General features: G+C 39.1%; 2 protein-coding genes across 2 annotated transcripts; one reads left to right on the forward strand and one right to left on the reverse strand.

The window, feature by feature from the left end:
* Positions 1-37,149: 37,149 nt before the first annotated feature.
* Positions 37,150-46,400, forward strand: perm1a (PPARGC1 and ESRR induced regulator, muscle 1a). The gene is made up of 5 exons (XM_079478863.1): positions 37,150-37,313; positions 40,057-40,169; positions 40,527-44,081; positions 45,098-45,211; positions 45,451-46,400. Exons 3-5 carry the CDS (start codon positions 40,550-40,552, stop codon positions 45,555-45,557), a joined length of 3,753 nt encoding a protein of 1,250 aa, XP_079334989.1. The 5' UTR covers positions 37,150-37,313; positions 40,057-40,169; positions 40,527-40,549; the 3' UTR covers positions 45,558-46,400.
* Positions 46,401-47,025: 625 nt separating this feature from the next.
* Positions 47,026-59,860, reverse strand: plekhn1 (pleckstrin homology domain containing, family N member 1). Its single transcript, XM_079478858.1, has 16 exons — positions 59,743-59,860; positions 58,017-58,107; positions 57,768-57,929; positions 56,209-56,289; positions 55,327-55,417; positions 53,778-53,911; positions 53,223-53,375; positions 51,462-51,542; positions 51,271-51,346; positions 50,962-51,101; positions 50,721-50,867; positions 49,332-49,580; positions 49,002-49,163; positions 48,360-48,581; positions 48,120-48,180; positions 47,026-47,308 (listed from the first exon to the last, which is right to left on the reverse strand). The coding sequence occupies exons 1-16, from the start codon at positions 59,814-59,816 to the stop codon at positions 47,169-47,171; spliced, it is 2,064 nt and encodes a 687-aa protein (XP_079334984.1). The 5' UTR covers positions 59,817-59,860; the 3' UTR covers positions 47,026-47,168.
* Between the last annotated feature and the right edge of the window lie 1,088 nt (positions 59,861-60,948).

Here is a 60,948-nt window from a genome sequence, read left to right on the forward strand (position 1 = left end):
CAAAAAATCTTGGAAGACACTTCTTTCAGCTTCTCACCATGGAACCTAGAAAAACGTTGACTTTCTGTCTACCGGAGGAAACACCTGGGGACAGACAATAAAGACTGTGTGCGTGAATAAACCCCAGCCATTCTCCCTCACCTCAGTGTTCCGTTCTGGTGTGTCTGTTGCATTAGGATTTGTTACTCTATGGACTTGGCTTCAGGAGTAGAGAATAAATAAAATCCCTGGGAGATTTTGAACACAGATTTTAATTTGATGATTTAACCTGTTGCTTGCTTGTCTGTTAATCTGACAGACTAAATTTAAGCATTTTCTAAATTTAAATCATTTACTTTCATAACTCTCAATAAACTTCTATTCTGGTGCTTATTATTAATATTTAATAAGGTAGTTGTTTAGGTGTTGGGTAGGATTGGGATGTAGAATACAATCATGCAGAATTTGTGCTTATAAGTACTAATAAACAGCCAATATGTTAATTCTATGCATGCAAATAAGCATCTAGTTGTTACCAAAATGATAAAATATGCATTACTCCTTTATCCGTTGTGTCACATGGAGTTTAAGAAGAGGGTTCTTATCCTTCAGTGTTCACTCGCCAGCCCCTGTGAGACAAAAGTCGGTGATGACATCGTCTAGTTCTCTCAATGAGTAATCCACAGGGACAGCTCATGAGATGTCTTATTCAAACTCAGATTAACTCCACAAATCCAGTTAGCAGCGAATCAGTGCCACTTTTCCACAAAGCTTTTTCTTTATTTTTTCCCCTTTTCTCATTTCAGGTTTCTTTCTCTGAAGTTTGTAGAACCTGTGCTAAAAATGCAAAATACGTTTGTTTTTCCAATAACCCAGTTTGTTTCGGCCTATTTTCTTTGAAGCAGCTAATTTATTCAGCCATTGTTATTTTCACATGCAGCTCTAGGTCAGCGAGCAACCACAGTTACCTTGTCCCTCATTTATTTGCTTGTCCAATTCAGAGGATGAATTATGCTAATTAAACTTAATACCAGAAGTGAGCTCTTAAAGGTGCAGTTCACAGAAAACTCTACATGAATTCCTCTCTTCAAAAGTCTAATAAGGTAAGTGGTGGCTAAATAGATGTTTGATGAAATGCAAAACAGTACCATGAGAAAGTATTCTTCTACTGAGTGCAAATACAACACCATATAAATATATAAATAATGTAAGTCACCCTAGTAAACTGCAGGTTGTTTTGCTTTTGTAAAACAAAATTTCAGTTCAGAAAAGTAACAGCCGTGTCAAATAGAGGAAAACGTTATTGCTCTGTGCATTAGACTTTCCTACTTAAACTTAGTTATAGATGTTTCTTCCAAAGTTGGTCCTAAAAGTGGACAAATAATGCATTAATAGAATGAAGTTATAAAAATGTATGTTGATTAATAATTAATAATTATCAATGTATAGGCTAATTAATAATTAAAATGATCAAGTTTGGGGTCAATTTGATGAAAAAATCTTCAAAAGTGTGACATGCAAAATCTGCAAATCTCAACCTGTTGAGATCTCTTTTGGCACTAATGGAGACCATTTTGTAATATTTCTGGTGTTTATTTTGTCAAATGAGAAATATAAGAGATGCAAGAAACTTAAGCAAACGTTTAGATTTTAGATTTGCACTCCATTTCACCCCACTGATGCCTGTAGAAGAAATAAATGAGATATCAAAGGCATTCAAATGTTTTTATGGGCCTGTTAGTTAATTATGTTCATTCTTAGTCCGGGCATTGGCTAATCATATTCATAACTGATATTTCTTATTATTTATTATAGTTTAATTGTTGTCTTTTTTTCTTTGTATGAGCAGGCTGACTTTCTGTCTATCGGCCTATTAAAATATTAGGTTTCCACAAAATCTACAGTCTCAAAAACTTTTCCACTCCAATCATCCAAAGAATTCAGATGTCTCATCATTCCTTGGGGAAGATTGGCATAACTGCAGCTGATCTGCCAAAGCTGCACTTGTTTGGGCTTAAGACACAAACAAAACATGTTTCAGGAATCTATAAGTTCATTAACGCTGCAGTGAAAATTTTAGTTATGCATAGTTTCAAACAAATGGTTGTCTATAATTGTCAATTTAATATATTGTCAATAATATTTTATATAAACATGGAATGCAAACTATTTATATTTCAAAGTGTCCGTCTTCCTGTTTTTTATGCTCTTATATAGGGGCAAGCTGTTCGTAATGCCCATATAAATGTAGGAGCAGGTGGTAAAGAGTCCTTTGTTAATCACTTAATGATGAATTCTTCTACTTTACATGCTGCCTTTGGGGGCTGTGTTTTACTCCTTGTGCCGGGGCTGTAGAAACTTTATAAAAAGTTTATTTTAGCATGAAATGAGTAGGCACAGATAAATGGCCAGCTCAAGGGTTTTGTCAGCCAATGCAGTCAGGACTATTGGGGGTCTTCTGACCAGGCAGGTTGGGACCATATGTCATCATTCCTGGCCTTTGTGTGGGCGTGTCTCTGTGGCAACCGCATCAGCTGTGGCCATTGTGTGACTTGACTCAATAGCCCATATATTCATTGCTGGTCTATTGCAGGCCCTTCAACAGAAACAAATTGATACATACAAGCTCCGGCCCCATTTGGGTCACATGACACATTTTAAAAGCACAAAAAGGGGAACATTTTGGTCTGTTGAAAATCTTGAGAAAAGATTGGTTTCTATGGAGACCAGGCGCTAGACCTGCTACGGCCCATTAAACTCAAATCAGATGTAAATTTCTTTTGCCCCGACGTCACTGTTTCACAGCCCCCTTCGCACTGCAGACACAAATTAAACAGTTTGTTTGCCAATTCATGCGTCATTTTAATGGCTTTTTATGCGTCTCGCCTTTGTTTAAATGAACAGAATAACAAACCATCATTGATTTATAATATCTACCCACTTAAGAAGTCTGTCCACAAGAGCTTTCACACTAACAGGGTGATTAAAGAGGATTAGCGGAGGAAACAAGCCATTTCATTCAATACTTGTCATTTACAGTTACACTTTCATTTCTAAGACCAGTTATGATTTAGATCATCACATAAATGCCAAGATATTAAGAAAACTCTCCTTGATTTTTAGATTTATTTTATGTATTTTTACTACTGCTTTCCTGCTTTATAAATACGAAAAAAGGTTTCTTTGGGCTATTTAAACATTTTTTATACTTTTTGTGGACGGTATAGATAGCTAATTTAATCGAAAGCGATCGGTTCCAAAATTCTAATACCAAAATGCTTACATGTCTTAATATTTTACTTTAAACCTCTCTATTATTATTTTTCAATATACTTTTGTATTTCCAAATGACACGTTACAGCCCATATCTCTTAGGTACGCACAGACTGTTGGAAATCACAATGTACAAAAATGTATGTTACTTTTATGTATGACATTTTTAAAGAAAAAGAAAAGACTCAGACTTTTATTTACTAATTCAACTTCTTGTGTGTCATTGTGATGTTTGACAGATTTCTAGTGCTCTTGTCTACCCTTTTGTAATAAGCCATAAATCCCGATCACTGTGTCTCACTAATAAGCCCTGGTCCAGGCAGCATTTTTCTACCGCACAAAACAGGCTTATTTTATAGCTGTCTGTGTGCTTGTTTCTCTGCTGTTGCTAAAGAGACCGTTCCCGTCCCCTGATGGCCCTGAGACCATTCTCACAACGGGCAGCTTTTCTCTTTTTTGTTTCCCCTTTTTGTGAATTTGATTTCCGAGAAACTAGATGGCAGTCAGGAAGTTGTGGCATGGAAAATGGGCAGTTTTGAGCCACTTGTTGATACCTCCTCGAGAACAGGAAGTGATGTGGCACTCTGATTGGGTAAAGGAAATATTTTGCTTAACTTGTTGGTGGGAAATTTGTGCACATGTGGTGGGCTGTTAGTTTTGGGTCACAAGCACTTTCTCTTGTCTCCTGTGGTGTTAAGGCTGGCATCATATCTGATATGGCTCTGAAACAATTTACAAAGATAATCATTTTATCTGGTTTCCATTTGCCCAGCTTTCAGTGATAACTTAGCGTAAAAAAGTCTAAAGTATACTTTAAAAAGTTGACTTACTCTCGTGCTTGTTTGTTCTCCTTTTCACCATTAAACGTTCAACCATTACATTTATAGTACAACTAGAGATGATGTCATCGTGTATTCCATCACCGTCCTGTTTAGAAGCAGAACAAATTTGTGAATTAATCGATTCGATTCGATTAATCGATTCGAACACATTAACGGTCTAAACAGCTTTGTGATTCAGTGCTAATAGTTCAAAAAGTTGACTCAACTGTGGTTGAATCGTTCGGAGTGGTTTATCCTTCGTTTAAACAGAAACAGTATATGTTTTACATAGAGCAATGACATCGCTGGAAAACGGTGAATTGAAAATGTAAAAATCGCACAAAAATAATAGCTTTTAACTTTTAAACCAATAGTAGGAGTAAATACATTTGAATAAGATGCCCTTTGTGAAGTCTTTAATGTCTGTAGCCCTCGGTGCATGCATTCTTTTTCCTCTGTCCGAGATAGCCCTGCTAAAAACATAAACAAACATTGAAACCTTCAAGGGCCCATTTCAGAAAGGAGGTTAAGGGAAAACTCTGAGTATATTAACCCTGCAATGAGGGAAATTCTGGGTTTTCCGTTTCAGAATGTGAGGTATGTCAAACCCGACAAAGCAGGGTAACTCAAGCCTGTTTCCAAAGAAAAGGGAACTTACACTCAGAGTCAGTAATCATAGTAACTCACTCTGTGAATCTCACCTGGTCGGGAGCAGGTTTTCTTTCGTAAACCCAGAGTTTGTTTCGATCTCCTCCCCATTTTAAACCGCAAGTGGCATAACTCATTCATTAATACAGTCATTCATGGCACATGTTATGATCACACAGAGACCATCTCAGTGAGTAATACGTCATATGTGCTTTTATGGAGGATTCAGTACATGAAGAGGCTGCATTAATTCATAGGTACTACAATACAAATTTTCTATTCAAAAACTAATTACATAAAGGATTTTTGTATTGGTTTTAATGGTGTGTGTTGGAAACCATTAGATTTTGTATTGTTTATTAAGCAGGGAGAGATGCTAATCTGACATTGGGATGAATGATTACAGAAGCAGCACCAGCAATGCAAATTTTCATCTCTTATTGTCTCTATCATAAGCCCTCCCAGTGTGCAGTGCCTTCCGTGAGGGAGGGAACCACCCATACAGTGAGAGACAAACATGTAAAGCACAGCGGTAAAGACTGGAGAATCCAGGGGCCGCTCGGTCCCTCTGTTTTGACCATTCAGGCTCTCTGTTCGATTCAATTGATGGAAAGGTCATATTTCAAGTGTAAACTGAGTTATTGTTTGTCCTCACGAGTGTGTTTTCAACGCCTCACTCCATCATAGAGGGATTTGTTTGTTTGTTTTTCTTCGACTTTCTTGTTGCTCCTGTTGTTTTCTCTTTGTAGATAAATGTGAAGTTGCGTCTCAATGAGATATTGTTTAACACAATTTCTATTATGGCTGTGGTGAATGTAACCCTATTGTGATAACATTATGACCATCGTCGACTGACTTTGGAGTGTTTTGCGTTGTTATAAATCATCTCTGTGACAGATTGCTTCCCAGAGAGCAAAATGAAGATTTATTGCGATTAGATGTTTGCGAAGAACTCTTCATCAAAATGTCACGCATTGTCTGTGACATTTCAAAAGCTCTACAGTCCATAGGTCATAATGAGAAACATCTCCGGAATGTTGCGACTCTTCAATGCTAATGTGTAGGAATGTGACAGTCTCAGTGATTTAATTGTGTCTGCGTTTTATTCTTGTGAAACGTGGCATAGAGTAGAAAGAGCAATGGCTTTGGTTTGTAGAGCGTCTGCACGTCTGGTGTTCGCTTGTAGTGCAAGACAGAGTGCTGGTGGCCCTGAAGAAGCTATGTTTACTCCCTCTTAGCCTGAATGAGAAGCCGCCACAGCCGGTGAAAAAACCCTCTCAACAATTATTGCAAAATTATAATTGCCCATCTGGTTGTTCATTGAGGGTAACAAGGGTGTCCTCTCGGAAAATAAGTCAGGGGTATTGAGGGAAAGTTAAGAAAAGGCATAAGATTCTCCAGGGTCCATAGGCTCCAATTATTCAGAGATTATCCTTTCACGTTCAGTGATCTCGAATTGAATAAAGTTTGGGCTGCATTATTGACAGCTGGGTGCACCACTAAAGGGGCTGGAGGCGGATCAGGGCCCAGGGTTATGGTGTTAGTCTGGGCCTGACCCTCGAGGTTAGTGAGGTGGCATTATGTAGTGACAGCACAGAGGCATCCCCTCTTAGCTCTCTTCAAAGCTTGCCGGATAAATGCAGAGGGCAATCACATTAGGCGCCTCTTTCTCTCCCTTTCTGTCCTTTTTTGCCCAGTCTCTTTCTCTCCCCTCTGCCCTGAATTTTAAAGCAAAACTTTAAAATCCCAAAGTGCCCACGGGCTGTTGTCTTTAAAAGTTAGGTTAAGAGATGTGGGTCATGGGGCCAAGCTGTTGCTTCTGATGTCATCCGGCAGTGATAATCTTTTTGTGTTTTCCGAATGTCAATCTCATTCTTGTAGAAAGTACAAAAATTTACAAAAGTGCCAAAACCGGTGTTTAAAAGAGCATAAAATTATGTTTAAAATACACTCTCACTGTTTTTTGTGTACATTTTTTTGGATGGTCGATGTGACATCACATGAGATGTCGATTTGTTGTGTGCGTAATATTTTTTGTTTGCAGAAAAGATTAATCGTGGGTGATTGTGGAAACACGTTTGGTCTTGCGTCACGATGCATGCACACCTATAAGTGTCCGTAAACTTGCCTCATTTTGCAATGCTACATATGCAAACAATTACGCAGTTTCACATTTAAGAAACATGACCGAATTTTTTTATTCTAATCTGTAAATCTGTCAGCTAAGTGGAGATGATCTTTGTAGAAAATGTTGCAATAAGACAAACTTTTTGGCACAAAACACCCAGTCACTTGACGTGTGGGTCATATCTTAGTTTAATGTTGATAGCTGTGTGATTACAAGGCGCAGAAACACCGCCCAAACAAGCTGTTCCCAGCATTCTTTGGGTGGGCACCAATCCAGGTTATAAAAAAGTTGGTATACTGTATGTATCTTCTCCTTTTGCCACCTTTCCTCTGGCTCTTCAGTTTTACGATGTCGGAACGCTTAGATCTGCTGACAAGTGTTGCCGAGGCCTCTCGTTTTTATCATGGAAAAAGGCTGCAGGATTCTCATGCCATCACACAATGCCTAAACAAGCGGGTATGTCTAATTCAATTAAGTACACAAGGCTGTGCCAAGCCTCTCCACTGCCGATGTGACAGTAGTAATGAGCGTAGGCTTTAAGCAGTCCTGCTGGTGGGGCGGGAGGTGGCGAAGGTGGGGTGGGCTTGTTTAGGGGGGGCACGCTCTTCTTAATTCAATGCTTCTCGCAGACTGTCTTTGATATGCTGAAAACACTTATTTAGACTCTTTTAAATGGAATATTTCACATTCCTGTACGACTGCATGGGAGACGCTTGACAAAAAGACAAAAGCAAGCATTATATTTTAGGCCTCACGACTGGGTGTGCGATGCATTTTCTCTCTCTTTGTTTCTCACTCTCTACTCTGTGGCACAGACACAGCTGGCCCCTCATCTTTGCATGCCAGGGGCCACGCCGATTAAGAGCGGATGTGAAAACCAGTTGCATGTAATCTTTAAAAGTCTCTTTGTAGACGCATCAATAGAGAGGAGGGATTGTTGGAGAACACACTGTTGATGTTCAGTTATGAAGGCTGATCAGTAGCAAAACTTGAGAGCATGTAGATTTTTATTTGTGAACATGTAAGGTAAGTATTTGTATCTGTACACTAAAATGTACACTCACAGCCCCAATGTGGAAACTTATCAAATAAAAAACTGAAGTTGAATGTTGAGATTTGCACCCGTGGACAAAACTCACAAATCTATCAAAAAATTTCACAAATGTGTAAACTGACATTTACAAAATACATTGTCAGATACAAATGCATAGCACATATTTACACGTCTTCCTAGATTTAAATTACGACCACAAATCTACAACCTCTCAAATCGGTCACTGCAATTTCAAATCTTCCCGCTTTAACTGTTGCTACTACTTTCACTATAAACCGTTGCAAAACTTGTGCACTTGAAAGCTCAAAGGCGAGAGAAGGAGCTGCATTTGATGATGTCATGTGGCTGAGCCAGACCGCCCCCTAACGGCAGGAAAATCACAATGAATTAACCTAAGGTGAAACTATAAACAATAAACAATAAATACAATTTCCTTTACTAAAATACTACTTACTGCAACTTTTTTACTAAAAAATAACTTTTCTATTTTATTCTCTTTTACATTTACTGTAGTAAATCTTTGTAACTTCAAGTATATATTACAATAAAGATCTTGAATATGACAAGGGTGTTGTATAAATGAACAACCTATTTAACAATCTGATTTAGCTGAAGCAAGTTTGCTGATGATAATGATCAATATTAAATATCAGAATACGAACAGTCAGCCTGTCATTGTGTAAGGCTCCCATATCTGCATGATTAGAATCAGTTCTTGTATCACACTGGAATGGTTTATTCTGCGATAACAACCGACTGGATGCATTATCCTGCGGCTAGTTATAACCACATGAGTAAATAATTGTACACTAAAGATTGATTTAATATCTGTAAAAAATCCAAACCTTCCATGAGAATTGTTTTTCCAGTTAAACCCACAACCCCAATACTATTTATGGTGGCATTGTAGTCTGATTGCTCTGCAGTAATGTGCCACTGTAAAAAACTACTTGTAAGTCGCTTTGGATAAAAGTGTCTGCCAAATGAATAAATGTAAATGTAGTCAGTCTGGCATTATATTTTTATACAAACCATAGTAAACAATGGAATATCGAAAGTATATAGAGTGATGTCATTAAAATACATTAAGCGGTATGGCTATGCATCTGTTACATAATTGTCACCGATAATAGTTTTAAATAGTCTTTAATTTTGTAAAATCAAACGTAAAATGTGCTGGCAGTTAAAGGCAGCAAAGATGCTGTCAGTAGATCTAAATTAGTAATTTTTGGGTGTGAAATTAAAGGCAGAATGCATGAGGTTTTAAGGTGCTAATTTAAGCCTGCTAGCATTGAAATCATGATCCCAGCCCTCCATGCGAATCACCTAAAAAAAGTCACGCCTCCTCCAAAAAACGTTAAGAATTACTATCTAAACCAATTAATTCTTATCGAAGCATCTACAAACTTGTCCAAAAGAAACTGAGCAGCCATGGAATCGTCATTTATACCCTTTTCCTCCCGGAGTGGCTAAATCGCGTAAAAGCTGCACCGATGTTTGTTCAAGTTTTTTTTTGCTGCTTCTCCACCATTATCTCTTTATTGAAACAGCGGACGTGACCGTACTGATGACATATGATATCTGCGTGAACTGGGTGCGCAGTGGGATGCAAATTATGTTGAATGAATATGTAAACAGGCCAATCTCAACCAATGGCTATCGTCAAAACTTTCGTCCAGAATGTTTTAATTGGTCGAACGTTTTTTGGTCCTACGCATTTAACAGATGACAAATATTTGACCACTATACTTCTTGATTGATATCAGGATGTGAAGAGATTTCAAGCAGCATGACAAAAAAATTTGAACAGAATCATGCATTCTGCCTTTAAATGACGTTGGATTGACATTGCGTTTGTCTTTTTGATACATGATGCATGCATTAAAAAAGTAACAGAGAGGTACTAAGTATTTTTGACAAGATTTTGGTGAATACATTTTTACCAGTTTTTGATTTGAGAATATCTGATTATGATAAATTAGGGCTGGACGATACGGCCAAAATTGAAAAGCTATATGCTAAAAATATTTTTTTTTTGTATAGGACTGTGCCCTTATCTTGTGTAAGTTGTGTCATGTTACCAGTAAAAGAGAGAATAACTTGTGCTTCGAATAAATGTGCTTCGAAGCATAATTCCATTACCTCAAAATGTGCTTTAAAGCACGGGCGTATCTTCAAAGCTCTACAGGGGCACAGGCCTCCCATTACTTGACACCTTTTTCTTAAAAGCCTGCTTTTGACAAATTAATAATCTTCATTTATTAACGTCCACTGAATTGTTTAATGTCTGTATTAATTTTTTTTGTAAAAACGTCATACAGAATTTGCCATGCTCTCCTGCAAGTTGACATTAAGGACCATTTAATTTAGTTTCGGTGTCTTTATATGCCCTACAGAATGCTTCAGTTTCGTAGTTATGAAAAACTACTTTTACAAGCATTGGTAAGTTGCAGAACCAATTTGTAAAGGAATGTACAGAATAAAATTATAAATTTTAAATTTAAATGAGAGATTTATACTGGGGTATGACGGAGCCTCCATAACACCAGTAGCTGCTGCCGCGGAGCAGGGCGAGGGCTCAGACCCGGACATATAATGTATTTAAATATCGCAAATATGAGCATTTTCTTCTTTTTTTCTTTCTTCATCGCAATGTAAATTATGTGTCATTGTTTAAACACTTGTACAGTAATGTTTATTGTGTAAACGTGTACAGGAAAATGTCTATTGTAGTATTGTAATTGTCACTAATCTGTCATACTGCAATTTTGGTCGGAACTGCACCCAAGTTTTTCACCTACTGTTGCACTTGTGTATATTGTTAAGTGACAATAAAGGGATTTGATTTTGGATTTGATTGACACCTCGTTGACTCTGACGCATCTCTCTGATTAGTCCTCTGACCTTTAACCTTTCTGCTTGGATTTGTTAGGTGGACCTCACTTGGCATGATTATAAAAAAAAAAACATACATATATAAAAAACAAATAAAACACATAAACAGAGCAAACGAATCCTTAACAAACACCAGAGATAAAAGGAAAATGAGGATGAGCGCAGAGGTTCTCATAGACAAAGCCTTAGACATTGTCTCAGAACGAAGTGCATTCCCATGCATTCCGACACTTTTGACTCCGGTTAGCAAACATCAGACCTGGACAGCCTTTAGTTTCAGTTAAACTCTCCGAAAAGCCCTCCCGCTGTTCCCGTGAAGCACTGATTCTCAGCCGCCTTTAAAATACCCTCTTAAACGTTTGACTTTCTCACAGAAACAGCTTGCTAAATGGCATTTCTGTAATGGACTCCTGCTAGGGTTCATATGTGTTGTATACCCGCGCTGCCTAAAGTTGTGTCAACACCATTACCATGAGAATGCCCTAAAAGAAAGGCAAGAAAGGTTTTTTCGGGACGTAAAAAAATCTGAATCTATAGAATTCTTTGTTTTCCAAAGAAAAAAAGATTTAAATCAAAGACATTGATGGTCATTTTTTTTGCCTTGGATGGAAAAGTGGTACTGAATGAATGTCTTATTTACATGCCAATGGAAAGGGGATGTGGTTTTAAAGGATGGGAAAAGCAGGCCCTCTATTATGGAGGGTGCTGGTAGTAGGGGCCGAGTGGGAGCCTCCCTGCCAGGCAGCGGTTAACAAGGCGCTGGCTGAATTAGAGAATGGCAATGAGTTTTTAATTGGTGACACATTATATTTATCAAGCTGACAGGCAGAGTCCTGCGCCGGGCCTTTCTTGTTTTGTCCCATGCTGTGCATTATTTCCCCCTAGGTGCCCCCTCAACGATGCTCCCCGTCCGTCCAGTTCCCTCACGTGTGAAAAAAAAGTCAAAACATAATAACTGAGCGGTAAGTTGAATGATAACATTGAATTATTCATTAGGGCTGCTTAAAGTGTTGGATAAATCGAGGCCCCCTCAACCCTGACAAAAGCCAAGTCATTGTTATCTGCTAAATAAGCACGGTATTGAAGACCTCACATAAAGGCAAATCCTTTTCAGAACTGTTTAGCGAGGCTGACAGAGCTCTTTGCGGCACAGAGCCAAAAGTTATTAACAAGTGTTTAATATTTGTATGGGAGTGGTTTATCATCTTCTTCGTGCGAGTGTGATTGAGGAAAGCAAAGATGATCTGTCATGCGATAGTTTTTAGCAAACACTTTATGAACAGCAAAAGCATTTTTTGAACTGGGTGAATCTGCATGCTTTTTTATAAAAGATAATTCATAATAAAATAAATTGTTAATAAATATAAGTTTAATATGGTATAATATGTTATTTATATAATATTTTTTTCTAATAATTATTTTATAAATATTTTTTATTTAAATTGTACTCATTTAGTTAAACATGTCCTCTTTCATAATGAATTTTATTCACACCTCATTATGCAAAATTTGAGAAATAAAATTTTGTAATAACTCAATCTGAAGTCTAAACCATTTTCTCCATTTTCAGTCCACACCCCGACTAGATCAGGATGAAACATGCTTACAAATTCATGATGGGACTGAGGAAGTGAGGTGCATCAGAGCCGAAAGTAAGTTGTGGTCCTTTTATCACAGTTTGAAACTTAAACATTGCCGTGTTTGAGGAGCAACAGGATTCCATCAGAGCACAAACAGATTCAGAGGAATCTTTTGTTGACCCTCCAGGGAATAGGTTTCAGGGTAAAGCGCAGTTCTGCGCTTCATAATAGACCTGAAGAATGGGAGCGGGTGAAGGGGGCCTAATGAAATATTTAAGATTTGCCCAAAAAGGCCTTGAAAGTCACAACAAAGGATTTGCTGAGAGCTCTCTCATTGTGCAGAGTACCGGCGGAAACCACGGTCGGACCACTACAGATGTGATGAGGGCCCATATTGAGCGGGGCTGTGCAGGCTCTGTTCACAGCTGTGTGCCTGCACTCCCGACTGGGCCACCAGCCCCCTGCCTTTGTGCTCCATTGTGTCCCGCACAGAGCACCAATTTTACACAGAGCTGATTGCACAGCAACGCCTTTGTATCGCTGCTAAAATAGCGCCCCACCCATCCTCACCAAAGACTCTCACTCGACCCCTCCCCACTTCTGTGTATCACTAGCATCATTCTACTGTTCATCCTGTCTATCTGATGTCACTTAAAGCATGGCGGTGATGAATCTCTCCTTTTTTTGTATCATATAAATACTTAAGATAAGAAGAAACTACAGTCTAGTCTTCCTATGTCCCCCCTTCATATTTAGCCTATTTAGAGCTTAATGGTTGTTGATTAATGGAGCCTCTATTCAATGGAACATATGCCATTTTTGGATTCTATAAGAGCTTTATGTTGAATTTCTATGCTCTGTGTCACAAGGTCAAGGCAAGCTTTTTAACACACCGCACGTGAAAAGGAGGTGATGCATAATTTACACAGAATGCATCTATTCATGGGGTGGTTTAAGCTCACAATAACGATTTCCCCCTTTTTAGGGAAGGTTCCAAAACATCAGTTTAACCTATCAAATGGCTTGTCGGGTGAATCTGCCCGCAAGTAGTGGCATCTTTCGAATGGAATTATGCTTTCACCATGGCCTGGAAATGCACAACAAGGTGCATTTGGAACAAACGCTAAAAATCTGTTTTCATTGAAACTTTGTGGAGAATAATTTTGCCTGTCAATATTTTACATTTAGGTTTATATTACAGGGATAATTAGTCCAAAAATAGACAGCCTGTTAGCCGTAATTTTTACGTTTCATAACCATTTGTGTGTAAACAAATGTCCAAGATGTTTTTTTCTATACACTGAAAGTGAATAAGGTCCATGGACAGCTGTGGTCACCATTATTTTCCATTGTTTAGAGAAAAAAGCAAATGTTTGGTCATTTTGCTGTTTTACTCCTTTTGTATACATACCTAAAGAAAGACAGTCCGACCCTATAAAGCGAGGTCAATTTTTCTATTACTATATTTTCATGAGACATTTTTTTCTAGACATAATATATGGGTCCCTTAAATTTAACTATTTTCCTATTTTACATTTACATCCAAATTCTACCCAAAGTTCACATCAGATCAGTAAGCTCTGCCTTCCACAAGATATATCCCACACTGCAACACGCTTCTCAAAAATGCCTCCTAAAACATTTCTCTAAAACACTCCTGTATCACGCCAATGGGGTGCATGTTCCTCGCCACACTCGTAATGACGATAACTCTCGCCCACAGAAAATGTCACTGAGAAATGTAACCATTATACAATAATCATGCCCTTTAGTGTCTCATGTGGGAATCGTGTAGAAGCGCAGCGTTGTCTGCAGAAGCTGAGCTCGAGCCTATATAGCAGACAGAGAATTATTCATTGTAGATATGGTGTTCTCAGTGTGGGCTGAGAGTATTGATGTAAACCAGAGCCTCTCGCTGCCCTCCTCGTGCACAGCGGCCCAGCCTCATCACTGCCGTGTGTTTCCCCTCTCACCACAAAGACCTGTCACGTTTAATGGCCTGTTGGCTGAGTGGGCTGCTGTAGCCCTCTCCAAAAGAAAGGCCAGGAAAGAAAGGCTCATAGACAACTAATGCAGCTTAATATTCTTTAAAAAGGTCGAGGGACAATTAAAGGAGTGTTTCCCATGGTTCTCCCCCAGCGGTTTCTGCCCGCCTGCACAGCAGCTCGGCTGTTTGATGGAGTCTGAATACATCTTATTGATGGGGTCAGAGATTAGAGGCGATTGGGTCCGCTCTGAAAGGGGCCGTGCGTGGCCTCCGAGAGCGGCTTGGCAGAGCCACATTCAGCTAGGCCTCTCTGCCTGCTTCACACACCAGCACATTTGCTCCACTTCTCTGCCTGCGAATGCTTTTCAACAGAGCTGCTTTATTCACAGAGTCTGTGCGGCTAATGCACGTGCGGCCGCCCTGTGTTCTCGGAGAGAGCGTGCAAGGGTTTGCATGTTAGTAAATCAACATGCTTGTGTGTTTGCTTGCGTGAGAGCACTTGAGTGCATAAGATAATTGTACATATACTTTTAATTTATTCAGGCTGTCTGCTCAAAGATTCTTACTGGTAGCTTCTGAACTTTAGAGATGCATTTAATGCAGTAGTAATTGCCTTGGACTTGCACTGACACAGCATGGATGTTGCATAACGCCAAAGGAAATCTTTTTAGTTACGGATGCCACTGAAGTAATGTGCTGTTGAAGAATCGATTTCTTTGAGCAAAAAGGTTCCAAATGGCTGAGCACAAGCATGTATTAGGCTATACGTATTTACGCATCTAGCAAATACTTTTATACAAAGTGCATTCAGGTTAGACATTTTATAGTAACAATGTTGTTTTTGTTAACATTAGGGAACGCTAACAATAAGCATACGTTTTTCAGCTTTTAATAAGTTTAGTTAAACCAATAGTTCACCCAAAAAAGACAATTCTGTCATCATTTACTCACACTCAAATTGTTACAAAACTGTTTAAAATGATTTGTTCTTTTGAACACAAAAGAAGATATTTTGAAGAATGTGGGAAATGAAACAGTTTTGGGTCACCATTGACTAGCATAGTAGTTTTAAAAAGTCAAAAATGCCTCAGAACTGTTTGGTAACAAACATTCGTTCAAATGTCTTTCTTGACATTTACATTAAGTTATTTAGCATTTACTACATTTACATTTTGTACATTTACACAGGTTTGAAACCATTTAAGGGTGAGTAAATGATGACTGTATTTAAATTTTGTGTGAAATATCCCTTTAATTTAGGTTAATGCCATTGCCAATACAATTATTCATGTCAGATTGTTTTATTTAAAAAAAATAGTAAATGTTGAAATTAACAAACTAAGATTGAGAAATGACTGTTCATTGTTAGTTTATATAAGCTATTGCATTAAGTTATGTTAACAAATACAACCTTTATTGTAAAGTGTTTTTCAAACCCATCACCTGTTGCGCTGCAAACGCTTTGCTTTACCAACGGAACTGCAGGGAGCTACATAAACGGAGCTGGAACAGGTGTTAATAGCATACAAATATGTTTCAGAGAGATCTTTATTGATCAGTTGAAATGTGAAAAGTGATTATTTCTCATCAGTTGTTTGGGAAACTTTCTCACTGATCAGTCATTACACATGACTGTTAAACCATTTCCTCATTTTCTAAAGGAAGTGGCATCCTCCTGTAGATGTGGGCAAAAAAACGGAATAAACGAAATGTCTTGAGGAAATCATGTAATGTTTTACCCTATAGATTAATGATACTGTATGCTGGTAATTGTAATTCTGCATAAATCCTGTCTTCATTCGTGTATAGACGTCTTTGATTATAGTCTACATGTAGAAAACAATCCAAAATTGCTTATAAGGTTTATAAAACTAATTTCAAAATTATTTAATGAAAAAACACTTTACTCAGAACGTTTTGCTCCGTTTTATCATCACTCGCCTGTCAAAGATGTGGCATGTATACTCGCTGCCAGATCCCAGCAGAATAATGTGTTCTGTCTGTTCAGTCGCCTGTGAGGCTGAAACATCATTCTGGCACATGTCTGCGATGTGGCCCGCGGAGCAAGTGTGAGTATGCAAACCTCCTTCCTCAAACTCAATCCCACAGTTTTCATCACCCAAAAGACCTTGACATTTCGTAGAAGAACATGCTTTGCAATCAGCTGTAGCTTTGCTTATTGCACAAGCAAAACCTGTTTCTCGTTGGTGATCCAGAGAAAGTGCATGTTCAGATATTCGGCGCTCTTCTTAATCAGGTCATCTCTGATGGTCGGCTGTGTGCAAACTACCTTCCTGTGCCATTTAAAAACACTCCTCATTTGGGAGTGTGTAGATGCGACCCCGAGGGAAAGGGCTGCACAGCTGTATTGTACAAAGCTGCTGTAATTAGGGGAAAGCTTTGGGTCAGTGAAAGCACAGAGTTTTGTTTGGTTTGCTCTCCGCATTCAATGGCATCTATAGAACCATCAAAGAAAAGAGCCCCAATTACCGCGCTGAGCGTTTTGATTTTGCTTTTCATTCGGTGTAATTAGGAGGCAGCTTTAAAATATTTAAAGAACCCACTAGACTACATTTTTGTTTAATGTATCATTAAGCCGGACGGCATGCACTTGCCCAGGTGCTCTGTGGCCGAGTACAATAGAGGAGATTGTTTGAAGCGGAACTGTGTATTGGTCAGTGCTTGTTGTACATAGTTAGAAAGGTTTTGCCTTGTTATATGTATAGGCCCTGTTGGTTTATAAAAGGTTTAAATGTACTTTAAATGGGGCCCGACTATTCATTACACATTTCCTTGTACGTACATAAGAGACTTTATTGTGCAATACAAATGCTTTTGTTTTTAGATTGGTTTGGTTTTTATTGTCTTATATTAACACTAAAATGAACATTTTGCTGTCATTATTACAATCTCGTTTCATTTATTCTTGTGACCGAAGAGAGACCCAACAGACACATTGGATGGCAGGTAGTCTCCTTATGGAAGAGTGATCAGGAAGTTTGACCAATTTGTTTTTGTTTTATACTGGGTCAATAAATATTTATACTGGTCATACAACTGCATTCTTTTTGCTTATGTTCTTTTTATGTTTGCTTATGTTTAAAAGTGATTTTTAATTTGGCCAGTTTGTCTGGTTTAAATTTCTGCAGATAAGTCCAAATACAATTGTGAAAAAATTGCAATTTCATCATTAACATTTACATTTATTCATTTGCATATTCCATTAAAACTCTGCAGAAATATTACATGACATACAGTCTCCCCTCCCCATACTAAATCCTACTTGTTGACACCTACTATTATCTGTCTAGATGCCCCAGTGGACTTTGAGATGAGTTCAGCAGTTGCTCCAGGCGGTTTTAATGTTCGTAAGGGGTGATGAGGGGGGTTCATGGGAAAGATCAGCATGTGAAATGTTAATATCTCACAAGTGGCCCAGGCTGGTGGTCATCATATTAATAATATGCTACCACACTCCTGGCATCCGACCCAAGGATACATTCCTGCCATAATGGGCAGCAGCTGGACCGGGGTTTCCGGGAGGACAGCTGAGCGCTGCCGGATACAGGGGGACACCCTGACCTTACTGACCTCTCTACTGACTGTACACTGTCTTATCCAAGATTTGTAGTCATGGCTTTAAACTGCACTTCGTCTCATACCCACAACCCCCATAGTACTTTGAAAGTGCCGTATAATTGCATGCTATTACATTCAATATTATATGTCATTTAAGATATGGAAAATTCCCATGCTGGCCTATGAACGTCCTTGTTTTGGAAGCAGTGCTTTTTTAACTCTTTTGTCAGATCCCGAAGTAGCAACATATGGTGCCGTTATTAACTTAAGCACTGCACGTACATTTCAACATACTGCTTTGGTGCCTAATGGCTCTCAGGAGACACAAAAGGTCATTCAGCTAAAGTCCAGCGATTACACTCTAATGAGTCAAGTCTCAATAGGGATGGGTTAATAGGACCTTTTGGAACGGGAAGGGGTTGTTTATGAGACGTATATGTTGTCATGTTGCCAAATTAGACTGTTTAACTATTAGTAAAAATACATAGAATTTGAAATGAAGTAACTCAGTGTACGTTTCACTTCTCAAAGAGATTATTTAGCGAGCTGACCTCGGCATGGCATCGTAGTTAACTTCCACTTGCCGGGAATATGTTTTCAAAAAGCACCTTTTTTCTGACATATAGACCTCAGTTTTGGCCGGTGACCAGCGGACGAGCAGCATTGGCAGCATGACCGTGAGAAACAGGGGGGCGACACCCAAATGTCAGCACAGCTGCAGAACTGCTGAGCATAAAAGCCTAATTACAGAAATATGCAGCCCGAGGCCTCCTGACAGTGAAAACAGAGCGGCGTTTGACCGGACGCTTCCAGAGAAGGCACTGGTTTAATGCGTCTCGCGCTCTGTGACGTGAGATTTACTGCGCGTGAGGAGTTTAGAATTCCACAGCTGCCGTCCGACATCAACCCGCGCTTGTGTGGGTGTGTTTGGTTCTTTGGTTTCCTTTTCTCCTATTAACCAGAATAAAAGATGAAGAAATTGTTATAGCCTAAATGAATGGAAAATGTGCATTATCCTTTCCTAGAGAGTCAGTGTAATGGTTTTATTTTGACTGCCTCAACGTTTTAATTACATGACATAATAATATGACAGCAATAGGATACTGTGCATTTTTATTAAAAAATATTATTAATTAATTTGACATTTATTAAACATCTTTTAATATAAAAAAATGTCAGTTAAACCAATTAATTTTTTTTCTCACATTTCATCACATACATCATATGTTTAGACATGTGCTGTCATGACTTCTTTTTGCAAATTTTTATGCTCTTAAAGGGGTAGTTTACCCCCCCAAAAAAACTGTCATCATTTACTCACCCTCTTGTCATTTTAAACCTGTATGACTTACAAATGAAGATATTTTGATGAATGTTGGTGACCGAGTAGGTTTGAATTGACAGGAGGGTGAGTAAATGATGACAGAATTTTCTTTTCTGGGTGAACTGTCCCTTTAAGGTGCTATCTGAAATTTGTCAGTCTTTGAGTCTTTTTACAATAAAACAAGCATTAATGGTGAATTAATAATTCTCCATTATCAGCTCGTTTCCCCTATAAACAGATCCACATGCGAGTCACCTATCTGCCCCATCAAATGTATCGCAACATGCTTCGTTTTGTTTTAACCTCACATCTTTTTAGCAAATTATCAGATTGTTTTAGCCAGTGCTCTGCATTTTCCCCATAGGGGCTTAGCCATTAAGTGTGCAAACTGTGCTTAGGTTAGTTTGATGGACCCTTATTTACGTCCCGTACAGTTGCTCTATTGGTTGTTCTGTGTTGTCATTAAAAATACAAACCTGCACAAAACAGCAGGATGATGATGACTAATATCTTTATAGATCCATTAAAGGAAACAAACATACCATGTTATTCATTCTTGTCTTTCATCCTTTTAACAATTCCCACAAAGCACATTACCGCCCTTTGTCATTTTTACACAAGAAAATTCTTAAAATGTAATAATAAAGCTCTTTGAATGCTTTCACAGAGATGAAGTGCTTGTGTGGCCACGCTCAACCCCGTATGTTGGACGTGTGTTTACATGTCATATCTTTGACAGACAGGTTTTAAGAGAGACAGGATGCCGTGCCTGCGGTCAGGAGGTGGGCAGGAGAGGGTGAAACGGTAAGCCGCGGAGAGAAGGGAGACGGGAGTGTGCGAGCAAGTTTAAGAAAGGGAACGAGAGGCTGTACTTGTGCCTTTCAAGGTGTGTTATTTGTTCAAGGCTGTCCAAACATTTACAGAGTGCTGGCAGCCTAGGAATGCAGAGGCAGGGCCGAGGCGGGCGAGCTTCAGCCGTGGGAAACCTCTGCTCTGCTCAACCTCTGCCGGCTCCTTCCCCCTCGGGCAGAGTGTCAACATACCCGGTGCCAGAGATTTGTGGGTCTGATAGTGACAAGTCCCGTCAGCGAGCCTGGTGTGTGCGCACACACAGGCAAAGATACACACACCCATAAGCGCACGCGTTCCCAGCAGCATACAGGCGAGCCTGCCGCCTCCCTCTCGCACTGACACACTTTAACAGTCGGATGAGGAAGCCTTAGCACACTCACACACACTTACAGTAAATACATGCAGCCCACGCTCGAATACAAAGACTGAGTGTTTCTACGCTCTGCGGCTAGCTGTGAAAAGTCCTTTGAACGTTTTTTGTCAAGATGAGATGCTAAAACCGAGATTTATTCACAACAAATACAGTACACAATACATGCAAATCAGTTATGCCACAAAAAGTAACACAAACAGGATGGCAATAATTCAATTCAAGGACAAACTCGAGGGTTTTTGGATGCATTCGGCTATTTTTCACCCTCTTCATTCATGTCACGGCTGAGGTTACATTAAGGAGTTATTATTACAGGGCCAAATGCCTTGCTCCCCACCGTCATTATAGTTAATAGCCCCGTGTATTGTGTTTTGTGTGAGAGATACAGTCAGATGGGTGTGGTTTGGTCGGGACACAGCAGATGACAGTGAATGGTGATAAAGCTCTTCAGACTGCAGTAAACACTCTCACATGATGCGTGAGTGGGAGTGTCCACCATCCATCTCCAGTGTTTGTACGCGTGGGAAAGCGAGAGAGCGAGTGATAGACAGACAGACAGACAGACAGACAGACAGACAGACAGACAGACAGACAGATAGATAGATTGATTGATGCATATTTTTGTGCACACGTCAACGTCGCCACATCTGAGGACTTCGGATGATCACCACCTTAGATCAAAGTCTGCAATTTGCAAAGAGAACTATAGCAAACCGAGCGTTACAGTTCAAAGGAGTCTTCGAATGATTAAATATTTGTCGACGACTTCATGCCATCGAGTGGAAGCAATTCCGTACTTGCGGCATGAGAAACTTGTCTGATCGAAACCCAAAGCAGGAAGCCTGCGGTGTCTGATGGCCCGGGGCAGGATGCATGCTGCCGCCCGGAGCAGAAGTCTCGATACCATTTTTAAAGGGGTCATATGACACAGCTAAAACTAGTATTATTGTTTGTTTTAGATGTAATGCAAGGTGTACACGCGATTTAAGATTAAGATTTATAAAACGCTGTATTTTGCATTTACCATGCATTTTTGTATCTCCTCTTTGCCCCGCCTCTCTGAAACGCACAGATTTTCTACAAAGCTCATTGCTCTGAAAAGCGATGTTAAGCAAGTTAACCAATGCGTGGTGATTGGTCGAATACTGCTCTTACGGCTCATACCTTACTCTCTATTCTTACCATATTTGGAACATCAGGTTCCAAAGCAATTGTACTGACAGGTAAGCTCACCTTACTTGCTTAAACATTTGGGTGGTCTTAGTCAAATCATACCACGAACTGATGTAGATTTGTGGGGGTGTGGTTACACGAGGCGTTTCATGCAGGTCTGGGTGAGCATTCGCTTTTAGATAGAATGCATATTTTGTTCCGACACTTTAATTGTAGCAATGTTATGTGTCTAATACATGCATGGGCAACTCATAACACACCAAAGACACAGAAAAACACGTATTCGCGCCATATGACCCCTTTAAAATAGTTTCTGCATTAGACTGGTTAATAAATACATGGCAATGTTTGACCCCTTGTACAAGCAACCTCATGGGAACAAACGAAGTTCTAGATGAAGTGATAAAGGAATCTGCCAAATGCATAAATATCAAAGGTTATACTGAACATCACAATGAGATCTGACAGCACACACAAATAAAGTAATAATGTCGGGCTTAGTGGCATTATGACTGGTATTTACCGGATCATCTAGTGTTTTTTTTAAGTGACACAGGGAACAATATAGAGTGAAACCTGTTCGAACTTTCCCACCTCACCATCTATACATGTGTGTCGCTGCTCTTGTCTCCGGGTTGCAGACACCTGCTTACATTGCTCAGGAGGTCAGGTTACAGCGATGAGGCAAGATCTGGCCAATCGGCTCTTGTGAGAACAGCAGACGAAGGTGGTGGGAACTCTCCTCCCTTCTTTCTCTCTCTCTCTCTCTTTCTCTCTCTCTTTCTTCCTCTAATTCTACTATGACGGCTTTACGCTTACCTGGGAAACTCACAGAAGTTAAGGGAGGGGCCAGCAACCTGCCCACCTGATGAATACATAACAAAACCTTTTACCAACAGGTGAGTTACAGAAGTCAAGTGTGTTCAATTTACTCCTTTTTTCTTCCCATTATTTCATTCATGCTATTGGGCTTTACATCAGCCTGTCTTGGCACTCTTCAGAAAAGAAAGAAAAGAGAGAGAGAGAAACAAAGTAGAGCCAAAGTGTGGGAACTTTTCCTGCTTCTTTTATTCCAAACTGAGTGGTTTCGTTGTTGTTAAACCCGTCGATGCCAGCCGGATTGCACCTGTGGCATAGCGGCATGCAAATTTTGTGGAATAATTTTAGTCCTGAATTTATAAACTTCTCTGTGCCTTCCTTGCTTTCTTTCTTTCTTTGTCTATCTGTCTGTCTGTTTTCTCTCTTCTATTTTATTGTTAAAAGTGTGGTGTAAGTGTTATTTTATGTCATCACTAAATTGGTATAGCTTCCTGAATCGGTGAGAAATCTGTAGTTTCACACTTTCACTGGGGTAGATCCAATACTGCCACCCTTAGGTCATAGAAGCATTATGATACATGGTTAGTTTATATCTGAAAATAAATGTATTCTGGTAATATGACTACAGGGAGGGCCCTAGTAGATATTTATTTTCTTTGGAGACCACAGCACATCCCGTTGTAGTCCTATTGCTTTAGTAACCATCTTTACCCATTGCTCTTCAGCTATCTATTCAACCTCGAGCATGTGTGTTTATTTGTGTGTATTTGTATGAGTTTGGCTATTCTTGTTAGGCCCTTATAATATTACAATTCAACATTTTCTTTGTGAGATATTCTCATTGATATTGGTATACAAAGCTTTGAATAGATGTGTTTGTGTCCTGTGTGCACATTATTGAGCATGAATGGAAGGAGGCAAGTATATAAATGACACCTCTGTGTGAAAGTTGCTTCTTTACATTTTATAACACTCATATTCCTACATCTCACTGCCTACAAATGTGGAGAGACTTTGTAGAACATTTAACTGTCTGTTAAATGAACACCTTTGTTTAAGGACACTTTCTTCTGGGTATGGGTCTTAAAAGTTAGTTTTTATGTAGGTCGAGGATGCATCAGCATTCTCTAGTTTAACTTTGTCTGCTGCCAATTAATAGTTTGTACAATCTCCGTTTTTAAAGTCTTTGTTATAACTACTGTATTCTTTTTAAGGTCTGAGATTTAAGTATTCCTTATTATCAAAAAAATATTTATTTTACATTGATCCAGATTTTCTGTAAATTAAATAGTAAATAATTATTATTTGTCACCCTTCATGTTTGTCTTTTAGTGTTTTTAAACATTTAACCAATTAAAAGAATTAAAAAGAGCTTGTCAAGTTCGACAACAGTGTTAAAGTAAAAAAAATATAATGTTTTTTCAGTTTCCTTAAAAGTAGCAGTTTTTAAGATATGCAGTTTCTGCTCGACAGTGACGATATAAAAAAGTTGAAAGAAGAGGTTAGTTAATATTATTCGGTCGCGCTAAATCAGCTTTTTGCTGCGCAGTTATCATGGCCAAAATTATTTCCAAGTACATTATTATTGTGAAATCTATTGCAACTTTAGTATCGATCAATTTCATCTTAAATGTTTTTGTGTAACTAGTGTAGTGAGGTGGAGAGAGATTTTGTTACTATACAGTAAAATCGCAAAAATCAATTAACACTCACAGTGTTCCACACTCTCAAAGTGTTGACTATATATACACTATGAGAGTTAATTTTAAATTTAACAAACTGCCGATTTTGCTGTGATTGGCAAATAATTTACAATTGTATTATTTGTTTAAAATTAACATGTCGATAAGCATGTTTTTTTTAATATAACATTTATTAGTAGTCAAAACCTTGCGTCTCTTTTAACTTTCTTCCGTAAGGAAAATAACATCGCTGAGGAATGATATGTTGTGCATCGAAGCGTCACACACAGTTACTAACAGTTTGTCTGGAATGTGTGGAGGGTGTTGTGGACGTTGATTAAGAGCAGTAAGGCTGGAGTTGCGGACAACAGTGGCGTTGAGAGACTCAGTTAAACATTAACAAAGAAGTGTTATGAGCCTTAACTTACTCAATGCTGAGCTCAAACCCAGACGACACATTGTATTTTGATCCCAAAATGCAAAGCCGACATATAAAGAACAGTATACCATGCATAGCTTTGATCTGCGCTGTCTCTCTTTAGTACTGGCTACAGGTTTGGGTTCACTAGCCTCAGACACAGAGCATGGTTTGGCACCACCTGTTTTCTCACGTCGATCCTGCACTCTCCTCACCGCCTTCTCTCACCTTTGTCCGTGGTTCATGGGAAATAAGGCTGTACAATGGAACGCAAGCTCTGCGGCTCACGCCGGTTTTGTGTGTGCCGTGGAAGCGATCAGATTACGTCACGGACAACGAACAATAACATCATGTAAATGAGTCTGGATGGGAACAGACTGGGTTGAGAAGAGGGCAGCTCATTGGCGTGGAGAGAACAGGTCTGTATTGGTGGAATCGATCTGGGTTCCACTCTGGGGAACGGACCGAGTGACTGGACACTCTCCATTCAGCTTTGCTCTGGTTTCCCACCCTGATCGTACAGTACAGATTTGTAACTTGTGTTTGTCCCAGGGGTTTTCATGCTGCGCTGAGTTTTTGTCTTTGTTCTGCAAATGAAGTTGTTTGTTTTACCTGCTATTCACAACTAGCTGACTAGACAATTTAGTTTGCGAAAGGCCTTGTATATGTGTCTTTGATGAAGCCTACTTCTTTGAAACCATTGTCGGAAGATTACGTCACATATCCACTAACATATCTGTCAATGGCAGACACACCTGTGTGAAGTGCTTTTCAGATTTTAATAAGAGACACGAGTCAAGCAGATCCAGTTGGGCAAGTGTCTGGGTGTTCGTACCTTTAAAATGGTGAGCGCACAAAGATTTGGGTTATGGGGCAGAAAAGGGGTCAGTCTTGATAGACTGGATGTGCAAGTAACTGACATAAGCCAAATTTTACTGACCTGAGTGACATAAATGGAAATCTTCTAACCTAGTGGGACATATAGAATTTCATACCATCGACTGTTTTCTTCATGAACTAAACGGGAGGGAATAAGGCCAGGTTTTAACTGTGGATGTACCATTGTAAGTGGCATCTGATGGCAAATATTCATGATTTTCAAGTTCCATGCCTTTTATTTATTTTACTTTATTTTGTTTTGTGTATCTTATTCTTCCCTACCGCCTGATTCTAATAGACGGATTCAAAACGAAAACAACATAAGCATTACTGCTCATGTATGGTTTGTGGCCCACACTTAACTTCTGGTACCCATCCTCGAAAAAAGAATTAAAAGTCCCTGTAGATTATTACTAATTACAAGCAACAGAAATAACAAGAAAATTACATTAGCTAGCAAGTTAAAAGTATGTCTAGCAAGTATTGTTTTGGGTTACCAGTAGAGGAACCGTTTATATTCATATTTATATTTTAATGCGAGTAAACCTCGCAATGCTTATGTACGTTCAGTTTACACAGAGGTGTCAGCGAGGCCCATGTTTCACCCCTTAAGTGTGAGAGACCTAACCTCACACAGCTCTTTCACAAAAAGAGCCATAAATGACAACAATGTGTGTACTAAGTCTGTGGTGTTTCCTCAAGGTGCGAGAGCCCTTAATTATCCCATTAGCAGGCATGAAGCGCAGAGATGACCCAGCTAATGTTGTCTTTGGCTTAGTTAATGTCTGTAGTTTTAATGCCAGTTCCATTGTGTAGGTGTACAGCTGTGAGGTGTCTTTGACTGGAGACAAATATGTTTTATTTAGGTAAAGGAATTTGTTTTATGATGTTTGTTCTCCGCTTGGACGGCCCTACTGTAACCTACAAAGTGAATATTGACCATTATAATACTGTATGACGTAACATGTCTATAGAATACTTTAACACACTTTTGTGTATTTCTTTTTTATTTGTATACTCATACATTCTAAATGCATCTGTTTTCTTGTTTTTAAATAAGTTGTAAGTCTTGTTAAGCTATACATGCACAATAAAAGACAGAGGAGACAAATAAAAGAGCAGAATGTGGTGAAAGAGGTGGAGAGAGAGAACAGTTTTACTGCAGCTTGTGTAATTGAACTCATTGGGAGAGTGACATGTTCCCCTCAGGGATATGAGGAGAAAGGGGAGCTCAAAGTGAGAGGAAGGGGCTGGATTGCAGTAAAACAGATGCTTATGTCGTCCATTTCCAATAGAAAGTTATATTGGGGAAGGTAATTTTCATGGTAATAAACAATGTCTATTTATCGTTTTTCAGCAGGTGGAGATGTAAACATCTAAGTTTTTCAGTCTGTACAACCTAGTTATAGTTCCAGAAATACATTAGATTATATAAGATATCAATCTGACAGGTGGTTAAAATCACTTGAATGCACTTCAAATGTGCTGTGCGTAATATTTAGGAGGATGTATTGTCAGAAATGCAATATAATAAAACTGCTCTATAGTGCGCATTACGTAAATATGTTATCTTCTTTATATATCTTCTGTATATTTGTATTATTTAAATTAGCTTTGGTTAAATTCAAGCCAATGATCTTTCACCAAAATTTGCATTTGTAAATATTTAAAAGTTTTAGTGCTTTGCATTAGGATTTAAATTAGCCCCAGACTGTTCAGAATTTTTAAATCTCAGAGCATCTTGGTCATTTCCTTCCTTCACACTTCATGTGTTGTTGTACTTTTGTATTGTTTAACACAATACTGAGTAAATGCCCATGAGAATGGCTAAAATTGTAGTTGTAATGTATACTTTGTTTAGTTTTTTCATGCATTTTGTATCCAGATTTCCTAAAACACTGCACTTCAACTTTTGGCCAATTCAATAAATCCAATGAATATCATTTGCATGTTTTCAATTTTTTTTCATATGTTTCCTGATTTGATGATTTACCCTAACCTAAGGGGGCTTTCAAATCAAATAAGCAAATAGTTAACAAATACAACCTGCCTTCATATTGCTCTGTTTCATAATAAATTGTATGTAAAGTTTGACTTTTCTTAGCCGGTATTGTCATTTCAAACAAAGATCCCCTTCATTTTCAGATCCCAGTGTTCTCCTGCCTCAGAGTGGAGGACTCTTCAGATGTCATGTATTTCATTCCTGACAGCAGGATGATTACAGTGTGTTTTCTTTATCTCTCTGTTTTTTTGTCATTTTAAGGTATCTGTAAGTCCTGCTGTTTTGCCATTTTAAGGCCAGACTTTAATCTCTATATCTGTGTTTTGTTCTGTCCCCTCCTGCTGGCGGCTGAGCCGAGAGACAAAGCGCTGTTTACACTAATGGCCCACTAGGCCTTTCACTGCAGAAACAAACAGCACAGGGGAAAGTGAAAAGAACTTAACATTTTGACATTTTTCCACATGCTCTCAAAACCAATATTGACCCAGATCCCCCGCCAGGTGGGCTTTAGTCCAAGGACTTGGCATTAAAACCAAAGCCATGCATCTCGAGCAGCAGGCAGCAAGTCAAGGAGAGAGCCCGACAATGTACTGCCCAGGATGGGGTTCTCCTGCTGGGAAGGCAGAGTGGACACTGTCCTGGGCTCAAGCTGGTACACAGAAACAGCCACAATGAAAGGCTTCGTGCCACCCCCCCACTTTAATGATTCCGTCTGCGAAGGCCGATTGTAACCCAAGCATAGATCCTGCTGGTACCCGAGGCAGACAACAGGAAAGGGACAGCGGGGGGACCCGTAAGTGTAGTGCCACCCCGTAGCAGGGAGTGCTTCTCAAAGGCCACATTACAATCAATTAGGGCCATAATGAGCAGGATTTGGACCTGTAACCTGTGGCTCGGGGTCAGTATTTAGCGCGGGCCCAGCGGCACAGCTGGAGGAGATGTCAATATACTCAGAAATAGCTTTAGACTTGAAAGTGTGAAGCAGCGGGGAAATGCTATGTGTCTGTCTGCTTAGATTTTCCACACACACAAACATATAGTACACATACTCTCTCCACTAAATAGAGAAGACACTAATGGTAGGGAGGACAAAAGGAACAAATCTCTGGCAATAAATCCATTCATTTAGCACAACTTTGGATGAATGTACAGTAGAAGGTTTCCTGCTAGGCGGCCGAGGTTAGATGGCGACGAGCTGACACATGGTTAATGTAAAGAGAGCAAGCGGAGAGCCTCAAGGCTGGAAGTTTACAACATTTACATACATGGCCAGCAGCCGTTCCAGCAGATCTGAGGTCACGGGGGTCCGACAGAGAGAGTGTTGTGTGTAACGTGGCCCCAGGGCCCTCAACTGTGAAGCCCCCATGACTGCACAGGAGGGCTCTCAAATCACAAGTTTCTCCACAGCTGAGGGGGAGGGTCATCTCAGGGTAAACTGTGGTCAGCAGGGTAGAGAGGGATGGATAGATTGATCAGGGGCTTCTCTAATGAACAATGCTTTCTTTCTTTTTGCTACGTTATAAAATGGAGAGAAGACGGTAAGTCATTTTGGATTGTTAGTGAGACTCAAACTCACATTACCTGCATGAGCACCACAGCTCTGTTTGTCAGAGCACATGCAGCAACCAGTAAGCCACAGGTCTGAAATTACAAATTTGTTGATTTTGCTGATTTTCACTCTGCAGAGCACATATTCTGAAGAATGTTGTTTGGACACTAAATCAAAGCAATTTAATTCCTCAAAATATCTTCTATTGTGTTCTGCAGAAGAAAGAAAGTCATACAGGTTTGACAGGGTGACTAAATGATGACAGAATTTTTACTTTAATCGGGATCCTAAGCACTGCATTTTATGTATGTGTCTTTTATCAAACACACCAAATCAGTTCAAGAAGCTCTTGCCGACAAGCTGATGATTTGATTTGGATCTGTTTAAATAAGGGTGGTTTACAAAACATGTAAAATAATCCTAACAAATTGATTACTATTGGCATAACCATGGTTTTACTTCAGTAACCATGTTTTTTTTTTTTTATCTGTAGTAAAACCACAAGACACTGTTTTTAAATAAAAAGGAGAAACTTTGAAAGAATGCTTATTTGTTAAGACAGTGACATCATATGGATGCATGCTACAGGTTCAGTCTATATTAGTGTACACCATCCAACAATTGCAGACTATAGGACTGTGTTTGGGCATCTTGCCGCTTTGCATTCTTTTGCCATATTGCTCTATAAAAGAATGCTATTGTGTGCAGGCGCATAGTGTTTCTTTACATACTTTACATACTGACATTGGCTAATACTGGCTTGGCAGCTAATGTAAATGTTAAGTGATGGTTTACCCAATCATTTACTCATCCTCCTGTGATTTTAAACCAGCTTGTCTTGTCGTACCCAGTGACTTGCATTGGTTTTGTGTCTGTACAATAACGAATGGGTACCGCTATTGTTAAGTTACCAACATTATTCGAAATATCTTCTTTTGTGAAAGTAAGGCATTGAGGTATGAAATGGCAAAATGTTAAATTTTTGGGTGAACTATACCTTTAATACAGCTTTTGTGTCATTTTGCAGTTCGTTTGAGACTCATGTTGTCGTCTTTTAGTACTTCCAGTATTAACATACAGTAGGAAGGAGCTACAGGTGAATCTGGTCTGCGTTTTATCTTCAAAATAACAAAGCATAATGTGAAAAGATCAGACTCTCACAATGTCCATCTCTTTTCCTTAGTAATTTGTAAAGCCAATACAATGCAAAAGTTGTTTCATAGTGGCTGACTAGTGTAAAAGAGGCTGAAAGAAGGGGGGTTTTAATCAAACCAACAAGGCCCCCCCCCACATGCTTCACCTCAGCAACCCCACCCCAACAGTAAGAATTAAAGTATTTAATGTGATTTCGCTGTGTGAACCTCATAACGCATTGGAGGCCCAAATGTCTTGAAGTCCTTCCCGGCCTCCCTATCATATTGACCACAGTAGGAGCCCGGGGAGGGAATGAAGGAGCAAAGGAGTGTTTTGAGTTTCCCATTGTTTAGGCAGACTGGTGTTGTTCTTGGTGGCGGAGAGTGAAACCTCATTCCCAGCGTGCATCTCTCTGTGTTTGATTAAAACCGAGATGCTCGTGGAACTTTAACAGCTTGTGTTTCTTACCGACTCGTTTCTTTGAAGCTTAAGCAAAGTAATATTTACACATTCGTACGAGCGTCATTTACAGCGTGACATTAGATCAACACATGTATTCCATTGCTTTTGAAAGATGATAATAATAACTAAGGTTTGAACCAGTAAGTCTAACCTTGATGTTTTTCAAGATATGATAAAAAAAGGCAGTTTATACCTCTTTACATCAGTCCCGGCACCTCTAATCTGACAAAGAGCAGTGCTTAGAGTCATTGACCAGGTTTGCACAAAGACCGCCCGTTCTTAATGCGCCTGCCAATCACAAAGTAGAGTCTGAGAACTTGCTGTGCTACATGTGATTGCGATGACATCATGGGGATGGCTGTTAAGGAGCTGTGGACCTTGGGAGCTGTTTGCTGTCTGGCAGGTGTTTCTTTCTTTTTTAACTCTTTTTTTATTTTTTTCCTCTCATGCGGTGAATGAGAGAGTAAATATCACATCAAAGAGCAGGGCAGCTCTGCATTGAGCCGTGGGAGAGAGGGGCAGGCAGCTCCTGCAGAGAGGTATAAAAAGTTCTTGTCTCTTGTTGGCAAGGTATACCATAGATTAACGGCTCGGAGGGCCGTGTAGGCTTTTATTCACCGTCATAAGTCTGGCACACCGCAGTGTGATAACCTTGAAAAGTTATATGGTGCGTATTGAAATATGACAGAGTTATTAAACTCTCTCCTTTGGCCGAAGAAATGCTTGTGGCCTTAGAACGGCTTTAAAACCTTGTCCGACCTTTGACCTTTCCCCTTTTCTTGTGCTTCATTAAACAAGGCAACACACGAGTTGCAACTACTTATTATCCCACTGTTATGGCAACATTCAGGCAAATAAGCTCCAGCCTCTTGCCTCAGACCCTGTCGTCATCTACATAAGGGCCATTACCCTTCAGAAATCAGCACTTCTCCAGTGCTCTGTCCACAGCACTTGCTTGGAATTCACCTTATTGTTCAGAGAACGAGGTTGCTAGAACACAAATTCTTCCATGCTCTTAATGAGAGCAAATAATTGACTCATTGGTTATGTTAATGTAGTTGTTTTCACCACCAGATCTAATCCGAGGTCTCGCTGGTCTCATTTAGCACTGGGTAATTTGACAGCGCTGGTGAAGAATGTGCCATTCAACAGAAGAACTAAACATTAGGACTCTTCAAAAGCTTCATTTACCCGTACAAACAAACTTACAATGGATGAGACTTGCCGCACATAGAAAATGTGGAATGTACGTTTAGGATTGTGGTAATTATTTTAATTTATATAATTTATAGGGGCTTCCTAAACAAATTTTCACCCCCAAAGGAAAAATCATTTATTTACACGAATGTTGTTTGAACAATGTAAGCTGTTTTTTCTTTTGTGGAACACAAAGTTAGTTTTTTTCTCAATGCAGTCACAATGAATGTTGACTGAATCCATTGAATGCAACAACAACATTAAAGGAACAGTTCACCCAAAAAATATGTCTTCATATAGTCATCCTCAAGTTGATCCACACCTGTATACATTTACTTGTTTTGCTGAACCAGAGAAACATATTCGAAATAATTTTTGTGACCAAATTGTTCTTGGGCACTGTAATGACTATTATAGTAAGAATAAAAAACTATTATGGTAGCCAATGGTGCCCCAAAACTGTTTAGTTTACCACATTCTTCAAAATATCTTATTTTGTGTTCAACAGATCAAAGAAATGAATACTGGTTTAAAACAACTTGAGGGAGAGTAAATAATGACAGAATTTTCATTTTAGGTGAACTACGCCTTTAAATTATGTCAGGAACGTTTCCTTACATTTCTTCAAAAGCTTTAGTATGACTGCAGAAGATGCCCTTCTATGATACTTTCAGAGTCTGTTTTGAAGCTTAAAATATCAAATCTATTTTAATTATACTGGAATCAAAATGAACACAATTCTTCAAAATGTTTTCTTTTGTTTTCCAAGAGGAAAGGAGCCATACAGGTTTATAAGAACATGAGAGGGTGAGTAAATAATGACAGAATTTAGTTTTTTGGGGTCAACGAATCCTTTATTTTCTATGCACTAAGACTGAAGGCTGATGTCACCAGTGACGGATGAGTTTGTGATGTTTACCTAAATGGGAGAGAAATGCTGATCCAAATCAGAAACACACAGACTTCTCCAGAGAAGGAAACGTTTGTGCGTCTGGGGCCCTTTACCTGACAAATAAGATAAGATTTAACCAGAGCTCCTCTGAGACACGGCAATCCTGTAAGTCCCATTCTGAGGACTGGGAAAGGTGAGAGCTGGTAATTCAGATATGTTATTGGGATGTTAAACACTCTCCTTTCTGTAATGATCCCGTCAAAGTAATTACAAGTTTGGAAAGTAAATTTTCCCCTTGCTCAGACTTGAGCAGAGGCGCGTTTTTCAAACAACATCAGCGACCAAAAACATTTCAATCCATATTAATGATAAAAGGGTGTGTGTCTTTGGTGATTTATTGGAAGCCTGCAGGCACAAATAGTATCTCACAGATTAGATTAAACGAGTTGAAATACAAACAAGCCCCGTCTAAAATCCTGGCGTGCTGCAGGGGGAAGTCCAGGGAAAGCACCAGACCTCACTCCTCTCAATAGCAGGCTATTACTCTGTCTGACCGACCAATCCCAGAGCCACACAGTAAGGGAGTGTACCAAGAGAGAGCGAGGGCAGGAGTGAGTCCAGACGCATCCTCCCCTGGCCAAGCTGGGTGTGTTTGTGGTTAGAGAGCGGATGCCCTGTGATTTACTGTCTGTGCTCCAGTCTTGACGTCATCCCCCTCTCTCATCCCGCAGAGCCCAGCACGCGGGTGCACCGAACACTCCCTGAAGCAGTAATGTCTCAACGTTCCGCACGCATGGCTGCTCTGAGCTCTACTGTACATGCTCGGTGGCCCGAGGAGAACAGAAGAAGCAGTGTGTGAGCCATGGAACGTGGGCTGTAGACACACCCGGATGAGTGCGAGAATGGGATTTAACCATGTGATGACTGTACGTGTGTGTGTAGAGGTACAGGCTTAAAGATTCCAAATGAAGCCTGATTAAAGATCAATTGAAGAATGTTTTAAAATTCACCAAACAACGTTTTTATTCTGTTGTCTGATTCGGTGCTTTAAAGAGATTTGAATGCTGTATGACAATCTGAAGACCCTAACATCCGGAATGTCTAAGGAAGCATATATCTCAACTCAAAAACCCTTTGCTAAACTTAATAGTCTGTGAAGGACCATTGTAAAGCCTTCATTTAGAAAAAAGCAGACTTGTAACAGCCAGACAAATGGGTTTATGAAAGAACTTTGTAGATGTCTTGTCAAAAGTGCTATTTAAAGCATAACGGCTTATAACTGTGTGAAAGCACAACAAAAGCTCTGTTTAAACATTTCACCTCAAGGGACAGCGAAACACATCAGTGATTTTGTATGCACATCATTGTGAAAAGCCGTCGGACACAGCTGCTGCTGCTGATGTGACAGCAAAAATAATTGTTTAAAAATGTTATGCAGCATGCATAGATCCAAATGCCTCTGTAGAAAAGACTGTGAAAATATAAATGAGTAGAAATAAAAATGTGAGCATTTTCTCATTTATTGTCAGTTAGAGATTCATACTGTCTAGAAAGTGTAATTGGACACACGTTCCTGGCTCGAAGTTTACTTCCGGTCTGCATTTGTTTATCGTCCGGGTAGTAGCTAATAATAAAACTATTTTTTCTGTGTAGTATATTCATATTAATTTATATTTTATTGTAGAATAATTGTATTATATAAACAATTTGTTGAATTTTATCGTATATTACTTGTAACCTATAAACAATTTGTTAAAAAGGTCATGTAACTGTCGCAATAATGTCACCCTGTGGTCGATAATTTTATCCCTTAAAACCAATCTTTGAGCATCAACACATTTTTAAACATTTTTTTTTAACATAATTTTTCCTGTCTTAAAATAGCTTGAATGTAACTCTACGCCTCTGCTTCATTAAGTATATGCAGATGCAGTGATTATTTTAGCCTGAATCTATGCATCATCTTTGCATATTTATGCTTCAAATTGCAGATCCACAGGGGTTAAATGAGTTGCTGTGATTGGTTACAGGTTTATAATAAAAGACTCTTTTTTTAAAGACTATTTTTATCAGAAGTTAAGTTCGGGCCACAAAAGCCTTCATGCACAGTAATGTTGTTGCTTTGAAACCGTCTATAAGTTTTGTACTTATCTGGACATATCAACAAATCTGTCAGCATTGCTTATAAGCAGGCCCACTTAAAATTTGCATCTCAAAACATGACAAATTTCAGCATAATTCACATCATACTGATCTTTGTACATCTTTGTTATAACATTTTTGGCTAATTTGTTTATGCTTCCAGCTCCTAGTAGGACTGAGTACAAGGTGTAATTCCAGTCAATCAGCCCTGGAAATACCAAAGTCTGCATATTCCGCCTAGGCCTGCCTACTTGAAATACGTCTTTGCCCAGCAATATCTCTCATCGGTGCAATTCAACTCTTATAGAAGCCATTGTTTCTTTTACATTGTGGAAGCTGTCCAGAGCTGATTGGGCTGCGAGGAGTAATAGCTGGAGACCCGAGAGGTCAGAGGGCAATTCTCAGTCCATTCACAGCGTGCCTAAATGAATGAGTAGTGACAGCCGTGCTCTTGTTATCAGTCGTGATGAGTGACGGGGTGAGTGAAGAGGGTTCTGTGTCCAGCGCTGGTTTGTATAGGTCTGCAGGCATGCAGCATGTCAATGCTAGAGCTGGCCAGCGCCTGGCCCCGCCGGTTCCCATTGTTTTATGGGCACTGATAACCCAGGCGACCTCAGGAAAGCAGGTTTAGCCATCAGTCTGTGTGTGGTAGAGGGCCTGTCAGACCTTTGTCATCAGATCACTCATTAACAAACACTTCCACCAGTGGAGAATGGATCTCTGATCGGTCCTGGTATGTTTAACTCAGAGCAAACACACACAAGCCGTGCGGGAGGTTGAGGGGATGTGGTGTGTCTGTCTGGAAAGATATTTTTTTGAAGGGTTTCCTGTTAACCAACCCCCACCCTGGGGTCAGTGACAGACCTGCTAATACATACTGCTAATTCATGCAACAAATTGATATATACTGTATGCGAAACGCTGCTGTACAGTATCATTTATGAATAGAAGACATTCTGCAGTAACTTAAACTGGAATAAGTCATGGTGACGTTGTTATTTCCTATTTTTGGTATTGAGACTAATATCTATTTAAAGGTGTTTCATGATTTGTGATGTTAAGTATCTATAATTTTAAATTCTATAATCTTTTATTCACCCTGATGTCATTCATAATATGTATATGACTTTTTCTTCTGTGGAACACAAGAGAAGATAGTTTGAGAAAAGTCTCAGTAAATGTTGTGTCCATAAATGGAAGTCAGTGGGGTCCAGGGTCTTTTGGTTAATAACGTTCTTCAAAATATCCTATTTTGTGTACTGCCGAAGACAGTCATACAGGTTTTGTATGTCAGTGGGGTAGGTAAATGCTGAAAGAATAAAAAAATGGACTTTCCCTTTAAGCTAGATTGTAATGTGTTTGAAAAGTATGATTATTAATCAGTTGTTAGTTGAGTATTATATTATACATTTATTTAGTATAGTATTTAGGAAAGTACTAGGGAGGAGGTTTTTACACTAAAAATATCACTCGTCCTATTCCTGTCTGCGTGACCTTAGGTTTTTCAAAAAATGATTCACCGTGGAAAGGAAGCTGTGGTCTGAGACCCTTCCAAAGAGCCTCCCAAGAGTGCAGCCCGCCCTGTGCAGAGTGAGATACTGTTCTTCATGGATCTTAGCCAAGCTTATGAGTCAGAGAAGTTCTGATGTATCTCTTGATGTAAACACACAAAATAAGCCCTGATATAAACGTATAAATGCATATCGGAAAAGATATATATATATATATATTTATTGGTTTATTTATTTATATACTCAGGAACTTTGAGTGTCTAAACTTTATAGTGTTCTTGACAATTTGTGCACTGCCAAAACCCAAGAATAATCCTTTCAACACATCGCGGGTTGTTGTATGTGAAACTGCAGTTCAGAGAGCCCATGCGCTCAGTGAGTTCGCGAACTTTTACTGTCCTCTGTCAGATTAATCTGCGCTACCACCTTGTGGCCAACATTGGTATATCAGTCTTAAATCAGTCTTCCGACACTTAATATTTTACAGTTGAAAACGGAAACGCAGTAATTTTCCGCAGCATATAACATATTTATTTATATTTATGAATATCTTTTATCTTGAATACCAATTTTATTCGGCATTTAAAATATGTAATATCGACTTAACATTAGCTTTCTTTACTTATGTGCCTACGGTCGGAACCTGACACCAACGTGTTGCAAATCCCGTCAATCATCAGTAAGCCTATAACTGAAACCTTGCGAAAAGCTTAAATGAGCAGTTCGTAGCCCCCTTAACGACATTCAACCTTTTGTAAATAATGGGATGAAGTAAAACACGGCTGAGGTAACGTTCAGGGTGTCTGGTGACCGACCGCTATCACTCAGGTGCTCTCACGAGACAATGCGAGATTGTTCGTCAGGTGCTCCCGCGTGGAGGATGAGCTCCAAGCGACTGGCAGTCAAATTCCCTCATTGTCTAGCATCAGTAAATCGTCGTCTAGTGCCCGCGGCTCAAAGGTAAAGATTACGAATAGACAAAGTGATGCACGTTTACACAATACAGTACCTATATGTTGACAGATTTGTCTGTTACGCTACGCAAACGGATTTTTTCCCCCGGAACAGTCGTTAAGTCGGTTTAGGAACGACCGAAGTGACTGTATTTCAGTGGCCACTGTTTTTCTTTTTTGCATATTGCAACTGCAACACAATTTAATAACTTAATAAATAACTGAGCTACTTATAATGTAACAGGGGGTTAACAATATTAGCAATATGTGATGGTTGTGCGTCCATGGCGAATGACAGGGGTCACGTGTTTAAAAACAAGACTAGCGCGACTTTGTATCATGAGTAGGGTCATTTATATCGCCATTTTACATCATTTAAAAAAACAAGGAAAAAGTTAAAGGCACTCTTATTGGATAAAAGTGTCTGCTGAAGGAGTAAATGTACATTTAAAGTTAGACATCAATTGGCATTTGCAATAATAACTGCATCATTCTTCAAAACTGAACACGCATCCAGACCGGCAGCCAGAATTAAAACCCTTTTAATGAAAAATAACCTGAACCTGCCTTTTAGCACCTGCTTAACTGTAAAGAAGCCAAGCCATGCGTCACTTGACCTGGGTGTTTCTGTTTACAAGGGATTGAAGAGTCAAGCGTTAAATGGTCGCAGCTGAAACAGCGGTACAATTAGAGAAAAAACACTGCTGTATTAGCCACTGTTAAGTAGTGCAAACAGATCCCAATCTTAATCCTAGAACCTGATTTATTGGGCTTAATCCTGTTGATGAAAACAGAATCCCACCCACGTTCAGACAGCCCACCGCCCCAGGTACAGAAGACTTGCAAGACGAGGCTCCCTCGTAAAGCTCTGATGAATTGATACTGTAGGACCTTCCTGGGCACGATGCCCAGTCTGTGGTTGGTTAATTGGTGAGGGGGTCGTTTTTCCACACAAGGCAGAATCAAACGTATAAAGGTCGTGAATAATTAAAGGAGTGAATGGAGAGTGGGTTTTGTCGGCCTGAATGTCAAGCAAACTTCTCACTTCAAAAAGACTCCAATAACATTCCATCTGTGAAAGAAAACGTGAGTCGAGCGCCAATCACTAGTTATTCACTGTGCAGACTTTGGTTCTCACTTATCTCTTTTAGCAACATTATATCAAAGACAACGTTAAAACAATATGGTTTTTGTATGCTACAATTTGTCCCCTCCCTGTGGAGATTTGTCTGGACTCTTGGATGGATGGCGGAAGAACAGAAGGCATGAGTGTTTTCAGACGTTGCTTAGATCTGTGCAGATAATGGGATAATGAAAGATCCGTTATCTTAATATTATAATGACTTAATAGCAGCATTCAGCAGCAAATTAGGTGGGTTAGTTAATCCCACTGTCTACATTTATAATCTTGAAGTCTCTACACATTTGACATACCAGCTTTAGACTGAATGAAGCTAGCACAATGTATGTACTGTATATGCACGTTATATATTCAAATGCAAATCATTGTTGTATTGATTAAATTTGCTTTTAATATATTCATGATTCTATTTCAAGTTAAACGACACTTGCGTAATCTGTGCTTTGCCGCTGGATGTGTTTTTATCTGTGCTTTGCAGCAGCATGTGTTTTTATCACCGCAGAGGTGCCTGGTCGCCAGCGGTGTATCAAATGATCAAAAATGTGAATGTGCTCTGTGACATTAATACCTTGAGTGGTATTCACCACGATGTCACTCTGAGCAGTGGTCTCTACATACACCCCAGAATGCTGGCAACAGACAGACTCATATGACCGACTGCTTTCAGCGGTAAACTGGTGAAGTCTCTTTGACGCGGGGAATACAATCCTTTGGTTTTCTCATACAGTGCCAATACCAGACCTGACAAGTGATATTAAATTGAAAGTTAAAAATGATAAACTACACTGTACCTAAACAACTTTTTGGTTATTCACACCCCATGCACAAAAGACAAAATGCATCTACAGTCGTGGAAAAAATTAACCAGTTAAAGGCCATTTTCAGTTTTTCTGTATTTGCTATTTTTAGGCTTTTTGTGAAATACTAACAATTTATCTCCCAAAATTCAAACTAAAATATGGTTTCTACTTACATTTATTTGCAGGAATGGAAATTGGAGAAACAGGTCAACATAACAGAAAAGATGCTCTGTATGTTTATAGATCTCAAATTCTTCAAGGAAAACAAGTTCATGTTCACTTTTAAGTCATATTTGTACATGTATTTAGGAAAAGTTAAAATATATTTTTTTTATGTGATAACTTTGATCACATTTTCATGTGTCACTCTTTCACATTGCTTTTGGATGTCTTTCTCAATCCTGAGGTTAGATTTTATGTAGATTTTGCAGACACTGTACTGGAACGGTACATCTAGAAATGATGATTAAATGAAGATTTGGTGTGGTCTCTTATTTTTTCCACGGCTGTATGCACATAAGCAAGTTAACCAACACATGCAAAATCCTTGATATCCCTCACTAATGCCCCATTGCTAATATGTCATTTTTACTGAGACATGGCTTCTTCTGCTGTGTTTTTGACATTCTGAAAACAATTGTGATATACAGCCCTGTGGCAGAATTTACTGCCTTGTTAACTTCCCAGCTATGGCGCTTGATCTCTATACATGTGGGGTACTGGTGAGGGGCCACAGAGAGAGAGAAAGAGAGAGAGTACTGCGTGTATTTCGTGATGTCAAACGCTTGTCTATTTATAACGAATTATAGGGCCTGTGGCACACCTCTCTACTTGGAAGGACACACTTCAAAGGGCACTCACTGTGCCTGACAGAGTCACTGTGCACTGCTCAGAGACATCTACACACCACACCACTGAACAGGTAATGAACATGACTGCTTTTGCGTTGATATAGTATGAGTGTGCATACTAAAGAGAAAATCACTGAAGCTAAACTTTTTTTGATGTAGTGGAAGAAAGTAAATGAATAAAATAAACAGCTAGAGATATGCTTGACTATTTGTTAATTATTATAAAAATAATTGTAATTAGCAAGGCAAGTGACTAAGTCACAAGTGAATCATTTGTGATTAGATGCAAAAGGTTTTGTCTTAGCTTTTCTATCAACCTGTATAGTACACATGTACAGATTAAATGTCTGTCAGCTGATACATACTCTGTGCCTATTTTTGTTTATCTGTTAATGTCATGACATTCATTCTTCTGATTGCTGTTTCAGAGCCTGTGTTTCGTTCTTGCAAAATGGATGACTTTGAATACAGCTTGCACATCTCTGATCAAGACTGGGATGCTTTTTTCCAGGAATGTGAAGAATGCAATTTGCTCTCTGCGGGTCTTGCCAGCCGAGAGGACTCTGGCACGAGCGACATTGATGAGAGGGGCAGCCAGTTTCTAGACGTGACCGGACTCCCAGGTACTGCAGAATCAACAGAGCCTGATCTTCAGATAGATGGCCCCCCGGACTGCGAGGGTTCGCCTGTAGACAATTACCTCAGCAATTATGGGATAGGTAGTCCGGTGCAGGTACTCTCTGGAAGTGAGGAGGACCTGCACCTTCAGACTGTCAATCTTTTCTTTGAGCAGTTAAAAAGCATCACAGTAGATGAACAGCCCTTGGAACAAAGCCATGTTGAAAACTGTGGAAGTGAGAAGACGGACCATCTGGAGAGTTTGATTGATAAGCAGGATATTCAGTTTGTGGTTATTTGTCCATCTGGCAGAAATGAGGCAAGTTCTAAAGGAGAGATCTCTAAGAAGGGTGAGGCTGATACCTGGGGCAGCACAGCTTTACAAAAAGCTGTAATGCCCACATGTATTAATGCACAGGTAAATGCATCAGATTTATCTGAAAGAGAGGCGGTCAATGGAGGGGAGTCATTGTCATCTCAGCTAATTACAGTAGGAGTGAAACGACAGCAGGAGAAAAGGCGTTGTGATCTCAGTGCAGAGCTTAAGCTGAAAACTAAAACAAAGCCACTAGACAAAGAGAAAATGCCACCCATGGAGATAGTTAACTGGATAGATATGACGGTCTTAAATCCAACAAAGGGAAACATTGCTCAGTTGGAGATGGGAAGCAGTTCTGACTCAAAAGTTTCACCAATCATTCAGATCCCAGTCTCACCTTTCAATCTCCGGAGAAAGAGAAGAAAGAAGAAGAGAATTAGTATGGAGGCAGGAGAGATGAGTCCTGGACATGAGGCTCAGATACGAGTCCATCAAAGTGAATCGGTGGAAGAGAGATTCGTTCAGAGAGAAGAGATAAATAATCTTCCTAAAATGTTCAAAACGATTGAGCCACCTTCAGAAATGAAAATCTCTCCGATACTGCATAATAGTGATCATTTATTGCAAAGCTTTGTTGTTGGTGCTGAGGCTCCAACTGGCTTAAAGTGTTCGAAAAGTTTGCCAGTATCTTTTACCACATTTGATTTGGAGACAAAACCTCAAGTCAGACAAACAAGCATATGCAATATTTCCAAAAGCTTGAATGAAATGTCTTTTGTAAACAATAGACAATTGAAAGCTGAGGTCTGTCTGAAGTCCATATTGGATGAGAAAGTTCTAAATGTACAAGAAAGTGACATTGCATTAAATATAACAGAATCTGCTCCCACCGTACAGTTAAGAGAGATAGACTGTTCTCCAACTCCTAGCATGAGAGAAACCATATCAGAGTCTGTAAGTGATAATTCTCCAGCAGGGTGTCAAAGGAAATCCTTATTATCTCCTAACATTTCCAGTGCAGCTGATTCAACAGAGCCTCTTTCCTCTTTAGTCTCTTTCAACTTGACTGAGGACACACATAGAGATGTATCCTGTTTGGGAAATGAGATTGACTGCTTTGCATTTAAAAGTGAACAAAACTTGCCAAGCAGATGGAATATGACAGGGATTTCAGACGTCCAACAAAGCAGCTTGTCTGTAATGGAGAAGAGAGATGAAGTAGAACCTTGCTCAGATGGAAACACTTCAAAAATGTTTTCACAGAGTACTTTGTGTAAAGAGAGAGCTGTTACTTGCGTTGACATTTTAAAATCTCAAACTTGTCAACTAAGAATGGGTAGCCATTTAAGCGAGACACTTTTAGAGCCTGAATGTAATATGGTGAAAAATACTGTTGTTTCTGATGTAAAAGATGGGGGACATATTCAAAACAATAGTGAGGTGTTAATGGTGAATGCCTCTCTCATAAAACCAGATAATTCAACTCAAGAATCTGAAGATAAGACAGACAAGAGTGTAAATGAAGATGGTGCGGTTGAATTCAAGAATAACAGTGAACATCTATTAAATGATATCGCCATCAGATCAATTGAACACATTTTCAATGAACACCCAACCCAGAATGCTTTATCAGATGTGTCAGAGATATCTCCTCCCACAGCTGCTGAAAGCCAGGGCACGTTCTCCTGTCCTCCTGAGTCAGAAAGTGGATCCAAAGATCCAGAGACTATTGTTCTTGATGCAGATCAAATTCCATCCCCTGTGTTTGCCATCTCCTCATTTTGGAATGAAATGGAAAAGCTAACCATCAATGACATTTTGCGGCTACGGATGATCGGGAGTGCCCACCAACCCAGCCTTCTGACCCAGCCAGATGATAGAAACGTCGCAGATAATACTGACGCTGCAGACTCCGGTTACTTTACACAACCAGATGACTCTAAATCAGAGCGCTTGAGTGGAGACATGTCTTTCATATCTGATTTAGGTGAAGATCTCACACAGCTTCAAACTCAATATTCTTTGAAGCAAGATGACAAGTCGTGTGGGTTTCCCAGCAGGTCCTGTAGCGTGACTTGGGAGAATGATTCCGAACCAGCGATGGTGGGTGAGGATGTGGTGTACATCAGCTCTGAAACCGCTCTTCCTGAACATCTCTATGCAGCTGATGCCCAACCGTGCTTCAGAAAAATGTGCAAGAATATTACCGTGCAGAACCTGCAAGATCTTGAGGCTCAACCGATCAAACAAATTATGAGAAATGCTTCGCTGCATTCGATACATTCAGAAACAGAGGATCCTTTCTACCATGTGAACACATCGTACCCGACATGCTTGTCTGACGATGAGGACATGGACAGCGGTGGCATCACGTTTTCTGAAATAATCCAGTATTTCTTTGGTGATGATGAACCTGAACGGTGTTCTTCTCGTACAGACAATAATGCAACCGCGTCCTACCTGGAGGAATCGGGCACATCTGTGCCAGAGATGTATGATCATTTCTTCTCAGAGTTTGATTGTGGAAGCTTTTTTAATCCGTTTGAAAATGAATCGGGTGGAAAGGATCAAATGGTACCCATTTTCTCCTGCACCCGCACTGCTACCAGAAACCTTCAGTTTCCAGAAGCGTATGATTATTTCTTCCCCGAATCCCCTGTCAATTCAGATGATGAGAATGATTATTCACCCATCAAGGTGGTGTCACGATATGACCAGAAGTCTTCCAACCACTATTCTGTTGCATCAACAGACATGTATGAGCACTTCTATCCTGAAGACACTTTTCAAAGCGACCTCCTCTGGGCAAACCCATTTTCACTCAGAAGAATTCGATGCACTGACCCTGCAGTCCCTGAAGAGAACTCATGGGCTCTCACCCCGGTGAAGCCATTTCACAAAGGTATACAGTCTATCACTGTGATAGGCTCTGATGACAAACCCTTTCCAGATTCATTGTACTTCAACCTGGAGAACCGCATCTTCATGCAGCTGGCTGAGCAACAGAAGAAATGTATGGAGATGCAGACTGTTGTTGCTGACCCAAGTAAGATCTTCAGTATTTCTACCACTTTAAAAACACCAGCTTCTGTTGTTCACAACATGTTCATTATGTGAGGGTATTACTTGTCCCTTTCAAACATTATCAGTATTCTCCAGTTTAATTTTAAACTGTCATACTCAAGTGAGGACTAGCAACACCATAGGACTAACAGACCCTTACCTAACATAATATATTGTCTGGAAATATATTATGTAAGTGTAGAAAATAGATTTTTCTACATTTACTGGAAATAATTGTTTTAATATTTAAACAAACTATTGTTGCTGTCCTTCTGAAACCTTGGATGTCCAAATTCGCTGGTTTTCATGAAATGAAAATAACACCGTGCCTTTTAAATGTCAAAGTTGACTTTTTAATACTTTTAGTTGGTTGGATATTTGCAAAACCCAGTGACAAACATAAAGGGTGACTAATAATATTGATTTATGGCAAAATAGAGATGAATGGAAAGCTAGTAATATTCCTCTAATTTATGATGCAGTTTTTATCTTTCTCGTGTTTTCTTATTGAACAACATTAATTTCAGGATTTAAAAATCAAACTGGGCAGTTAAAAGGGTAAACAGGTTAGACATTGTCCTTTTTGGATACATTTATATTTACCAGCTCTGTTACCTCCCCGTATAACACTCATCCCATCCGAATAGGGCTTTATTCAACTCTCACCCCTTTCTCTGTCAGTAACAGCTGACTTTGTTGTCACATACAGATCCATGATCAGGCCAGTGGAATGGCTGTACGTGCAAGTCTTCACTCATATTGGGCAGCTTCTCAAATATGCCATGTGCCAAAATTCGTGATCACATTATTTGCACTAGGAAGTGCAAATAAAAATAGAATAACCTTGCCAGGGTGCTCACATAATAATTTGTGCTGTAGTCATATGCATTTACTTCTTTAAATACAGCATGTTTTTATAGTTTAGATATAGATTGAATCGTTTATTTTTGAATAATTAAATTAAAAATGTCACATTACGTTTATATGCCTCTTTTGTAGGATTGGATGCCCCATTTTTGCCACTTAAACAGGCAGACATGTGCTTGGTTTGTATTGCATTTGCCTCCTGGGTTCTTAAATCGGCGAGTCCAGGAGCAGACACCTGGAAAGCTGGTATGTATATTTATTGTCCTGTGTATACTTGTATACTATCCGTTGACATAATTTGCTTTCCCTCGGTTAATGTGCAGGATGTGTTTGTCCTGACCCATTCTAATGAGCATAGTTATTCTTTTTCAACAAAGTTAACATTTTAGTTTTTGTAATTGAGGGAAGCAGACTTTTCCGCTTGCATCAGATAATGTAGGAGATTTTCATACAGTAAATCATGATATGTTCTCTTTATTTTTCAGCTCTCCTGGCGAACGTCAGTGCGCTCTCGGCCATACGATACCTGCGTAGACACAAGAGGGAGGAGGTTTCTGGAAAAACTCCCCTGCGTCAGATAGAGCCTGCATAACCCCGTTTTAGCTCAGCCCATCCTCACAGATCTCATTTCAATCACATCACACTTTTTCCATGTAATCCTAAAGGGTGATGGTGAATGTCATACACATGCATGCAGGTAATTTTCCATTTTTCTCAGTGCATTTCATTTGGATTAATGCATTATTTAAATTGTTGTTGTAACTCAGAAACCTACTGTATACAGTAGATGCAACACAATTATAAATGTGTTAATGATGTTTAATGTATGAAATGACCAAAGCCTTTGATCGAATATGTGTTGTGAAAGAGCACTGGTAGGTTTATAGATGTGATTGCGAGATACTTACGAAAGTGTCATGGCGAGGTTGCATAGTAAATGTATGTACTTGTGGATTGTTTATTGGAGGAGTGATCTGTGCAGATAGAAAGTTAAAGGGATACTCCACCCAAACATTATGTCCTGCTCACCCTCAAGTTGTTCCAAAGGTGCCCTACAACCGTTTGCTTTCCTAAATTCTTCAAAATATCTCATTTCTTTTTTTATTTTAATATCTTAAAAATGATACAATATTTTTTCATAATATAATAGACAATTATGTCCCAGAAATGTCAGTTGTTAACCTTTTTCAGATATCTTTATTTTTGTTTTGACCTTTGATTTTGCCAGTTTGACGCTACATGACTTTTTAAAGGGAAAAAACTTTTTTAGCCCTTTTCGTAAAAAATGTAACCAGTGATATTTATTTCAACTGTTTAAGAAAGGGACAAGAACAGTGAATTTGTTAAAATGTGCTCAGGACTTGACATTTACTTTACACTTCTAATTGTTACCAGCAGGTGGCAGCAAAAGTATGTTGATAAATCTGTGCATACCACTCTTGTTTTCGTTTTTTCTAAATTCATGCGTCATAAATTTTGACACAACATTTACATTTGTCGCTATTCAATACAAATATACTGTTGAAAAGTGATATGACACACATGGTAAAATTCTTCAGGAACATATTTTAATTAAAAAAAGTAAACAATTCAAAAGTAAACCACACTTTTATATTTACAGTGTTCAGATAAAGCGTTACAGCTATGGTCTATTATCACGGTGTAAAAACCATAGAAAACCACATTTAAACATAATAATAATAAAAATAATTGATAATATATAAACTATTAAATATTAAATAAAGAAATATTTACATCTGCTGTGTACCTAAAATGTTATACTTACAGTGTCCAAAAGTCTGCAGAAACTAAATGCAAGAACTTCCAAAAGCTACTTTATAAAAAACTGAAAAACTATTTCAACTAATGGACAACCTTCTTGTTTCATATTTACATTAATGCACATAGTACATGTTTATATTAAATGCAGACAGCAGTGATCAATATTAAATATAAGACTCAGTAAGTCTTAAACCATCACCTGAAAATGATATGAAACTGAATGAACAAAATAGCTCATATGTAAATAAACTGTGAATACGCCGTGACCTTCACTTGGGCATGCTAGACCACTGTTAAGGTGTGTGCGTGTTCTGTGTGCTTCTTGTTATTCTGATATCTGTGCAAGTCCGGACTGGCAAAAGCCCATTGTTCTCTTTTATAACCATCACTACTGTGTTGTCATAGCACCCAGGCCTTGGGCTCAAAAGTGAGCCGGTGTCCGGTGTGTTGAGGTTCCAGGCAGGGGCTGAATCATCCTATTATCCCGGTCAAACTCCCAAATGTTATCATAGTCCATTTCCTGGTCATCTGGTTCTATTGGTTGAAGGTAAGAATTGTCATCTGTGCCGAACAAGAGAAAATCATTTCGTTATTTATTTGCACTAAATAAACGATGATGAAATAAGAGTTACATTTTGTTTCCGTATGTTCAAATGTTAAATCAGAATCCACACACCAAAGTCAGTAAACTGAGACAACTTCAAGTCCTAATTTATGACATAACATATAATGCGTTGCTTGTGCCTTTGAGGGTCTTTGATGTCCTGCAAGATCTCCCACTTGTGAGCTTTAAATCACTCCCAGCGGTAATTCTTTCCTTTCACTCGTCTTTCCTCTCATGTGCCACCTGGAGTGCTGTCATTTAAAATACTCTCGGTCTGAGCTATATCACACACACATTCACACCAACAAACACACATGTCCCTTCATCTGCACTCTTGTTTCTATTGCCACGTCCCATCTAATATCTATGCCTTGCCCTTCACACCCTACCAAACGTGTGTGTGAGCTGGAAAGGGTAATTGTAAAACCATCCTATTACTATTAGCTCCGTCTGCTGAGTGTGGGAATTTGTCACAGTGGATTTTATGGTTATGTGTTTGTAATACAGTGCATCGTGTGGCTTAATTCGACAAGACAATTGTTCACAAAGAACACGCTATAATTTTAAAATTATTTTATTTGATTTAGTCTATTAAACATAATTCTAATCGAGATCATTATCTCAAGCTCCAAACACGAATTGTAGTCGCTAAACTAGTCACACAACTTGTTAACTTATCTAGCATATCGAGTTGGTGAAACGTGTACATTAGTGTGCCATTGTGCTACCGTAACCCTCTCCCAACTTCCACATGCCAAATATTCTCACCTGGTGAGTAACTGTAAGATATCTGCTGCGTCTCCATGATAGTATGTCCTGAGAAACCTCTCTGTGAAAGCCAACAGAACACAGATTTAGTTTCGTATGCCATTTAGAAGATGGGCATGTACATTTTTAGTGTTGTAGGACAGTTCAAAGGTGTCTGGCATTTGTTTTAGGCTCATTAGATTAGATTCAAATTTATTGTCATTACACATATACAAGTACAGTGTAACGAAATGTAGTTACCTGGGAGATGTTGTTGTGTTCTGGCTTGCGGTATGGAGCAGGCAGCATCTTCAATCTGGAAACAGCCTGGGCACGTAGTTCATCGGACCACTGGCTGCTGGCCACCTCGGGCTCCGGAGCCGGGCTGTATTTGTTTTTTCTTCCAGGGGGAGGAGTGCACAGCCGGAAGGTGGAAGGAAGGAGAGCGGAGTACGACTGCTCCATGAAGCTTTGGGAAGAGTGCTGTTTAACAGGAAAATTTGCATTATCAGTACCAGCTTTATAACAGGATAGCACAGTGAGTGAATTTATCCCGATGTATTCATCTGCCCCTAGGATCTAGTCTTAAACCTGTTATGTGATGAGGGGTTTTAAAATCCCAACAAGTGCAAACTCACTTTCCATGCAATAACATCCGTTCTCAAATGTTTCCAGACTACAGCTGTCTACATGTGCATGATACGAAGGATCACACTTTGTCTTATTCTCTCTGCGACCGTTTTCATTATGCATCTCGATCACTCAATTAGTAATCCGGTCTCAGTGGACTTTCCACTGTTTCCATTTAGCTCATCAAATCAGCACCCTGGTTTTCTGCACGTTTGGTCACCAAAGTCACTGATGTAAATTGAGAGAGCGGATCTGATATCCTGACCCACTTACCGATGCCTGTGCAGGATTCTCTTGTAGAGGATACATTGTAGGGGTACTGGGGTCATCATAAAGGGGTGAGAGGGGTTTGCGGTGGCCGACCAAGTCGGAGTGCCGGTGAGGAACTATGAGCTGGTGCTTGCTAGGTGTCTGCGATGTGCTCCAGCTGTTAGACTGAACAAGGGAAGACACGTTTAAGTTATGCATGGTTTCTGCTGAGCCGGTGAGTTAAACCATGAATAACCTGTATGCAAATCGCAAATACTTCAGGGTTGCATTTGCATTGCAAATTCACAAGTCAGAACTAAACAGTGCTTAATTTACCTAAAGATAAGGGTTTACCTTGACTAGTGGGGCTTTCTCGACACGTTGAACGGGGCCATTGCAGTGAACTGAAGTGTAGGGTGTATTGTAAACGGGTGACATGGGCGCTTCTGTGGACAGGTATGATGATCGTGAAGGGGAGGAGTAGCGGAGCGACAAGGGTCGGTGGTCTGGTGTGGGTCTGGCACGAGAGGAAAAGCTGCTGCTCCGGCTGCCCAGATGAGCAGAGTATTGAGTGTCCGAGGAGGTGGGTCTGCTTGAAATGAACTGTGAACAAACAATGAGAATTTGTTATTTTAAAATATAGAAAAAAGATTTACCTGTTTTCTAAGGGGTGTAAAGGTCTGTCTGTGTTAAATAAATAAGCAGGTGTGATAGAATGTCCAGCTACCATGAGACTGAAAATCAACACATCAAGTCTGATGTACTTTGTGTGTTTACTTAAATCCTAATTGTGTGGTTTTCAAGAATATTAATATTTGGAATCTTTAAATGAACAAACACGCCAAAAACGTAAAACGTGTACACAGCATACACTGCAAAAACACTGCATTTGTTACTAAACATTTTTGTCTGGTTTTCTAGTCCAAATATTTAGAAATTCTTAAATCAGGAAACATTAATTGACAAGGAAAGTGACCTTAAATATAAAATCTATCTTTATGAAACAAAATAATTAAGTAAGCGTTTGTTTAAACCAAGCCAAAAAATCTGTAAATGGGATAAGAAAAATACACGTTTAGCCTTTTTCCTAAGTAACAAATTGCAGGTTAATTTTTCTTACCCGACTGGTGGATTTTTTTTTTGCTTGTTTAAAATATGATTTTTTTTTTTATTAAATTTTTGCTGTGTAGAAACTTCAGGGTTTGTACAAATGTTTTTCCATTGACTAATATTTTTGCTTGTTTTAAGAATAAACTTTTTTTTAGAATCTTATCGTAGTTTCCAAGTACTATAAATGTATCTTGATTTAAGAATTAGTACACAAGTACTAAAAAGTTAATTTTCTTCGGTGTATTACTGAGCAATACAATGAATGAGACATTTTATGGCTGTTTAGTTATATTGCACGCAAGTCTTTATCATGGTGACCAGAGGGAAATGAAGTTAATTATTAACAGTCCAACTGCAACACTGCTGATCTTGTTCACAACCACATGTGCGGCACCACCAAAATAAACACGTGAGTCATTCGGATGAATAATGTGGTGACTTTACATATTTTAAACCTGCGGATGACAACCACTTGACCAGATATAACACCAAATGTCTACACAATATTAAATCAAAGATGTAGCACTAAAACACTCAACAATTGATGTCCTTGTAAAAGCATGTTGCAGCTGGACAAATATCATGTTCCCAGTTTGACACGAATGGGTTTGGACTGTTAGGACAGACACTTACACAAAGAGGTTCGGTGTAACCAGGGGAAATAGAGCTGTTATCACCAGCGGGCAGCTGGAGCTCACGGGATCTGCGCTTGTCTTGAGGCTGTCGCTGCAGCTCAGTGGCTTCTCTGCTGCTGCCGCTCCACCTGTCATACTCAGGAGCCTGAGAATAACAGAGGTGAGAGTGAATATCTCACAGCATTAACAGTGACCTCGAGCATTCTACACCATAACACTTTCAGGACGGTTTTGCTCACCTGTGTCGGCGTGTAAATGATGTCATAGACGGGGGGAGGAGGGCTCAGGATGGGGACGTCAGCGTTTTTGAAATACCGAATCCAGTCATGGAACTCGCTCTTGTCAAGACAGGACACTACGATGGGATTGATGAGCTTCCCTGGCAACAAAACATCAATAGAGTCAGAGAAGTGCATGTGTGCTTAGACAGGAAACGATGGTATAAACAATCAGAATGAGTTTATGATCATTTTTATAGCGCACGTATCAGATCTTTGTCAAGAACAGCATCCTGTGATATTAATGGATTCGAGGGATTCTTAACACACCTTCCATCATGAACGTGTTGGGTTTGATGTCCTGGCAGGGAGTTGTAACCGTGATCATGTTGAGTGGAAGTTTTCCCTGCAAAGACACACAAGATGGTTTCCAAGGTTAGCTTTGCAGAAAGATACAGCTGTATATCAGCTTGTGCTTTTCAAAGAAAAACGTGTAGGTTAGACTTATGTTTTGGAATTACCTTGTAGAAGAGGCCATCACTTTCTTCAGACAGAATGATGAGATAGTGAGGGTACATAACCAGGAGTCGGTCATACTGCTCCTGTGGGCAGAAGACAATATTTAGATATAACTTCTGATTTAGATATAAATTGGTTAAATGCTAAAAATATAAAATTGGTTTGTTAGATGTAATAGATACAGTACATAAAAAATGTGAATGACAGTCTATGAAAAATAGGTGATTCAATTCCAAGTGATTAGAAGGATTATCTCCTTGCACAGCTTTGTTTGATGCACACATTTCCCATAATTCTCACTCTGATTGTGCGTCTTAGTTCTTCTCAGGGTGTGTTCAAAGTCAGCTGTCGGGTGAGTCAAGTCAGTCCTTGAGGAAAGCAACTGGTTTACACACCCTCCTCACTTGCTTATACTCTTCACTCTCACAGTCCTTTTAAGAAGGACTATCATTTGCTCACCCTCCCTCTCTGGGAAAAGGTTCGGATATTTGATCACATTGCACTGCCGTAGTATAAACTGGCGTGCTTTGGTTTGTATGCTGTCAGTTCAAGGAGACCTGCTGAAACCAGGCATACTTTGACTAATGAGGGCTTGTGAAAGTGGCCGTACCAACACAGAGTTGTGTGACCCTGACTGTAAACCGAGCTTTGCTACCCCTCTCAAAAAAGTGTAGAAGTGAGGTTAGACCCTCCCTCATGTTAAGAGCAAACACTTTCAATCCATAGATCTCTCAGAGAGTAAACGGCAGGTGTTGTGCAATGCTACAGTGTGTACAGTGAGGTCACAGTAAGGACAGAAAGGGACCTGACACTTAACTGTAATGTAATATCCATCTTTCCATGTAAACAGCCGCAGAACAAATTTAGAGAGCACTCCAAAATTATTTGCCGTTTTTTTGTTGACTATTTATAGTGTTTAGCTAAAATTATCATTTGTGTTTCATTCTGTGATCTATTGGCTGCATTTAGGCCACATTCAAAATAAAAATATATTTTTATTATTTGCATTAATTTGGAGAAATTTAACAATATCAAAAAAGTTAATAAATAGTGCACAGAAAACAAGTTAATATTAATGCTTGAACAACACAATAATTATTTTTACATGTAGATCAGTTTGAAAATGAATATATGATGGAATATGATAATTTTGGCCCAATTTTCAAGTGTCTTTGCATTCATTAAATTATTTTCACACATTGTGTCTAGACGGTTTCAGCAGCAAAAACAAATGTTATGTGGTCTAAATTTAAGTTCCGGTAGACCTCCACGAAATATCTAGAATTGTTGTGTAGTTTTAATGTAATCGGATACAATAATATACAATAAAACTGAAATAAATATGAAATATAAGATGAAGGGTTTTATTTCTAGCTAGACCGATAATCAAACACAGACCGGAAGTTAACTTCGGGCCCTGCGCATGCGTCAAATGATACTCTATTTTACTGTAATTATTTGCTGTAATAATTCATTTAGAGTGATAAAACTTGGACCCTAATTATTAAAATTGCAGTAAAATACCTATATGTATATTCGTGACATATAAATGAAGTATTGTACTGCATAATGTATGTTACTGTAATTTAGCTATAGTTATTTGCTGTAATAGTTTGCTGTAAGTTTTTTTTACTTCTCACAGTGAACAACTGACTCTTATTTTAACACACAGTACATGCTTTCATCTACAAAACAATACAGACACATTTTCTCTGTCAGAAGTACATTTTCAGACTGTTGAGAACATTCTAGGTAGGTCATACCTGACAGGGCATGTGCTGCAATCTGACTTTTGTGACGTATATGATGGGCCCCAGACTCTCTCGCTGCGAGCCTTCCCATTCATAGATGGGCTCTCTACTGATGGAGTTCCTCAACTCCTCCTTTCCTACTGCGGTCTCCTCTGTGCACTGCACCTTTACAGAAAAAAACACTTCATTTAAGATCAAAAGACAGATTTGCTTAATCAACATGCGCCCTGTCACGATACGGGAGCAATAAAGGAGTGGACCAGAGATTTCAGAGAAATTACATGTCTCGGCTAATTACTGGATGTAGATGTTTGGCTCTGACATCACTTGCTGCAATAGTGCGATGTGTCAGAACAGGCAAGAATACATGCCTTTTAAAACCCAACTAAGATGACCATAAAAGAAACCACTCCCTTGATGAAATCCTTATTGGAGAACAATAACCAGCGTTAGTCATTCTAACCTAACCTGCCACCTCCTTTTTACCATTTTAATTTCCATCACAGTCATATGCTTTACACAGTTTGGCAGGCCGCGAATACAGGTCATGCAGATTAGATGAATTACCTTGATTCTAGTGTATCTTTCAGGTGCGATTGGATTGCCTCCATTGGCCTGGATTTGTTCTTTCAAAAGGCCGAACCAGTTGTTCAACTCCTCCTCTTTTGAGCAGTAGACGATGATAGGATTCAAGCTGACCCCTACAAAGGTCAAAGATGTGGGTTAGAGGTTAGGTCACAAGAGCACATGACCAGCGACCATCTGGATCTTGTTAACAGGTTGCAGAGTATAAGTATTTTGAGGCTAAACATTGCATAACAATAAGAGTTGGTCTGTTTCACGTCAAAATGCTATTGTGGATCTTGTGGCATTTCTAAACACCAAGAGGGTAAGATTTGTTTCAAGAGCTCTTGACATTTCAACATTTGTAGTAAACCAGCTCTCCGGAGAACAGCTATTCTGAAAGAATGCATCACATCTGAAATCTGCCTTTTATCAGGCCCGCATTCCGACTTTTATCAGCAGAGATATCAGACACTCAGACCTGCCCTGAACACTCAGTTCCGGTAAGGTGTGAGGTGTTTTGCAGTAAAGCCATGTGCATTGAGTGTTTAAGATTTGGACATTTTTCCAAAAATGTAAAGATCACCATCTAACCCTATGAGATCTGAAATAGTGCCAAATAGAAGGATTCAATCCGTAATTCGGAAAGTAGGATTTAACATCCTAAAACGCTTGGATTCTGTTTATTTTAACCACAGCCGCATTGACTCATGAGCTTTCTGGGAAAATGAAACATTGTTTTGTGGATTGCTCAGCATGACAAACCAATAAAGTAAATATGTTCCTATGTGGTCATTTCTCATAAAGATTTTAAAAGCAATTTTTACTATTTAGACTTAGACTTAGAGTTAAGGCTTCACTGCTCTGGAATGTGTGTTTAGTTTAACCGTGACCTAAATGAAGAGGGAAAGGACCTTCGCTGATCTGCTGCTAAGTGAGTTCAAGCGCACCTGTCGTATAACAAGGGGGGGTTTAAACCTCCTTTAACCAGTGGCAAATGGACGAGGCTCTAGTTAGCCTTTAGGATTGTCCTGAGTACTTTTAAACCGCTGGAATGTCTGAACGTGAGAAGTGGTTTGGATAAGTTTACGATGCATGTGTCACCCCATGTTTGTTTACTTGCTCCTTAAGAGTCACCATATCTATCCTCAAAATAACATTCAAAGCAACAATGTTTAGATGATTCCATTTCCTGAGTGTTCAAAGGAATTAAATAGTAGTCATTGACAATATAAAATCATTTAAACTATTTGAGAAATAAAACTCAAATATAGACCACTTTGCAAACTTTGTTTGGTACTGGTCCAAAAGCACTTCCAGTTTTTATTTGTTTATTATTTCTACTTTTCAAATATATAATGACATCAAAGCGATATTTGTTTAACATTTTCAATAGGTTATAACTATTCTCTTGGTTGTATTTTGTTCATACGTTTTGGTAACGTCATCTGAAGAGGTCTATATGTGTGAAACATTATCTCTAATGCCAAATCTCAATTGGTTTATCTTGTGTTTCTTTCCTTGCATTCTCCACATTATCAAGCGCACTCACCGTTTATCTGGAATCCAAATTCTTGTGGATCACCAAAGTTGTTCCTATTCTGCACCTTGCAAATAGTGAGCTCTTTTAGTGGAAGTGTCCCCTGTATTGCAAAAAATAAATAGCCGTTAGTTACCATTTGTAGTCTGTAATTCATAATGCTTAAAGGGATACTTCACCCAAAATGTCTATCAGAATTTACTCACCCTCAGATTGTTCCACACATTTCTTTGTTCTGCTGAACACATAGGAAGATATTTGGAAGATTGTCAAATCTCACCCCCCCCCCCCCAATTAATTCCCTATTATTTTCCCTACTATGGCAGTAAATGGTGGGTGAGATCTGACATTCTTCTAAATGTCTTTGTTTTTGTTCAACAAAACAAATACATTCATACATGTTTGGAACGATCTAAGGGTGAGTAAATGATGACAAAATTTTCATTTTTGGGTGAAATATCCCTATTATAAAATCAGTTTTAGACTTTGTCCTTCTGCCACTAATAAAGATAGTCCCTTTAACATGTTCAATATTGCACAATACTCCATCAAGATTAATGAACATTGGCTGTCAAATCACTTCCCATTGACGTACAATTACAAATGCTATCGCAGATGTAATAAACCACAGGTCACCATAGAGAGAGAGATTTTGTTACAATCAAATGTGCCATTTTTAACAAAAACCAGTATATCACACCCATAAAACCCCAAAATCACGTAATTTCCGTTCCTGTCACCACATGATTTGAAAGCCTTTCAGGCTCACGCCTAAGGCAAGGACAGATGCATGGCCATATATGGATGCTCTTTAAAATTTCTACCCGAGGAATGCATTGTTTGTTGTGTTTATTGTGAATAAACTGAATAGAAGTTATGCAAAGTATCTTCTACCTGGTATGTGAGTCCAGTCGTGTTGTTGGACACAAAATGGAGGTGTGTTTGAAACAGATCCAGGTAGCAGTCATGCACATCCTGAGAGAACAGACACAAACACAGAGATCACGATGTGTTAATACTGGCAGTAAACTTTAGCCTTATTGGATTAAAAGATTTTTTTTATCTCTTGCAGGCTTTCTTTTTAAATCTGATAAAAGTATGAGCAAATGCTGAGGAGTTTAATGCAACAAAAACAAGTATTTAAGCATCTTCGCCTCAGACATAATACAGATCATATATGGATCAAAAACATATAACAGGAAGACAAAGAATAATAGTGGTTGAATTGTAATAAGGGTTCAATTCTCCTCTTTATGCACCATCTCATGTCAATATTTTCTGAGCAGTGTGTGTTTGTTCTGCAATCTCTGAGCTTAGTGTAAAGCCACTGACATTGATTTATCTTGGCCAGCTCATTTCCTTTCATTTGATCCAGGACTCGGCTTTACCGCAAGTTACAGCACACACCATTGACATAAATACTATTAGGTAACTTTTCTTGTACACTGTGTTCCCCTTTGACCCCACCCTCATATCTTTTTCTTGTTTATAGGGGTTTTTCTCTTTCTTTCCTTCACATCCATACTTATTTCTTTCCCCCGTGTGACCTCACAGTAACAAGCTGAATGAGATTCCCACGCTTCAGAGACTGTGTGTAATCTATCAGTGGTTTGATCAGAACAGTCCTGCCCCGGGAAATCTCGCCGTCTCCGAGACATTTCACAACAGCGCTCATCTCGACCTGTTCTGACTCGCTGTATTTTCACCAAACTGAGCAACAATTAATCAGTGAATAAGCGCACGTCATTCTCACAGAGAGGGTTTAATTCATGTGCTGTCTTGTATCATCCACCTGTTTGTTGTGTGTTAGCTCATCTTATCTCATATATGATGAGTAAGTGGCTGTCGCAGCTGTTTCAAACCTTTATGGCTTTCTTTCTTTTACAGAAAAAAAAGAAGATATTTTGAAGAATGTTGGTAACTGACAAATGGCGGTACCCATTCAATACTATTGTACATTGACACAAAACCAATGCAAGTCAACGGGTACCGCCATTGTTTGGGTACAAACAATTTTCAACATATCTTATTTGTGTTCTAGAGAAGAAAGAAATGAAAGGTTTGAAATGACAAGACGGTGAATAAATGATGACAGAATTTTCTTAACTTTTTTGCTGAACTGTCCCTTTAAATTATATTTTAAATATGTCATTGCATTAAATATGAAACATCAAACCAAGTGACATCTGCTAACACTTTTTCTAAGAATTATTTGAGCTGTTTTTGTTGTGGATGTGAGTTCCTTTCAAGTTGACAAAGGTGTCATTCAACGTTTGACAAGCAGAAAGTATCCTAATACCATGCGTCTTTGAAAAACATATCTATTGTTTTATCAATTTTAATCTTTTACTTTAAACGTGTTTTATTTCTTTACCACTTGATTTGGCAAATCATACATTTTTGTCCAAATACTTTGTTGTCCAAGTATTGAGTTGAAAGTTTGATGTTCTTACCTCGCAGTGCAGAAAGCGGAAACGAACTTTGGAACTGTGGACCATTCTGCCGTAGTTTTTGACATTAATGCTGCTTTTTTTCCAGCCGTTGACCGGGTCATATGGAAACGGGTGGTCCCATTTGATATTCTCGATGTTTTGAAGATCCTTGGGTGACATTTCCTGTATCAACACAGTGTTAAAAGTTAAACCCTTTTCCCAGCTTCAGCTCGCCTGCTAGCTTCTTACTGCACGTGAAACATTTCTCACCTTTCTGGGGGTGACGGTGCAAAGGATGTTGATGATGCTGTTGGACTTCTCCTGCCCTTCCTGCGGGTACTTTTTCCGAAATAGACGGCTGCTGCTCGGAAGACAGACACATTACTTAGTCGAGCAGTCTTTTTATAAGAAGTCAAAGCAAGACGTGACCCCACATCGCGGGTTATCTCGACTCGAAACGATCGGTTAATTACTCTGACCTGAGTCAATCTGAGAAGATTCGGCTACCCTGCGTCTCACACAAAAGATTACATCACCATTATACCTTCATTCTTTCCCAGTTGCCCCTCAGCTCGCACAAGGCGACATATCAGTTTTACATCTGTCTGCGCACAATTTAAAGAGCAGGAACAATAAAGCTTATGTTACAAACCACAATGCTCATCTCATGAAATGTCTTTTGTTACCCATGACCCTCATTTATAATCATTAGTGTCAGATCTATATAATGAAGATCTTCCTGCACAGCGATAAGCCAAGGAAGTCGGTGTCAGCCCTGGCTAACTCTCACGTTTTTCTTCTCTCTTTGTTGATCTGTCTCTGCTTTGAATGCAATTAGCATAACAACACTGGGTTCATTCATGCACACAATGATGGGGAGTATCAGTGATTTACTGGGGCTCGGTGATGAACATGTTTGGCATCCGGAGAATTCATTCAGGAGAAGAATGCATGTTGTAGGCAGTTTGTTTCACACAGAATATGCTCGTCAAAGTGATGAAAGTATGACGGTGACATCGAAAGCGCAAGTTTGGGATGAGAATAACTATGTGAGAATGCAGGCAATGTTGTAGTGACAAACGGGTAGTTTCCATTAAGAACTGCCACTACACGTTGGATTTATTTCCGATCAGATATGTCTACTCAGGTTTAGTGTGGCTTTTTAAAGGGCCGCTACGTTGAACCCTGATCTGATCTAATCGCTGTAAAAACACAAAGGCTTTTTCATGGGACTCTGAACGCTAACTGAACCCGGTAACTTACTTTCAGAGCATATGCAAATGCAACAGAAAATGCTGAAGTAGGCCAACTGCCTATTTTACTGACAAATACTTCAAAGAGTTCACCAAACGTGGATAGCAGCAAACTACATATCGCTGTCACATGCACATACCGGCAGTACAATAAAGCCAATTCTCTCAAAAACCAAAGAAATATGAGAGCTCTGGCTTGAAGGCTACACTGGAAATAGATGTGGACTAACTTCTTGTGAATTCGGCAGTGGAGTCGATCAGTGTGAACTGAGAACTGACACTGAGCTGATGAGATTTACAGACATCATCATTACACCACTGAATTAAAACCATCAGCTTGTGTTCATCCTATCAGTCAGTCCTGGTATAACTGTCTATGACTATAAATGGTGTGAATTCAGGTAGATTGGTACTTAATGTCAAAAAAATTTCTCAGTTTAGCCGAATTCACACTATTATGATTTTATATACACTATGTATTTGGGTAGTTGATAAATAAACATATTTAAATGTGTCCTGTATTGTGACAAAGCAAAAATTTAAATAGAAAAAACTAACAATGAAGATCCATTTGTTTTCAAAAATGTTGCTGTCAGACCATGGGACACTTACATATAGGGTATTTGTCAACTACCCGTATATAATGTGCAGTTCTCAGTCTTTATCATCTTAATATCACAAAACAAAATATTTACATTACATCCTCAACTCCTTTAGGCATCTCTATTCTAATTTTGTCTTACCTGTTTCGCCTTATGAAACTCTTGCTGGAGAACCTAAAGTTGTGCTGGGGGACACAGGACAAACTACTCCCCATGTTGATCCTGGAAAAGTATCTTCTTGAAAAAACGGTGCGAGAGTGTGTATGACTTCAAGACTTCAGTGATCCCCTCTGTAATCCAACCTCTGTGGAGTGAGCTTGCCTGTATGACAAAGCTGCAAGACTGATACCGGACCAGCAGACGCACGAGTGAATAACAGAGCGAGTGTGTCAGGGGGCGGAGACTCTGGGAGGTGTGTGCAGGGGGGTGGCAGAGCAATTAAATTCACACCTTCTGCGTGAGATCCCTTCACTAAATAAAGCCTAAATCACAAAGGGGGACGTGTAGTTTTTCACACCTAATAGTGGGCAAATGGCACTGAATTGAATGCTTGAACACATGATGAAAGAGTATTAAAGACGGAATGGAGCCTGATGGTCTCGCACTAAACATGTCTGGACATGGACTTCTGAATGGTGATGGTATGGGGGGGCTGATGTTATTTGTTAGCACCCAAAATAATTGATGCACTTAAGATGGCTGGATCCTGAAATGTATGTATTTGTACTGAAAACATTCCTGAAGAAAACAGTGACCTAAAGGAATGTGTATTTCTTAGGTTTTCAGAAGTCATTTAAGCTCAAATGGTGCGTTCGTATTTGATCTGAGTTCTAATGGGACTCAAATAGGAATCCAGAATTAGATCAGATGACCTAAAACAAAGTAAAACTAAAATAGAGACGACAGGCTTCTAATTATAGCAGATTTGATAAACAAATAAACAAGATCTAAACAGTTTTGTAAACAGACATTGAGCGTTAGTGATGAGGAACCAAGATAAGACATGCTACATTAAATAATACATATGGCATAATATGTTGCAGCATTATGTTAATTCAATTTTGCTGAAGTAATTTGCATTGTGTACTTTTGTTATTTTTTTATATTGCTATACAGTTTATTTTCCTTTCAGTTAAGTTTTGATTTATTTATAGGTATAATTGAAATGACTCAATCCTATTTTAGTTTTTTGCCTTTTTGCCTTTTTTTGACTTTTTTTATATTCAGGCCTATATTTGGTGTGATTGATCATTATGTTTTTGCAAGCTATAATCATTTTGGTACGTGACAAATAAAGACCTTAATAACATAAAATTATTAGTACGCTATTTAGCATCTTTATTAACA

This window comes from Barbatula barbatula (genome assembly GCF_947034865.1).
Source record: "Barbatula barbatula genome assembly, chromosome: 17".
NCBI lineage: Eukaryota > Metazoa > Chordata > Actinopteri > Cypriniformes > Nemacheilidae > Barbatula > Barbatula barbatula.

What these genes read in the sequence shown, in the direction of transcription:
- plekhn1 (XM_079478858.1), bottom strand. Translation starts at nt 59,816, where the DNA reads ATGGGGAGTAGTTTGTCCTGTGTCCCCCAGCACAACTTTAGGTTCTCC. An exon ending in ATTTGGATTCCAGATAAACG is followed by an intron (nt 53,912 to 55,326) that starts GTGAGTGCGCTT and finishes TGACCTTTGTAG; the next exon opens with GGGTCAGCTTGAATCCTATC. An exon ending in AGAAAGCCCCACTAGTCAAG is followed by an intron (nt 49,164 to 49,331) that starts GTAAACCCTTAT and finishes TCCCTTGTTCAG; the next exon opens with TCTAACAGCTGGAGCACATC.
- perm1a (XM_079478863.1), top strand. Translation starts at nt 40,550, where the DNA reads ATGGATGACTTTGAATACAGCTTGCACATCTCTGATCAAGACTGGGAT. An exon ending in GACTGTTGTTGCTGACCCAA is followed by an intron (nt 44,082 to 45,097) that starts GTAAGATCTTCA and finishes CCTCTTTTGTAG; the next exon opens with GATTGGATGCCCCATTTTTG. An exon ending in AGCAGACACCTGGAAAGCTG is followed by an intron (nt 45,212 to 45,450) that starts GTATGTATATTT and finishes TTTATTTTTCAG; the next exon opens with CTCTCCTGGCGAACGTCAGT.